The sequence below is a fragment of the Amblyraja radiata genome, chromosome 7 (assembly GCF_010909765.2).
Source record: "Amblyraja radiata isolate CabotCenter1 chromosome 7, sAmbRad1.1.pri, whole genome shotgun sequence".
NCBI lineage: Eukaryota > Metazoa > Chordata > Chondrichthyes > Rajiformes > Rajidae > Amblyraja > Amblyraja radiata.
The window spans coordinates 54,667,566-54,738,728 of record NC_045962.1 but is presented as its reverse complement, the minus strand read 5'-3'; the positions used below and the strand labels follow the sequence as shown (position 1 = coordinate 54,738,728).

General features: G+C 42.5%; 4 protein-coding genes across 9 annotated transcripts; all 4 read left to right on the top strand.

Moving 5' to 3' along the window:
- Positions 1-6,156: 6,156 nt before the first annotated feature.
- Positions 6,157-9,254, top strand: LOC116975448 (secreted phosphoprotein 24-like). Its single transcript, XM_033024582.1, has 7 exons — positions 6,157-6,286; positions 6,412-6,515; positions 6,987-7,115; positions 7,479-7,604; positions 8,226-8,265; positions 8,817-8,861; positions 8,995-9,254. Exons 1-6 carry the CDS (start codon positions 6,235-6,237, stop codon positions 8,846-8,848), a joined length of 483 nt encoding a protein of 160 aa, XP_032880473.1. The 5' UTR covers positions 6,157-6,234; the 3' UTR covers positions 8,849-8,861; positions 8,995-9,254.
- Positions 9,255-29,517: 20,263 nt separating this feature from the next.
- LOC116975435 (secreted phosphoprotein 24-like) lies at positions 29,518-34,619 on the top strand. Of its 2 annotated transcripts, XM_033024556.1 has the most exons (10): positions 29,518-29,649; positions 29,793-29,896; positions 30,587-30,715; positions 30,905-31,036; positions 31,147-31,191; positions 32,070-32,114; positions 33,220-33,264; positions 33,543-33,599; positions 34,179-34,223; positions 34,346-34,619. In XM_033024556.1, the coding sequence occupies exons 1-10, from the start codon at positions 29,598-29,600 to the stop codon at positions 34,376-34,378; spliced, it is 687 nt and encodes a 228-aa protein (XP_032880447.1). In that variant the 5' UTR covers positions 29,518-29,597; the 3' UTR covers positions 34,379-34,619. The 2 variants fall into 2 exon arrangements, with proteins under 2 accessions (XP_032880447.1, XP_032880448.1); XM_033024557.1 differs by lacking the exon at positions 33,543-33,599.
- An 18,748-nt stretch (positions 34,620-53,367) lies between these two features.
- Positions 53,368-58,245, top strand: LOC116975442 (secreted phosphoprotein 24-like). 3 transcript variants are annotated; one of them, XM_033024568.1, is made up of 9 exons: positions 53,397-53,463; positions 53,607-53,710; positions 54,467-54,595; positions 54,800-54,931; positions 55,050-55,094; positions 55,958-56,002; positions 57,128-57,184; positions 57,944-57,988; positions 58,108-58,245. In XM_033024568.1, exons 1-9 carry the CDS (start codon positions 53,412-53,414, stop codon positions 58,138-58,140), a joined length of 642 nt encoding a protein of 213 aa, XP_032880459.1. In that variant the 5' UTR covers positions 53,397-53,411; the 3' UTR covers positions 58,141-58,245. The 3 variants fall into 3 exon arrangements, with proteins under 3 accessions (XP_032880460.1, XP_032880459.1, XP_032880461.1); XM_033024569.1 differs by lacking the exon at positions 55,050-55,094 and having other exon boundaries at positions 53,368-53,463; XM_033024570.1 differs by lacking the exon at positions 57,128-57,184.
- Positions 58,246-64,037: 5,792 nt separating this feature from the next.
- LOC116975441 (secreted phosphoprotein 24-like) lies at positions 64,038-69,054 on the top strand. Of its 3 annotated transcripts, XM_033024565.1 has the most exons (9): positions 64,040-64,130; positions 64,274-64,377; positions 65,134-65,262; positions 65,467-65,598; positions 65,717-65,761; positions 66,638-66,682; positions 67,804-67,860; positions 68,620-68,664; positions 68,784-69,054. In XM_033024565.1, the coding sequence occupies exons 1-9, from the start codon at positions 64,079-64,081 to the stop codon at positions 68,814-68,816; spliced, it is 642 nt and encodes a 213-aa protein (XP_032880456.1). In that variant the 5' UTR covers positions 64,040-64,078; the 3' UTR covers positions 68,817-69,054. The 3 variants fall into 3 exon arrangements, with proteins under 3 accessions (XP_032880457.1, XP_032880458.1, XP_032880456.1); XM_033024566.1 differs by lacking the exon at positions 65,717-65,761 and having other exon boundaries at positions 64,038-64,130; XM_033024567.1 differs by lacking the exon at positions 67,804-67,860 and having other exon boundaries at positions 64,038-64,130.
- The last annotated feature ends 2,109 nt before the right edge of the window (positions 69,055-71,163 follow it).

Sequence of the window (71,163 nt, the reverse complement as noted above, 5' to 3'; positions counted from 1 at the left end):
ATGCCATGACCATGTGTTTACGTTTCCGTAGAAACGCTAGGGCTGGTTTCAAAATTTTGTGAACAGCCTGGGGCTGATGATAAACCATTTGGCAGTGCTTTATACTGCCAGTGTTGTCCCATCCAGTTGAATTTTAAGTAACATCTGTGGTCACCTCGTATAGGCACTGAATAGTAAGCATCTTTTAAATCGATGCTGGCCATGAAGTAACCTTTGGAAATTAATTGTTTAGCAGTAACAAAGGTTTCTATTGTGTCAGATCTATGATGATGCGACAACCACCATCTTTTTTGTTTTTGGTAAATATATTGGACACGAATTCTAATGGTTCGTGTTGAGTTTTCTCAATTACACCTTTTACGTAAAGCCGCTCCAGTTCAGCTTGCGCTTTTGATTTTTCTTTATCAGAAGGCACGAACATTCGGTTCGGTATATGTTGAACTGGAGGGCTGTACTTGTGTATAAACTCTATTGTATATCCCTGGATACTGCTTAAGATGTAAGTATCGGTTGTTAACATGCTCCATGCATTCAGAAAAGAGTGTAATCTCCCCCCAACCTCCATGCTCTCCGTATTTTGTAGGGAACCAGACCCACCTACCTTCTTTGCTGCTGTTGTTGCGCTGGTGTCTGGATTTTCGGTTTGGTTGGCGTTGGAGGTCCCCGCATCTTCCAAGAAGGCCGGCCTGGGCCATGGCTTAAAATGACTCATGTTGTGAGTACCGGGCCTTCGAGCTTTCACCAGTTCTGCTGGTGGGTGCGTCGGGGTCCTGTCTTTGGCTGTAGTGGGTTTTTGTTGGAGTCCCTTTTATTAGTCCAGTAGGTTCTCTCGTTCCTGCACCCCTTGCACACTTGTCTTTCCTTCTGCGGACCCCTCTTCCAGGTCAGCCCAGAACTGACCCGCAGTGCTCCCCTCTGATGAGGTAGAAGCACTGTGCAGCCCTTCAAGAGGTACTGCTGTGGGTTTATCATGGGGCCCACAGTGACCCGACTCCATCTTCCGGAGTCTGTCACGTTGGAGCAAATGCTCCACACACCGCTCCATCTGGCTCCAGAGCTCTCGGTCGCTGGCCGCCCGCGGTTGTTCAAAGTCGGACTCCTCTGAGTCCACGACCTTGTTTGTTTTTGTGTCTAGCCTTTCCGCCCGGCCGCGTGGATCTGGCCGGTGCGGAGGCGACATCGGGCACAGCTGATCCCATTATAGGTGATTCAAGTGCCACTGGCCGCTGCTAGCCCACCAGCTTTGTCGCAGCCCGTTGGTTTCTCCACCTGTAATCAGCATGGGAAAACACAAAAAGACCGCAGCTCTTACCTGCAGGTCCAGGTTTAAATTATCGCTATGGGGGAACGTCGTTCCACCCCGCCTCCTGCCGTTTTCGACTTGTCAAAAGACGACGGCCCCATTTGAATAGTCTCCCGCCCGGCCGTGGTGTTCTGGCCGGCGCGGGACCAAAAGTCGGCTCAGCTGATCCCTTATGGGGCTTGTGCCTTCAGCTGCTGCTGGTTCCCGCAACTTCGCGGTCCTCCCCAGCCAGCTTCACTCGCAGCACTTGTGGACACTATTTTGTCCAGCTTCCCCCCCCCCGTGTAAAAACAGCGCGGGGACAAAAACTACCGCAGAGTAAATTACTTACCTGCAGGTCGCGGTTTCAAACTTACCGCTGCGGGGGAACTCTCCACCCCGCCTGTCATTTCGCAAGCGTGAAAGCGATATGACACGCATGCATCGTGGCGGGCTTCTTCACGTAGTCACTCACGTGACTCCGAAGTAAAATTGGGTTGGGGAACTGTCAATAACACTTTAATATAATCGATATCTGTGATTGGTTTGTAGGGGTTACTACCCCCATGTAGTTCTGCCCCACAGGGTTCAATGACCTATAAAAGATAACCCCCACGAGGTTCGTTGTTGATCTTCTGGAAGGGCGTTTGGGACTGTGTAACCTTTTGGAGGTATCTGATTGCACGAGGCTGAAGGGCTTGGACAAGCAGAGACTAGGATCGGACCCGCGGCATTAGGTATTGTATATGGAGATTCGTTATTGTTTCATAAAATAAAGTTTAGTGGTCCAGTGCTTGACTCGGTGTTTTACTGAACTAGACTAACGGGGAGGGGGGGGGGGGAGGGATTTGCTCTAGGAGCATAATTACAACACCACACAGGACTCTGTGATATATGGCAGCTTTTTGGGACACAAATAAATGGAATGCCATCCACACAGTGAAAGATGTCTGGCATGTAGAAATTCACTGTTCAAGTGCTGACCAAGGTGTAGACCATGACCCATACTAACCAAGTGGTAGACCATAGTACTGGCCAATATGTAGACAATTACCCAGTACAGGTGCACAACCTTTTATCCGAAAGCCTTGGGACCAGACACTTTTCGTAATTCGGAATTTTTCGGCTTTCGGATTGGAAGATTTTTAGCGTAGATTGGGGTAGGTAAACACAGGCATGACGTGATGGGCCAGAGCATCTGTTTCTGTGCTGTAGACTTTTATTGTGAATATTACAGATGTGGTTATAATCAGATCAACATAATCTTATTGAACAGAGAATTGAAGAGCTACATAGAGATCCAAATGCCTCATTCTAGAGCACATACACACTTGCACACACACATGCATGCATACATGTACGCATCGACACAGACCCATACCCGTAGACAAACAGACAAACCGGCGCACACGCACGCACATACACACACACACACCCGTGTGCTCACACACACACACAATAAAGGGATGGGCAAATTCAGCAATGAATTCTGCAGCCCTTGCTCGCAGCAAAGATTACAGCTGTGCTGCCACCATGTGGATAACCAGGATCAACCACCTGTGGCAAAGCCCCATTGAAGAGAAAAAAATCCCTATTCTGCTAAATCAATGATATAATAGACAGCTCAAAACACAATATGGTTCCAGTGATCAAAGGCAGCAATTTGCCTTTAAATTTAAACATATAATCTTTTGCCAATGAATAATGCCAAAGAGAAACAAAAAACTGTTCTATTGTTGTCAAGAATTATGCAGATGGAGATTGAAAGTTTTTGATAGATTGATTGAAAGATACAGCATGGAAACAGGCCCTTTGGCCCACTGAGTGCACGCCAATCATCGATCATCTGTTCACACTAATTCTTTGTTCTTCCCACTTCTGCATCAACTCCCTACACACTAGCGGCAATCTACAGAGGGCCAATGAATCTACAAACCTCACGTCTTTGGGATGTGGGAGGTAACCGGAGCACCCGTTTGAAACATTTATGGTCACAGGGTCAACATGCATACTCCACACTGACAAAACCTGAAGTCGGGAATTAAATCCAATCTCTTTGCTGCGAGGCATCAGCTCTACCAGCTGCATCAGTGTGCCCCCCCCCCCCCCCCATCTAATAAATACTCAGCAAGCGCACATAGACAGCAATGACTAAATGTCCAGGTAATCAGCGTCCTATCATTTTGGCCAAGTGTTGACCAGGCTTCTCGTGTTTATCTTCCCCCAAAATTATTTGCTCTTGACCTTAACCACCCCCTCCCCCACAAAATCGTGCCCTCAGTCCCCTCAATGCAGAAAAGCAGGAAATCTCAACCATGGAATTGGCCACAAGTGTCAACAAGTCCCCAGGCCAAAACAAATCCCTGGTGTATTTCCTACGCATGTGGAACTGAATGACCTCCCTTGTCAGGCATGTGCTGCTATGATCACTCTCAAAGGATTCTTTTCATAGCCTTCTGGCTATAGGCTGTAGGTGTATCTGTATACCAGCACCAGAAAATGGATTAATGAAAACTAACGACTAAATTAATTTGCAGTCCATCAGCTGGAATGATGGAACCTGGGGCCCTGGTATTTGTACTTACAACTGGTAAAACTGAAGTTTTATTGGGAGTTTATCAGTCATCTGTTTGTTTTAAAGCAAGCGAGAGCAGCAAACTGAAAGGGCCAAAGTGTTTCAATATGTAAATCTATTCTGGATTTTACTGCAATGTGTTGACAATCACAAGGCCAAATTTTTAGTTCTTGTGAGCTAATTTTGTTTTAAACCTACTTTTGAAAATGCAAACTGCATTAATTAAATGAAAGTCAATTAGCTTTTAATGCTATTTCAGGAACAATTACAAATACTGTGGCTTTGCAGGTAATGTTGGCTGAAGGTCTCCTGCTTGACAAGTTTGCCCCATAATGAGAAATTACTAAGCATACATCTAAAGACAACAAAATATGAAAAAAGACGCCAAACTTTACAAAATCTAATATTTTCATGCAGAATTATGCGTCTACAGCTAAAGGATAGCTCATCTTTTCCATTCAGCCATTTATGCTTCACCCAACCCACCTTCCATCCTGGTCCACTCCACATGTCTGTCTATTTATTTCTCATCACGTGCTTTACCAGTTTCCCCTTTATCTGCACACCACTGTCCTTATCCAGTACTTATGCAAGCTTTTCTACATTCTTCCCATTCTTTGGGCAAAACATATACTTCTGAACCATCTATTGGGTTGGCTAATGACTTTCTTATATTTATTGGGCTTTGGCTTCATCTTTTCCATGCTCACCGTATGAATATCTTGAAAACTTCTATCAGGCCTCCAGGTGCCTTCTCTTTGCTTGAGGACATTATGACCTTTCATGTCAAGTATAATCCTTGTGAACCTTAATTGGTCCATTACCAATGGCTCTATGTTATTTTTATAATGTGTTAAGCAGTCCAACTACATTTAAAGTAATCCCATTAAAAAAATGGACATCAAGATATTAATTACTAATCGAATAACCTCCTTAACAATGTGCATCTTCGTCCTTTGGTCGTCACTCTCATTTTGTCACCCCCTTTCCTGAGTTTCCTGCAGTCTTCTTGTGAAACTCAACGCGAGTGTAAGGAACTGCGTTCAGTTCAACAATTTCAGGTTATATTTCTGTAACTTGCATGTAGATTTCAGCCAGACCAGAAGGGTTCAGACCCGAAACGTCACCTTTCCATGTTCTCCAGCGATGCTGCCTTACCCACTGAGTTAAGGGCCTATCCCACTTGGGTGTAATTTGCCCGTCATTTACGCAACATAATTTACGCATCACGATGATGACGCGCGCGTTGTGATGCGCGAGTAACGCTCGCATAGCGTGCATTATGTGTGCATGGCGCTGGTGAGACTTGGTGGCGTAGTCAGTGACGCGCGGTAGCGCGCGCGCCCCTGGATTTTGGGATTCTCAAAATCCTCGCGCGCCACCTGTGTGACGCGCAAATGACCCCCAAGTGGGACAGGCCCTTTACTCCAGCTTTTTGTGTCTTTCTATATTTTGTGTCTTGACTTGTAACAATGACGCATCCTTTCATATTCCCTTTTCACCACTTTCAATCATTTATTTTTCTCCTGCTCTCCGCCTTAGATCAGACCTATTTAATTCTTCCCCGGTCCCCACCACTTCACCCTTCCCACTGGCCCCCTCCATCCCAATGTCATTTCTCTTCATCTTAAGACTTCTCTTATCTCAAACATTTCCCAGGTTTTGATGAAAAGAACATTAATCTGAAAGATTGGTTTGGTTTCTCTCTGCACTTATGAACAAGCTGATCTGTTGAAGAATTTCTTGCATATTGCGTATTTCTTGTCCATTTTCCAAATCACCTGGAACAACCTTGTTCTACCCACCAAGTGCAAAACTTCACAGAGGCATGGGTTACTCATTTGATTTAATGTCACCCACCAATATGAGAGACATCGATGACACAAGCAGAGTGTACACATAATTGGATTGGGCAGGGGAGCTTTATCATCACACTGAGAGCTATAAAGAAACATTGACTAAATTCTGGAAAAATATGTATGCCATCTAAGGTGTGCCATTGCAACAATCTGTCCAATACCATTGTCCCCAATAAATTCAAATGCTAATTATAATAAGGGCAGTGTATTTATATAGATATACAGTAGGTAACAGTTCGAATTCTGATCACTTTTTTCTCTCTGTCAGGCATAAAATCCGATCTCACTCTTTTACCAGCGAAAAGATGATGCCGTTTGGCGGAAGCTTTGCCCATACAGTTCACTTGTTAGCAGATTTCCGTGCCCACATCAACAAGCTGGGCAAACATGAGTCAGTGTTTGAATGTGGTTGAGGTGCAGGGTATAAAGGCCGAAGGCAGTGAGGTGAAGGCAGACCGAGAGAGAGAAGCAGCAACTTTACTCTGAGAACCCAGCCGGCTGATCCCACACAAGGCAGAATGAAATTCTTCCTCCTCGCCATCGCTGCTGTGCAGATCCTCCACTGCTCAGGTAGGTACTGGGGAGAGGGATGGGCACAGAGAGCGCTGAGTTATTGCTAGTCGATCTGTGATAATTCACCATGACACAAAAATAATTCACTGAAATATGTTGGAACTTTCGTTCTCTCTCTGCAGGAGTGCCAAGCACCAAGAATGCCCTGAGGGCCTCAGTTGGAAAGCTGAATGAAATCACCGAGATCAACAACCTGTGTGCTGTCAATGGCAGAAGAGGAAAGATTGTAAGTGTGTCTTGGTTTCATTACCTTTCATGGGCGATGCTCTTTGAACCTGATGCAGGTAGACCCATCATTACACTAGAGCTGAGAATGGCACAGGAATGATGGCAAACCTTTATACAGGTCCAAGCTGCATCTTTTATGTATTTTGGAGATTCACATTGGGTCTAGGTGTCAAATTGTAAATGGGAAATTTTCAGAGGTTGAGGTTTATGGTTTAACACCAGGGTATGTCCAAATCCCAATGGTCTATCATTTGTTTGTTACTTTCATTACTAACTCCAATGCATTGAACATCCCCAATATAGTGGTAAAGGAGTGATTTATAATTTGGATAAAATATATCTTTTGCCTGCAATTAATGATTATTCTGTCAGCAAATGCTGAAAGGTCAGTGTTGTTCTGAGCTTTTTCTGATCAGATTGAGAACATTTGAACGGAAGGCACATTAATAGCCTGGTTTCCTTTCATTAGGTTTATCGCACAGGCAAACTATGGTACAACGTGGATCTAGTATTCTCAGTGAAAGAAACCGTATGTTCCAAAAATTCCGGACAGGAATTTGATGATCGCTCCTGCCACTTCCGCTCCAGAAAGAATGCTGTAAGTCTTGAGTTATGTCGTAGTATCCAAACTACCATATCTGCTGATCTGTGTCAGAAAAAGTCTGTGAGTGATGCGTTATTTCATTGATCGGGGCATAAATACCGAGCAAAATGATGCAGAGGGCTATTTACACTGTGTTTAACCATAGTAAGTGCCAGTGGCACTGACTTAAATCATAGAAATAACAAATCATAGAAAGAGCTGTGAACTGAATTATATCAGAGAAGGTGCAGCAGGAACTGAATTATTATTTCAACAAAGGGCCATTAGCGTGGAATAATGTCATACATGCTGCATAATGTCATACACTGCACCATAAAGGGTGATGAGTAACTTTAATGTTCTTTTGATTTTTGACAGGCAAAAGGAATCTGCAAAAGCAGTGTTGAATACTTTGCTGGCAAGATTGTCGACGTTGATGTGGAGTGTCGAGGTTTGAGGACAATCGACAGTCGTTCATTGGAATCTAATGAGAACAGTATTGAGGTCAGTTCGCCATAATGCAAATAGGGAGAGTGGGCATATTTTGTTCTGGGTCAGGATTTTATCACTGATAACTTTGTATTGATTTTTTCAAAACATTTCATCACTTTCTTTGTATAAAACTAAGAAGCAAACTGAGCTACATCTGATAGTTTCACTGGCTTCAAATCCATGTGCAGATCGAGGAATATTAGTGTTAAGTGTGCATTATACGATTGCCAATAATTTGCACACTGCCTCCGAAATTTGTTTCTATCCAAGTCCATGGAATGGAATTCAGAAGTAGAGTACGTGCCACTTTAGCTACAAGTTTGAGTATTTGAGCCTTCCAAAAGAGCTCTTCTTTCTGTTACCTGAAAAGCAACTACTCTCTATTTTTGAGGGGGAAAAGCAACAGAGCCCATTGCATGACTTTACCCATTTATGCACTGGTCTCATTGTGCTGGTGTTGTGTTACTGGGACTTCCAATCTGAAACAATGCAATGTACCATGATATTTAAACAGCTAGTATTACCTTATTTCTGATTTGATATCAATTTGAAGATTGAGATAATGCTAAGCTTTGGATTTAAAAAGTCAACCATCGCCATAATAAACCTAAATAAATAAATATTTTTCCATAGATGAGAGCCAGGAGAATGCCTCTTCGACAAGTCTACAAACGTAAGTATAAATAATGCAGATTTTACCAGTAGAATTGCAATTTATGTAATTAACCGATCAGAAATATTTGGGGAAGGGATATTATCACCTGAATCATGTTGCAAACTAGAGAGCTCCATTTCTAGTCAAAAGATTTTCAATTGGGCCTAAATGCAGCCAATTTTATTATTTGGTGATGATTAGGTCAGAATAATTTGACATAATGGCTTCATAGGGATGACTGCTTATATTCTCACATTCAGACCATCATTGCTTGTTACTCTGCGTCTAGAACAGAATAGAGGCAAACTCATCTCATCATTTATTAGTTATTCATTGACTGCACAGCTTAACTCTACCAGGTATATAATGACAAATAGTTCTGTAGAATATGTAATATTTAATGACCCCATTCTACTCAGTCACTGAATAACTCAGATATTTAAGGAGATATCACGTCAGCATTTTACTTACTTTCCATCTTTAGCTTAAAGATGACCATATCAGTGCTAAAATGTGCAAAATGTATTTCTGTTCCCTGGACTAAACAGGATAACTAATATATTTTACAGGCGTAAAGCAAGTCAAAAGAATCGTTGGTTGAAGAATCTTCAAATGTAAGTGTACACTGAGGTCTTGGGTCAGTTAATTCAAAAATCTTGATCACCTTATCAATGATAATAATACTTTGATTTGAGACTGAATTAATTCCATCAAAAATAACTATTCTGTTGATTCCATTCATTCCAGGAGACCAGGATGATTCAGGAGAGAAAAATAAACATGAATGAAATGCCTGAAAGATCAAGTCGACCAAACACAAGAAGACCTCGTTCAGATTGTAGAAGATTTTATCATTTGTACTTGTTCATATATAAAGAGAGTTCTGGGGATTCCTGACTGTACATTTTATTGTAACTGGAAGATTCTGTAGATTGTAAATGTTCCATCCTTCAGCTTGTACTGTAATCTATTATTATGTGACAAAAATTAAAAGTAAAAAGAAAATATTTACTGGTGATCTTCCAAACTCTGTTACCCACTTCACTGATCTTACAAACCATCCTATTAATGAACTGAACCAAGTTCCTTCAGACTCCAGGCGCCACTTTCTTAGACATAGCTGATATATTAGTGGGATGTAAATAAAAGGAGATGAATGAGGCAGTTTTAGGGGGAACATGTTTAAAAGGTGAAATGTAAAATACAGCAGTTGCTGAAAGTCTGAGATTAAATTGAAGTGCTGGAAATATTCAGAAGATCAGGTAGCATCTGAGGAGAGAGAAAAACTGAGTGAATGCACTGGATTGACAATCAAGTAATACTTCTTCAATTCTGAACTAATTTTGGCTTAAAGCCATGTTTACTTTATTTGATATTAACCAGACAATCAAGGAAACGGGATTGACTTTGGAGAGTACAGGTTGCGTGTGTCAATTTTGAGGAGCTCTATTGGCTATTATAATAGCTTCACATAAGATTCAGTTCAACAACAGGTCTTGCTTTAATGTTAATCATAGAGAGGCCTTCTTCTTCTTGCGTATAGCGTGCACAGCCTGAAGTTGTAGGACAATTTGTTTTATTTGATCTTATTTGATTGTGCATGCGGGGTTGATCTCGGCGTCCAATTTCCAATTGGGCATGTTGGAGTCACCAATTTAGTGAGTCGAGACGTCAGTCGTTTTCACAAACAAGCTTTATTATTAAAGCCGTGAAAATAACAAGGATCAAACGACAGTTAATACAAAACGATGTTACCACAACGGTGGTTGAAGTAATGAATGGGGCTAGCCCAGAAAACACGCAAAAACTAAACCCTCCCACAGTCACATGACCAAGCTAACCGACCGCAGGGTTCGACTACCTACCGGCACCAGTAGGTGCCGCTACAATGCTGTGGTTGTTATGGGAGATTTCAACATGCAGGTAGACTGGGAGAATCAGGTTGGTACTGGACCGCAAGAAAGGGGCATTGTAGAGTGCTTTCGTGATGGATTCATAGAGCAGCTTGTATTGGAGCCTACCATGGAGAAGGCATTTCTGGATTTAGTGTTATGTAATGAACCAGATTTGATAATGGAACGAGGTTAATGAGCCATTAGGAGGCAGTGACTATAATATGGTCGGGTTTAATCTACAATTAGAGAGAGAGAAAAGTAGATCGGAGGTGTCAGTGTTACAGTTGAATAAAGGGGACTATGGAGCCATGAGGGAGCAGCTGGTCAAAGTTGATTGGATAGATACCCTTGCAGGGATGACAGTGGAACAACAATGGCAGGTATTTCTAGGAATAATGCAGAAGGTGCAGGATTAGTTCATTCCTCTGAGGAAGAAAGATTCCAATGGGAGTAAGGGGCGACCGTGGCTGACAAGAGACGTCAGGAACAATATTAAAATAAAAGAGAAGAAGTACAACGTAGCAAAGATGAGCGGGAAGCAAGAAGATTGGGCAATGGTTAAAGACCAACAGAAGATAACTAAAAAGACAATACGGGGAGAAAAGATGAGGTACGAAGGTAAGGTAGCCAAGAATATAAAGGAGGATAGTAAAAGCTTCTTTAATAAAGACCAAAGTTGGAACCTTGAAGACTAAAAAAGGTGAATTTATTATGGGGAACAAGGAAACGGCAGATGAGTTGAACAGGTACTTTGGATCTGTCATCACTAAGGAGGACTCAAACAATCTTCCTGATATAGTAGTGGCCAGAGGATCTGGGGTGACGGAGGAACTGAAGGAAATCCATATTAGGCAGGAAATAGTGTTGGGTAGACTGATGGGACTGGAGGCCGATAAATCCCCAGGGCCTGATGGTCTGCATCCTAGGGTACGTAAGGAAGTGGCTCTAGAAATTGTGGATGTATTGGTGATAATTTTCCAATGTTCTATAGATTCAGGATCAGTTCCTGTGGATTGGAGGGTAGCTAATGTTATTCCACTTTTTAAGAAAGGCGGGAGAGAGAAAACAGGGAATTATTGACCAGTTAGCCTGACATCGGTGGTGGGGAAGATGCTGGAGTCAATTATAAGTAAGTAAGTAAGTTTATTAGCCAAGTATTCACATACAAGGAATTTGCCTTGGTGCTCCGCCCACAAGTAACAACATGACATTCAGTGATAGTTACGACAGTTATAAAAGATGAAATAGCCGCATATTTGGATAGCAGTTACAGGATCGGTCTGAGTCAGCATGGATATACGAAGGGGAAATCCTGCTTGACTAATCTTCTGGAATTTGTTGAGGATGTAACTAGGAAAATGGACAAGGGAGAGCCAGACGATGTAGTGTACCTGGACTTTAAGAAAGCTTTTGATAAGGTCCCACATAGGAGATTAGTGGGCAAAATTAGGGCACATGGTATTGGGGGTTGAGTGCTGAAATGGATAGAAAATTGGATGGCACACAGGAAACAAAGAGTAAGGAGCCCCTTTCAGAATGGCAGGCAGTGACTAGTGGGGTACCGCAAGGCTCGGTGCTGGGACTGCACTTATTTACAATATACATCAACAACAATACAATACAATACAATACAATACAATACGGTTTATTTGTCACATTACACATAAGTGCAAGTGAAATGAATATGTCAGCAGCGGTACAATTATAAAGAACACACACAAAAACACAATAAAAATTTAACATAAACATCCACCACAGCATTCATCACTGTGGTGGAAGGCACACAATTTGGCCAGTCCTCCTCCATTTTCCCCCATGGTCGGGACCTCAACCCTCCGCAGCCGTTGCTGCGGGCGTCCAGATGGTAAAAGGACAAGGTACAAGTCCAGGTAAGTCCAGAGTCGGCTCTTCCCCACCGGAGACCGCGGCTTTAAGTTGGTGTAGGCCGCAGGCCGGCGGTCGAAGATTTAAAGTCCCCGCCGCGCCGCAGACAGAAGCACCGCAGACTGCAGGGTCGGCAGTCGAAGCTCCCCTCCAGGGGTGATGGTAAGTTCACGCCGGGCACGCGGTAGAAGTTGGCCGCGGGCCGGCAGTGATGGCTTCTTCTTCCCCCGGGTCCCCCACGAGGGATCCCGGGCTGCAGACGCCGCGCCAGCTGGAGCTGTGCAGACCGCTGCTTCAGGCTGCGGCTGCCGCGGGCCAGCGAAACGGAGCGCTCCCCTCCAGCGAGCCCCAGCAAGAGCTCGCCCGCTCCACGCCGAGAGTCCACACTGCGCCCGCCGCTGAAGCCCGTGCGCGTCTCCGGGAAAGGCCGCGCCGATCCTTGCTGTTAGGCCACGGGGAGGCGACCCGGAAAAAGTTGCCTCTCCATGGAGGAGGCGGCCGAAACGGTTTCCCCCTCACCGCCCCACACCACCCCCCACACAAAACACACAAAGAAACATTAAAAACATACTTTAAAACATACTAAAAAAAAAAAAAATTGAAAAAACTAACGCGCTGCTGACAGGGCTGCCGCCATTGCAGCGCCCCCCACCGACCAAATTATCAATGATTTGGATAAAGGGATTCAAAGTAACATTAGCAAATTTGCAGATGACACAAAGCTGGGTGGCAGTGTGAACTGTGAGGAGGATGCTATGAGAATGCAGGGTGACTTGGACAGGTTGGGGGAGTGGGCAGATGCATGGCAGATGAAGTTTAATGTGGATAAATGTGAGGTTATCTACTTTGGTATCAAAAACAGGAAGGCAGATTACTATCTAAATGGCGTCAAATTGGGAAAAGGGGAAGTACAACGGGATCTGGGGGTCCTTGTTCATCAGTCTATGAAAGTAAGCATGCAGGTACAGCAGGCAGTGAAGAAAGCGAATGGTATGTTGGCTTTTATAACAAGAGGAGTCGAGTATTGGAGCAAAGGAGTCCTTCTGCAGTTGTACCCTAGTGAGGCAACACCTGGAGTATTGTGTGCAGTTTTGGTCCCCTAATTTGAGGGAGTGCAACGTAGGTTTACAAGGTTATTTCCCGGATTGGCGGGACTGTCATATGCTGAGAGAATGGAGCGGCTGGGCTTGTACACTCTGGAGTTTAGAAGGATGAGAGGCAATCTTATTGAAACATATAAGATTGTTAAGGGTTTGGACACACTAGAGGCAGGAAACATGTTCCCGATGTTGGGGGAGTCCAGAACCAGGGGCCACAGTTTAAGAATAAGGGGTAAGCCATTTAGAACAGGGACGAGGAAACACTTTTTCTCACAGAGAGTTGTGAGTGTGGAATTATCTGCCTCAGAGAGCAGTGGAGGCCGGTTCTCTGGATACTTTCAAGAGAGAGCTAGATAGGGCTCTTAAAGATAGCGGAGTCAGGGGATATGGGGAGAAGGCAGGAATGGGGTACTGATTGGGGATGATCAGCCATGATCACATTGAATGGTGGTGCTGACTCGAAGGGCCGAATGGCCTACTCCTGCACCTATTGTCTATTGTCAAACAGTTCAAAGTGGAAAGTCCATATCCTGTAAGTGTCTCCAAGTGCATTACCTCACACTTATCTGGATTAAATTTGTCACCACTCCCCTCAACGTTCCAACTGATTTTGTCCCTCTCTGACAATCTTTGCTATGTTCTATTCCACCAAATTTTATTTCATCAGCAAACTTAATAATTAGCTGACCAACATTGTCATTCAAGTCATTTTGCATGAATCCCAAACAAAATTCCTCGTGGTAATCCTTGTGGTAACACCCTTCATTGCTGACCTCCATCAGAAAAACACCCCTTGACCACAGCTCTCTACCTCCTACACATGTCATTGAAGGCCAATTTGCAGATTCATCAAATTGGCAAGGCAGATGGTACGTTAGCCTTTATTATGAAGGTTTGAATACAAGAGAAAGGAATTGTATAGGAGACCACACCTGAAGTGTGTACAGAGTTGGTCTCCTCGTCTATAAACCGATGTCCTTGCCATCATGGGGGTGCAGCAGCAGATTTGTTCTAGGGATGGTGTGGTTATTGGATGAGGAAAGATTGAGGAGACCAAGCTTGTATTTTCAACAGTTTAGATTTATCATAAACTTACAAAATAACTATAGGGTTCGATAGAATGATACAGAGGGTTCCACCTGGCTGAGGATTGCAGAACCGGGTGTGATTTCAAAAGAAGCAATCTGCCTGTAGGGCAAATGTCATTGTTCAGAATGTGGTGGATATCTGGAATTCTCAGACTTGAAGATCTGTGGTTGTCGTGTTCATTCAAAATTGAGATTGATAAAATTGTAGACATGAAGGGAAAGAATAGATATGGAAATTGTGAGATAAGGTAGAAGATTAGCTGTGATCTTGATGATAAGGAGCGGACGTGAAGGGCTATGTGGTGGGTCCCAGCTCTTCCAGCATGTCTTGACAACCAGGATGCCTTGTATTGGCCCAGTGACTTCTGCACCATTTCATAATCCTCAATATCACCTACCCAAGTAAGGCTTGCCCAAGTCTTGAGTGAGAACGAAATGAGGTGTGTGCCTGCACTATGATTAAGTTACTGCACTGGTACCCAGACTCCTGGAACTTTATTCCAGTGATATGTTCAGATCCCACCCATGGCCGATATAAATTGATATGATTACAGGCATTCTTTGATTTACATAAGGGATGGAAAATATTTAGTTGAATGAAATGCTGTTGAATTGAAAAGGCTGGGTAAAATGTTTTCAAGGCATTTTTGGTATAGGGAGATTTCATTGCCAGAGTGACATGTTAATCATTATAACAAACAAATCTTGTCAAAAAACACAGAGTGAATGATAAAAAATATGTAAAATGAACATCTCTGAATCAGGGAATTTCAGTAATTGCCTCTGGGCGGCACAGTGGTACAGCGATAGAGTTGCTGCCTTACGGCGTCAGACCTGGGTTCGATCGTGACTACAGGTACTGTCTGTATGGAGTTTGTACGTTTTCTCCGTGACCTACATGGGTTTTCTCCGGGAGATCCAGTTTCCCCGCACACGCCAAAAACATACAGGTTTGTATGTTAATTGGCTTGGTAAAAGTGTAAATTGTCCCTAGTGTGTGTATGATAGTATTAGTGTGCAGGGATCACTGGTTGGCGCAGATTTGGTCGGCCGAAGGGCTTGTTTCTGTGCTGTATCTCCAAAATAAAAACTAAAAATTTGCAGTACACTGGCATTATAAAGGTAAGCATAAATCTAGCACGTTGCAATAAAAAACACCTGGTTTACTTCAGGGAGAGGATTTTCTTAACAGTTCCTGCCCTGCTGGGTAGTTCCATCATTCATGTTTATTTGAGGCTTTCAGCAGCTGCAGTGGTTGGTATTTGATGGTTTCAGCACCGGACCTTTGCACCAGTATGTTTCTCCTGATTTCCACATTTTCATAAACATTCCCTTTGTTTTCTCCACCATTCTTGTTCCTCTCCAAATTTTCTGATGGGAGGTCATTAACCTGAAATACTGTTTACCTCGCCACAGATATGCCAGGCCTGAGCATTCCTGCATTTTCTGGTTTACTTTTGCTCCACATTGAACGTCATCGGCCACTATTGTAGGTCTTTTCCTGACACATTAATCTGTCAAGCATTGTCCACTGTCCTAATTCTGAAATGGTTCTTGGGATTCCTAAAGCAGTGAAGAGCAATGGTCTCAACACCTTGGGATACCACTGGTAACCCATCTCCAGACAGATCCTAATCCATTCATCAGTTTGCCTCATCGTTCCAGCCGAAAGAGTTCAAGCTATAGAGCAAGAAATGCAGGAAAATAAGAGAAAAATAACAAAGTGCCAGATTAACTCAGCAGTTCAGACAACATCTCTGGAAGACATGGAGAGGTGATGTTTCAAGCCATGACCCTCCATCAAATCACACACCACAAGATTAACTAACAGTTTCCACCCCAAGGCCAGCACCACTCTGAACTCTGCACTGAACACACAGCCCCCATAGCCAATATTTTTGCACTGCCACAACACTATACTGTGAAATATTGCACATTCTGACTTGACTTGACGTTTTTCTTGCCGTTTTGTTGTTTCCATTGTCGTTATTATTTATCTGTTACGTTGTAGCTCCGCTCGGGCAGTGCGCCTGACATGACAGGAATACTACTTAAAGACCTAAGTCTTATTTTGGTGGGAACAGGGAGCATAATGAAGTTATTATCTGCAAACACTTTCCAGGTCTTTCATATTGCAATGTCACAAGCAGTACAGTGACACATGTGGTAGAACTACTGCCTCACTCACTGACTTGGGCTCAATCCATACCAGGTAATGTCTGTGTGGAGTTTGCATATTCTCCCTGTGACCATGTCGGTTAGCCATGACTGCTCCAGTTTCCTCCCATATTCCAAAGATTAATTGGTCTCTGTAAATTGTCCCTAGCATCTGGCTGAGGGGAAGAATCTGGTTGCAGTTGGTGGAAATATGGAGAGAATAAAACAGGATTGGTATAGCATCAGTGTAATGGCCGATTAATGGTCAGCGTTGACTGTCGATGGGCCTAAGGTTCTGTTTTGTTCTGACTACAACTTCCTGAACTTAGGTCCAATGATGTGAAATATTTGACTGATATAGCAATCATCACATTAGGCCAATGGAAATTACTCCAAATAATATCCTCATAAAGCAAAAGGAATTTGACTACCCCAGAATCTCCTCTTGACCAGCTAGCTTGCCACTACATACCTTCCATTTTCTATTCTGCTGGTGTCAATTGGAAATATATTTTTTATCAATTATTAGAGCAACAAAATATTGAGTTTTCTCATGATGTTGGTAGGGGCGTATTATCGGAGATGTGGAAACTGGTCAGTAACTTATTGTAACAAAATTCTATATCTTAGTTTTCTTAATTTCTCTCTGTGTTTGCATAAATAGGGAGATTTCACTCATTTCCCATGAGCTTGCACAGAAGTAAATACTGGCCAAACATCCATTAACAGAATAAGAAGACTGATAGCAGCCAGCACTTTTTTAATTGTTCAATCCAGTTTACATTTTATCTGTATTCTGCTTCTTGATTAACAAATGTTTGATTTATGAGTTTTCATTGCGATGTCAATGACCTTTTTGAGGCCATGTGTCTTCAATCTGCCAAACTACCTGTTACTATCATGAATAGTGTGAATGGAAAAAGGGGAGATGCAACGAAACCTGGGTGTCATGGTACACCAGTCATTGAAAGTAGGAATGCAGGTGCAGCAGGCAGTGAAGAAAGCAAATGGTATGTTAGCATTCATAGCAAAAGGATTTGAGTATAAGAGCAGGGAGATTCTACTGCACTTGTACAGGGTCTTGGTGAGACCACACCTGGAGTATTGCGTACAGTTTTGGTCTCCTAATCTGAGGAAAGACATTCTTGCCATAGAGGAAGTACAGAGAAGGTTCACCAGACTGATTCCTGGGATGGCAAGACTTTCATATGAAGAAAGACTGGATAGACTTGGCTTGTACACGCTAGAATTTAGAAGATTGAGGGGGGGGGATCTTATAGAAACTTACAAAATTCTTAAGTGGTTGGACAGGCTAGATGCAGGAAGATTATTCCCGATGTTGGGGAAGTCCAGAACTAGGGGTCACAGTTTAAGGATAAGAGGGAAGTATTTTAGGACCGAGATGAGAAAATCATTTTTTACACAGAGAGTGGTGAATCTGTGGAATTCTCTGCCACAGAAGGTAGTTGGGGCCAGTTCATTGGCTATATTTAAGAGGGAGTTAAATGTGACTCTTGTGGCAAAAGGGATCAGGGGGTATGGTGAGAAGGCAGGGATGGGATACTGAGTTGGATGATCAGCCATGATCATATCGAATGGCGGTACAGGATCGAAGGGCCGAATGGCCTACCCCTGCACCTATTTTCTATGTTTCTATGTTTCTATAATTGCATCAAAATAACCAGAAGCAATTTCACTCAGTCTTTCCAACACAGAAAATTTTACTGAGAAAGTTATTTTCCTGGAAAGCATCACTTTTACAAATCAATGAACAGCCCATGTGCTGCTTTAATACAAAAGAGATTAAAACATTGTGACAACATGACTGGAAGAAAACGTTCATCTGATAAAGATCTAAGTGCAAGGGCGCAAAGCATGATCATTGTGGAGAACGTGGAGACTACTGTGAAAGACGTACAGGTATGTAGGTTAATTGGACAGGTATGTGTGTATATTGTCCCTAGTGTGTGTTAATGTACGGTGATCGCTGCGTCTGTGTGGACTTGGTGGTCTGAAGGGCCTGTTTCCGCGCTGTATCTCTAAACTAAACTAATCAGTCAGTCATTTTCTGAAGGTTACTGGAATCTGGAACCTGGGACTGCCATGTTCAGTAGGAGTAAATGAAACCCTAAGGCTTCAGACACAGGCGGGTGGATTTCTGTGAGGTGAACGCATCGAAGGGTGCCGCGATAAAGTGAATATGTAGCCCAGGTCAGCCATGATCTTTTTGAGTTGCACGCAGCCCATTCTGATGTTCCTACAGATCCAAATGTATAGAATGTTGGTCACAGTTTCCCTGATTTCCCCTGTTAATGGCCATCCCCAAATCAATGTCTGAACCTTTGCTTCAATGGTCAATTTGAAGTTGAAGCACCCGACCCAACTGGCAAGTTTTGCCAGTTAATGGGTTAACTCAAACTCCAGGCATGGGGACAGATGGACTTCTCATGAAGTAACTGAGTTTAAATTGTTCAAATTCAAAAACACTTTGTAATTTGTTTACGATGAAAGATGATAATCATGGCTATATTTGAGCGGATGTTGACACCTGTTCCCTTGGCAGTTACCCCTGAGCTGTTTAGTTCCATGAATTGTTTTGACGTTCTCCATTTTGCTCTCCTCTCCTCCCCACATGGACCATGAAGCTTACACACAGCCCAGGAGCCAGGAGGCCTGACCACAGGTTTTGGAACCACTGTCAACAATTCCCAGTCCAAGTCCAATCCCTGGATGATGCACCCACGCTCGGAATGCTGAATGACTTCCGTCGTCAGGAATACGTCGCAGATAATGCTTTGTGACGGGGCTGATCTTTCCTTTCAGACATTGCTCATCTGTAAATGCTGCAGCAACCTGCACTCATTGTGTGCAGAGGTTTGAGCGGAAGAGCAGTCATTGAAAATACAGTGAGGATCTATTCATGGCCGTGGAACACACTGAGCCAAGGGTCCATGATTTAAACCTCTGGCCATTAACACAGGATGGCGAACACAGGGCGATGAGCATGTCAGATGTTTACTGAACCACTGATTACTTTGGCAGGAGGTGGTTTGAACAGAACACATTCTGATATAACTTTCCCAGAGACCGCATTGGGGCTTTGCAGCATCTTGTTTGTCAGTCACAGCGTGAAGGTTTCAGTTCGTGCAAGCACAGATACTTGCACATGTTGCCAACTGTTTACCTGCACGTTACAGATTTATATTTCAGCAAACTGCAATGATGCGTTCCTGGCAGTGAACTGGGAAATGTGTCCCACACAAACTTGGCCGGCAGATAGAGAGACCATTAGTTCGCAAGCTGCCCACAAAACCACCCTGGACTCAGCCAACACGAACCCACTGCCCCCAGTGTACCACTGAACAGGTACACCCACGCACGGCACAGTGGATCACCTCAATGGTCAGCACTACTCAGAAATACTCAATATCACTGTGTGAAAACATCACTCACTGTTGCTTTACAGATCAGATTAGATTAACCAAACACTGCCATGTTAGCTCTAAATTTAATCCATTGACAATGAATGAGTTAAGGTTATCACTACTGGAATGATGCCCAGAAAATCTTGGCAGTGTTGAGAGAAATGCACCTCAACACAAGCCAAGTCTGTGCTCCACTGTTACTGAATGCCCCTGCATCAGATCCCTGGAGATGATGGATTGGAATGAGCCCTCTCAATGATGTTGCTTCTCCCAGATGCCACCCTTCATGTTAACTATCAGCAGGTGACGAGGAAGTGCTAAACAGGTGATGGCATGAACAGGTCTCAACTTCAATGAAACTTTGAACAAATCCCTTGTCACCGGCTCCTGGAATATCCTTTAACAGTGTGAAGCAATGGTTCTGCCCGAGTGGGAATGCGGATATCGAAATCAAAATAAGTGCATTGGATGGAGTCACTAGCATGCTAGGAATGATTAAAAAAAGTCCAATTAGGACTTTCGAGATATCAAGACCTTTTTCGCTGATGCAGATAGGGAGAAAATTTGACTTTTTTGCCTTCCATCACAGTGAAGAATGTGGGGAGGGTTCTTTGTGGTGGATATTTATGTTAACTTTTATGTATTTGTGTGCCTTGTTGCTTTTTTTTCGTATGGCTGTATGGTAATTCACATATCCCTGTACCTTAATTGGTACACGTGACAATAAAAGACCTTTGAAACCTTTGATTGATTGAACAGGCATTTACTAAAAGTATGTACATTTGCTATGGTCAATGGAGACTATCATTTTCTCAGAATGGAGATCAAATCTGCGAGGGCCATTGATCTAAAGTTGTAACCAAGAGTGTAAGAAGTGAAGTAGAAGCAGAAAATACTGGGAAAGCACAGCAGGTCAGGCAGCATCTGCAGTAGGAGAAGCAGCCGATGCTCCATGAACGTACTGTAGTTCTGCTGAAGGCAGGCACGGAACTCGCTATCAAAACATGGAGGGGACCGGGGGACAGGGGGGACACCATTTTTAGGTGGCCACGCACGCATGTGCACACTCACACACACATGCGCGAGACTTCGGAGGCTCAATCCAGCGCTAAATGCAGCTCAACTCTGCCTGTCTCGCCGGGTTAACCTACAAGCCCTAACTGGACTGACGGGATACCAGCGCTGCTTCTCCGCGCTGGCCATATTTCCCGCAAGCCCAGGCAGGTTCACCTTGCGGGACAGGCAGAGTTGAGCTGGGTTTAGCACTGTTTCTCTGCGCTGGCTGTGGGCCTGGGTGCGCCGCGCCCGTCTGACTCCCGACCTCTCTGGCCACCCATGGGGGGAAGGGGACACTTGGGTGGGGACGGGATAACGCCGGAAACCCGGCTGGGATCGATCCTGGCTGCGGATGAGGCGCAGGTCTGTGCCACGTCTCCCTCCTCCAATCACCGCACTCTATCCTCAGTCCTACCCCCCCACCCCCACTCCTCCCTCCTCTAAACATCGCGCTGAATCATCATGTCCCGCCCCCATTGCCTGCTGACCGACGCCTCTCTCTTCCAATCGGCGCCCACGATCAGCAGTCCCACCTCCACTGTCTCGCGGAAAGCGAAGATTTTAAAATCCGGATGACAAAAACTTGGGGGGGATGTCCCCCACCTCTCAAAACATGGGGGGGGGGACGTGTCCCCTCTGGCCCCCTCCCGGGTTTTCCGCCCTTGGCTGAAGGGTAGTTAACCTGAATCAGTTTAACTATTTCTCTTTCCACAGAAGCTCCCCAACCCACTGAGTTTTTTCAGCATTCTCAGTTCCTATTTCATATTTCCAGCATCTGCAGTTATTTTGATTTTCCTCTCCCAAAAACTTAGGGTTTGAGACACTTTAGTTTAGTTTAGTTTCGCAATACAGCGTGGAAACCGGCCCTTTGGACCACCGAGTCCATGCTGACCAGCAAACCCTGCACACTAACACCATCCTACACACTATGGACAATTTACCATTTTTTCACCAAGGCCATTAACCTACAAATCTGTACATCTTTGGAGTGTGGGAGGAAACTGGAGTACCCGGAGAAAACCCACGCAAGCTACGGAAAGTCAAATCACTGTACAGACAGCACCCATAGTCACGATCTAACCCGGGTCACTGACGCTGTAACGCAGCAGCTCTACATGCTGCCTGTGGAGCAATTAGAGCATTGGTTGCCCTACAATTTTAAAGATCTGAATACCTAAAGAAAAGATAGAAAGCACCAAATCAAAAGAAATAGTAAGATTAAATGAGAACTTACCAGTTCGAAGTTTGATCGTTATTTTATGAGGAGTACGTTGAGGGAATACGTGAAGAACCCCGCCAGGACGCATGCGTGTCATTCTCCAAAGCAGCGGTGTGAAATCACAGATAACTGTAATGACTAAACATAGTAAGATTAGAGAAGAAGATACCAGTTGAGTATATGATCAAGGGTGGGAGCGGAGGGCACGTATTCCCTCAACTTACTCCTCATAAAATAACGATCAAACTTCGAACTGGTAAGTTCTCGTTTAATCTTACTATTTTACTTCGGAGTCACGTGAGTGACTACGTGAAGATTTTAAAGCTCTGTGATTTAATGCCGTGGAAACGAGTCCATGCATCACATCTGCCTTGATGATTATTGGAAGAATAGTGTTAACATTATTAGACATGAATTCGACGTTGAAATCAACGATAAATTTATTAACACCAAATTATAGCCCCTATTCATGGGGTAAAATTATATTACAGAACTTAAAATTGTTTCTGCAAACGTTCCAGGTTTAATTACTGATTTGTGATAAAATCGTTGGAAAGTTTTCTCCGCTGACCATCCTGCTGTCTTGAGGATTTGGTCCATCGGAACATCCAACTGCATAGTTGCCGATGTAGCTGCAGCCCTGGTGGAGTGAGATTTAAAAATGTTAGCATCCACTCCAGCCTTTATTAGAACCTGTTTCAGCCATCTCGAGATGGTCTGGACTGTCACTTTTTTGTGTGGCTGATTAAAAGAGCCATTTCTTTGCATCTGATGATTTTTGTATACTCCATATATAATAGTAAGTGTCTTACTATACAGAGACGATCATCTGTCGGGTAGGCCCTAAATTCTATTTTTAGGCCTGCTGACCCCTGTCTGTTCTGCTTGACTAATTCACTGATGTGAAAAGTTAAGTTTCCAGATGAAGAAGTCATGTTGTCCAGTCTTAATTTATGTAGCGACTGTACCCTTTGTGCCGTGACCAAGGCCATCAGCATGACTGTTTTCAGTGTCAGTTTCTGTAGGGACAGAGCTGTAGCTGGAGACCAGTTCCTTAGCATGGTCAGTACAATGCTTACATCCCATATTTGGGAGTACCTGGTTCTCGGGGGATTGACATTAAAAATTCCCCTCATAAGTTTAGTTACCAGGGGGTGTGTCCCAACAGAATGCTGCTCTGTTGCTTGCCATAGGTATGTTGACAGAGCACTTCTGGCACAGTTGATGGCACTATAACTGAGCCCCTCATCGTAATGGAGGCCTGCCAGGAATTCCAGAACAGACGGGATGTTCATTGATCTGTGGTTGATGTTGTTGTTGTGACAGTACATTCCCCATTTCCTGATGTACACCAGGTACTGTTTTTTGGTGGACTGTCTGTGGGCCGCTGAAATAATGTCCACTGTTCGGTCCGTCAGTTCCAGATGCAGTAGAGGTGCTTTTAAACTCTACAAATTAATAAGTTGATATGGTTATGACATGGGTGGCTTTCCCTTGTTACGGGATGAACCAGTAAATTTGGTCTATGCCGGATGGTGATGCATGGTTCTAATACCATGTCGAGTATCACAGGGAACCATGGTTGAGTAGGCCAATCGGGTACTACCAAAATACCAGACGCAGAGTCTTGCTGTATTTTCCTTAATACCCGACTGATGAGGCAGAAAGGAGGGAATGCATAAATAAACAATATCCCCCAATGCAGCGAAAATGCATCTGTCTCCGCTGCCCCAGGGTCTGGTTCCCATGAAACATAGTTTGATAACTGGTGATTAAGCCTGGATGCGAATAGATCGATATCTGGTGTTCCATACCGTGCTGCAATATCAGCAAATACTTTTTTATCCAACATCCATTCGGTGTTTTCATTAAATTTGCGTGACCTGGTGTCTGCCACTAAATTTAGTTTACCTGGTAGGTAGGTAGCTGATACCCAAATATTTTTCTGGATACACCATTGCCAAATTGTGTTGGCCAGATTGTCACATGATGTCGATTTGTTTCCACCCATGTGGTTGATATATGCTACCATGGTGGTATTGTCAATTTGTAGTCTAACATGCTGGTGATATAACCCAGAACAATATGACTTAAGGCCATGGAATGCACCCAACATTTCCAGGTAGTTTATGCCCAGTGTTTGTAATAATGATGCCTCCTGTGCATTCCATCTACCTCCACAGCTGGAGATGGAATTGGTAGCACCCCAACCAAGTGCACTGGCATCAGTTTGTAGTACCATAGACGGGTTGCTGATAATGATTGGGTTGGAACAATGCCGAATGTTATCTTTCCACCATTTTAGTTCCATTATGGCCTCGGTAGGTAGCTTCATTGGTCTGTCAAAATGACCACCATTAATTTTGAGTGCTCGTATTTTTGCCCTCTGTAAATTTTGATAATGTAAAGGTCCGAATTGTGTGGCTGGAAAGGCAGCCACTATTTTGCCAATTATTCTTGCTACCAATCTGATGGATGGTTTACTGATGTCAATGAGGTTACTGCAAGCCTCTGTTAAGGCTGTAATCCTTTCCTTAGGCAAAGTCACTGACATGTGAACTGAGTTAATGGTGAACCCCAGATAATCCATTGTGGTAGAAGGCGTTAATTTAGATTTAACTGGATGGATGATAAAACCCAGTTTTTCAAATAATTGTTTTGTGGCTGTTACCGTTTGTTTAGCCAATTCCAAAGTTTTGCCCACAATAAGTATGTCGTCTAGATATGCCATCACCATGTGTTTTTGTTTCCGCAGAAACGCTAGGGCTGGTTTCAAAATTTTTGTGAACAGCCTGGGGGCTGATGTTAGACCATTAGGTCGTGCTCTGTACTGTCAGTCTGACCCATCCAGTTGAATTTTAAATAACATCTGTGGTCACCTCGTATAGGTAGTGAATAGTAAGCATCTTTTAAATCGATGCTTGCCATGTAGTAACCTTTGGAAATCAATTGCTTAGCAGTAACAAAGGTTTCCATCTTGAAATGAATATATTGTATGAAAGTATTCAAATTAGTCAAATCTATGATGATGCGACAACCACCATCTTTTTTGTTTTTGATAAAGATATTGGACACGAATTCCATTGATTCGTGTTGGGTTTTTTCAATTACCCCTTTTTCATAAAACCGCTCCAGTTCAGCGTGTGCTTTTGATTTTTCTTTGCCTGAAAGCACGAACTTTCGGTTCGGTACATGCTGAACTGGAGGGTTATGTTTATGTATAAATTCTATGGTATATCCCTGGATACTGCTTAAAATATAAGTGTCGGTAGTTAACTTATTCCATGCATCCAGATAGAAGTGTAATCTCCCACCAACCTCCATGCTCCCTTTAATTCGTAAGGAACCAGACCCACCTACCTCCATGGTTACCAGTGGTAGGTTTACTTCTTTCTCGGTATCCTTCGTGGATGTTGAAGCACTGGTGTCTGGGTCTGTGGTTGGGTTGGTGTTGGGGGTTTGCGCATTTTCCAGGAAGGCCGGTCTGGGCCATGGCCTAAAAAAGACCGATGTTCAGTGTATCTGGCCTTCGATCTTTCACCAGTTTGTTTTGTTCGACTGGTGGGTGTATAAGGGTGCTGTTTGTGGCCGAAGTAGGTTTTAGCTGATGTTGCTTTGATGAGCCCCAGGGTTTTTGCCTCCTCATCGAGTTCTTTCACTTGTTTGGATAGATTACCTCCAAATAGTAGAATTGGTGGTTTAGGGGTTCCAGGTTTGCACAGACCTGCAAATTTAGGGTCTAAAGCGGGTTGGATGGCACTCTTCCTAATACTGTTTATTTCGTATTGAGCGTTACAGAATAAAGCAAGTGCATCCTGTTGATCCTTTAACATGTCTTTTTCGTCTATTGTTCGGGCGAAAGCTGTAATTCCCGCTGTTAGGACCTTCAGTACTTTTTGGAGTTTCAAGTCCCTGGCTCTAATTGCTACTCCGACGTGTTTCCATATGCACTGGTTTACAACGGGAACATTCAGTGATGTACAGTTCCCTGGTGGTAAGTGTCTTGCTGTGGTGTCCATTAATGCCTGTCCTTGTAGCTGCTTAAATGACATATAATCAATACTGGCAGCTAGTTTTGGTTTCAGGTTTTGGCTAGTTAGGTCTGGTTGTATGAATTGGGACAACATGTCCAGTAAATTTTCGTTTTCTTGCACCCCTCGCACACTTGGTGATTGTTCTGCAAACCCCTCTTCAGCGTCAGCCCAGAAGTGACCCCCAGTACTCCCCTCTGACGAGGGAGAAGCACTGTGCAGCCCTACAAGAGGTACTGCTGTAGGACTTACAAATTGCCCACAGTGACTAGCCTCCATCTCCCGGAGCCTGTCACGTTGGAGCATTTGCTCCATCAGCCGCTCCAACCGGCTCCAATGCTCTCGGTCACTGGCCGCTCGCGGCTGCTGAAAGTCGGACTCATCGGAGTCAACGACTCTATCAGATTTTTGCTTTGCCTTACCGCCCGGCCGCGGTGTAGATCTGGCCGGTGCGGGGACGAAGTCAGGCACAGCTGTTCCCATTACGGGCGATTCGTGTGCCGTTGGCCGCTGCTGGCTGCCCGCAACTCCGCGGTCCACCCCCGCCAGCTTTGTCGCAGCCTTCTTATTTCTCTTTGTCCTGTCCATTGGCTCCACCTGTAACACAGTAAGTGGAACAAAAAAGAACAGAGTATTTCTTACCTGCAGTTCCCGGATTTAAAATTCTGCCGCTGAGGGGGAACGTCGTTCCACCTGCATGACTGTTTCGCAATGCGTGTAGCGATATGACACGCATGCGTCCTGGTGGGGTTCTTCACGTAGTCACTCACGTGACTCCGAAGTAAAATAGGTCTCAGAATAATGATCAACCGGAGGAGGCGCTGTCCTGAACGGCTGCCTGTCCTGCAGCTGTCCGTTTTTTTTCACTCCTTTTTAAATTATTTTTAGTATGTCAAAGCGTGTAGTCAGGGGGTATAATCTTTTTATGTGTGGGGGGTGGTGGGGGGGAAGGGGGAAACTGCTTTTCAAGTCCCTACCTGGTCGGAGGGGCTGCCTTCCTCCGAGCAGAGCCTTCGACCTGTCCTCGTGGCCTACCAGCGGGTCCTGGAGCGACGTTTCCCTGAGGGGACCTGGCCAGAACCTCGGCTTTGGCGGCGGAGCAGCGCTGGAGCGCTGTTGCGGAGCGGGCGATGCCTTTCCTGGGTCGCCGCGCTGGAACTCCAGTATGCTGGGATCGCCGATAAGAACATTGTGGAGCCGCGGTTCTGTGGAGCGGCCAGCTGCGGCGCTGAACTTTACATCCCGGAGCCTGGGATCTCTCACCGAGATCGCCAGTGTGTGGAGCTCCGTCCGGCGCGGTCTGTTGGCTTGGAAGCCGCGGTCTCCGGTGGGAAGGCGGCCGTTCCTGGCACCCCAAGCCGCTGGGGGTTCTCCCAACGCCGGAGTATCATCACCCGGCGAGAACATCGGGCGCCGTGGCGGCGACTGTGGAGGTCTCAATAGGCCCGACTCTGGGTGGACAAGAGGATGGGGACTGGACTTTGTGCCTTCCCCCACAGTGGTTCCCACTGTGGGGGGATGTTTTTATGTTTTGGTGTTGAATTTCTTGAATGCTATGTTGTATTTTTATTAGTGTGCTGCAAGGATATCTGAATTTCCCCTGAATAAGGGGATTAATAAAGTCTAATCTAATCTAACCCAGACAATTTATTGTACCCCAGATTTGAAGATACTACCTGGCTGGATGTATCCCTGGAGAATTTGCCACTTGAACCCTCCCTTCTGCTCATACAGCCTGCTTACATCCATCATCATTTTTTTTAAAATGTCATATGTATCGAGATTCAGTGATATCCAGGTAAAATATCCATACATGATTACAGTAAAACCATATAAGAGTACAATCAGGGTGCAAAAAGGCAGTGGAAACCGAATACAGAATATAGTGTTACAGCTACAGAAAAAGTGCAGATAAAAACAAAATGCAAAGGCTGCAGTGAGAACAGGAATACATCTTTGGTTTATGAGAGCTTCTTTTCATAGTCTGATTGCAGTGGGGAAGAAGCTATTCTTAAATCTGGTGACATACTTTTATGCTGTTGTGCCTTCTACTCAATGGGGGAGAGAAAATAGGGAACGGTGAGGGTGTGAGTGATCCTTGAATATACTGGCTACTTTCCCGAGGCAGTGTGAAATGTAGATGGAGTCAATGGTCAGGGAGGATGTGGAGGTGGGGGGGGGGGGGGGGGGGGGGGGGGGGGTTGGGTGGTTGTGTGGAGGGGTTGGGGTGAAAATGGTTTGCTGCTTTGCGTGATGTAACGCGTGTCCACACTCTGCAATTTCTTGTGGTCATAGGCAGAGCTGTGGCCAAACCAAGCGGTGATGCATCCCAATAGGAAACTTTCTCCAGAGCATCTGTAGAAATTGTAAAACATAATTTGTAATATGCCAAATTTCCTTCGTCTTCTGAGGAAATTGGGGCGTCGGTGTGTATTCTTGGCCGTAACGTCAATGTGGTTGGATCAGAACAAATTGTTGGTGATATTTACACACAGAAACTTGAAGCTCTTGATCATTGAAACATAGAAAAATAGGTGCATTCGGCCCTTCGAGCCTTCCATGTCAACACCATTGACGTAGCTTGCGGTGTGTACTCCACACTGCTTTCTAATGACAATGACTAGCTCTTTCTGACATTGTGGAAGAGTTTGTTATCTTGACACCATGTTACTGAGTTCTCTATCTCCTTCCGCTACTCTGACTCATCAGTGTTTGAGATCCACCCGCAACGGTGATGCCCCCTGCAATCTTGTAAATATCAATGTTATCGAGAAGTGTTGGTACAAAATGAAACACAATTTCTCTAAATATAGAGACATAACAGATGGCAGGTGCTGAAATTTGGTGCAAAAAGCAAACTGCTGAAGACAACGCTTCAGGTTGAGACTTCATCTGAACTGAAAAAGGGATAGTGAGTGTAATGGAGGTGGGGTGGGCAAGATCTAGCATGTGACAGGAAGGCTTAGGTGAGGAGAGGTAGATTAGTGGACATAGCCTCTCTTCCCCCACCTAACTCCATCCACCAATCCACCCCTCCTCACCTGGATCCTATGCCAGCTCTTGACCCACCCTTTTGACTACTTTATATCTCCCATCATCTTTCAGACCAGATGAAAGGCCCAGCCTGAAGTGACATCTGCCCATATCCATCCACAGATGCTGCCTGGCCCATAAAGTTCATCCAGCTGTTCCTGCATTTTAATTTCTCTAAACATACTTGGGATTTATGAGGAATAAAACCCGATTTCATACTTTTCTCACCAAATCTAAACATGATGACGAAATTTGGAGGAAGCACTGCCCATAATCGCAGCCCACATTTCATCTGGTTTCAATGCCCACGACCAACAAGCTGAGCAAACATGAGTCAGTGTTTGAATGTGGTGGAGGTGCAGGATATATAAGGACCGAAGGCAGCGAGGTGAAGGCAGATCGAGAGAGAGAAGCAGCAACTTTACTCTGAGAACCCAGCCGGCTGATCCTACACAAGGCAGAATGAAATCCTTCCTCCTCGCCATCGCTGCTGTGCAGATCCTCCACTGCTCAGGTAGGTACTGGGGAGAGGGAGGGCCTCAGAAAGTAACGAGTTACTGGTAATGAGCTTTAGTCAGGGATAATTCACCAATGTGTAAAAATACTTCACCGACGCTTGTTTGAATGTCTTGTACAACTTTCCTTCTCTCTCTGCAGGAGTGCCAAGCACCAAGGATGCTCTGAGAGCCTCAGTTGCAAAACTGAATGAAATCACCGAGATCACCAACCTGTGTGCGATCACCAGGAGAGGTGTAACAACTGTAAGTGTCCCCTGGTCTAATTGTGTTTCATACACTAGGCTGTGTAAGGATGTGGTTCAGTGCAAGTTGACTGGTTACTATAAAATATCCCTAGATTAAGTTAATAGCAAAAATAATTAAAAGAGAGCTGATGGAACAAAAAAAAAAATGCAGGGCTGCAGGAAAATAAAGAGAAGGAAGAGCCAGTGTAGGCCCAATGGGTCAAATACCCTCTCTCTGTATAATTTAAAAGTAAGATCAGGTGCATGTTAAAATAAGATCTAATTTTATGTGTTTAATTACTAAAGATGAGCTTAGTATTTTATTACATACCATTTTCAATGAATATCAGCAATTTAAATTCTAAATCAGTCTGAGTTGAAACTCAGACTGGACCAATGTAATTGAATTAGGTTGGAGCTACTACCAAGCTTTGATTTGGAATTTAATTCATTTTGAAATTTTCCCTTGTCTTATTTGCTAATTTCTTCCATAAAATTAAAGTTTCTTGCAAATTGTGGATTTCTATAATGATGGTTAAAGCAGCTATTTTATCTATGGGTACATTATGTCTCTTGCTCATTGTGGATAATGATTCTGGCACCAGCAGGTTAATCACATGCTGAATATAAAGACGTGTAGTTCTAAGCTTTATCTGATCAGTGTAAGAACACCAGATATAACGACTATTAACTATTTTCTTTTCATCAGACCTATCGCACGGGTAAACTGTCATACAACGTGGATTTAACATTCTCCGTGAAAGAAACTGTCTGCTCCAAGAATTCTGTTCGGGAATTTGATGATTCTGGTTGCACCTTCCGCCCTACAAAGATTGCTGTAAGTCCAGAGTTATATTAAACCTCTGTGTGTATCAAGTAACATCATAGAAAGAGTTATAATTATGTTATTTCATAGAAAGCACCATATTAAAGAAAAGTTTGTCAATTGAGTTAAATAATAATACATTTGATTCAATGTTGTGCTTGGTCATCACTAATTTCCCTGCATTTTGCTTTATTTTCACAGGAGAAAGGGTTTTGTAAAAGCCGAGTGGAATATTTTGCTGATAAAGTGGCTGACGTTGATGTGGAGTGTGAAGGTCTGAAGACCATTGACAGCGAGAGTGACTCATCAGAGTCAAGTGAAACCAGTATTGAGGTAACTGCACAGTTATACAATTCAGGCCAATGGGATTTCTAACACAGGACATCATTTACAAAACATTTCTGTCCAATTCTAAAGGTCTAACTGTAAATATTATTCTACAGGCTCAACCCAAATCAAAAGAGGCTTCACTGGAAGAAACATCACATGTGAGTACTATCTAGTATTAGTCAGATGATTTCTCTTGTTGATCGCAATTGTGAGCAATGAAATGTCAGCCACTTCTTTCAGAATAGTGAGTGAGACAGCGTGTTGTCCCAGTCTGATATGCAGGGAGGAGAACCTGATATTTGATTTGATTGCATAATGGTCTTGTCTCCACTGAAGATGAAATAAGCATCAATGAGTCAAGGATTACAAAAGCAGTGTCTTCCAGGCACACACCAATAATAGTCAATGAGTACAAATCCTTCCTGGAGGGAAGCCAGCAGTTCATTAAAACAGACAGCAATTGATGTCTCTACTTTCATATCCATTGACACTCCAGACCCACTTTACCAGGCACTTATTTAATTATTGGTGCACTTTGGAGAGTGACACTTTTAGTTGAGTTTTCTCAGTCCAACACAATAGCATTGATTCAGTGCTCAGATACAATACGATACAATACGATACACGAGAACTTTATTTATCCCAGGAGGGAAATTGATCTGCCAACAGTCATAAAACACAAGATACATGAAACATGAAATTAAAGTGATGAGTGGAAAGGATTGGGGATTTGCAAAGATTTGGGGAGGGTGGGAGAGAAGGGGAGTCAGTCTACCCCACAACACAAGGTGGAGGAGTTGTACCATTTGATAGCCACAGGGAAGAATGATCTCCTGTTGTGTTCTGTACTGCATCTTGGTGGAACCAGTCTGTTACTGAAGGCACTCTTCAGGTTTAGTGTGTCAGGAATATAGAATTAACAGTCCTTCATTTATAATTCATTATTCCAGTCTGCCTTTGGGAGGGTATCTATTAATGCTTGTTACTTACCAAGTACAACCTATATTAATTTTGTAAATGTTAATGTTTCCTACAGGTAAAAAGCAAGTCAGACGAAATATCACTGGAAGATTCTTCAAATGTAAGTTTAATTTGGGAATTGTTACCGCCACATTCTCAAGTGCAATATGATGTAAAATCTCTACTGATCTGTCAGAACAGGGTGGAAGGATTTTACTTCATAATATTTCTGTTTCAGACAGTGGGAAAGAGGATACTCTGAGCACTTGGAATATTATTTTCCACCTCAATACCTCTTTACTGAACTGACACTGTAATCCTTGATTACTCATACAACCAGAAATCTATCAATTTCCGTTCTCTGAACTCTGTGACTGAGCCTCCACAACTCTCTGCAGTGGAGTTCCAAAGGTGCACCTCCCAGTGAAGAGGTTCCTCCTCATCTCAACCCTATCAGTTGAGACTGTGACCCTAATTCTCGACTCATTATAAAGGGGAAACATCCTCCCTCTCTCTCCTGCCACACACTCTCATTATTATGTTAATTGTGAAGCAATCACCGACCATTCTTCCGACCTGTAAAGAATAGACACATCAGCCTACTCAGTCACTCCTCATGTAGCAGATGAACTATCCCAGGAATTAGCAGAGTGAACCTGTTCTGCAGACTCTAGATGAAGTATATCTTTCCTTAGGTAAGGAAATGAAAACTCTACACAACACTCACCAAGGCTCAATAACATTTTGTACTTTTTCAAGGTCCTCTTGTAACAAAGACAATATAACATTTGTCTTCCTAATCCCCTGCTCCACTTGCTCTAAATCACAACTGAAATATCCAGTCAACAATGACTCCATTATAATTTAATATTTAATACTTGTGCATGCTCCTAATTTTTCAATTAGTTTTTCCTCATGTACACCAGGGTGCAATGAAATTCCGTGTTAACATGAAGCGTAGAAATTAAAGGGTATATATTCAGAAATGATAAATGCAACAATGAACTGAATCTGAGGTAGTGCAATTGAATCTGAAGTAGTGCAATTAAAGTACAACAAAGGAATAACAGAATGAGGCAGAGGTAAGAGTAAAAGCATGTGGCAGGACCTCCAGGCAGGAGCTGCGAAAAATGTGATTGGTTCAGGAATCTGATGGGAAATCATCTATTTTCAAAATTACTAATAAGTGTACTGTACTAAACATGGAAAATTTTATTTCCAAACAGGATAACACCAAATCAACAGAGACATCGCACGAGCATCCAGATAAGGTGAGTAGAAATAGAACAATTTTCAGATGATTTTGATGATTTTGACTCCATAAAAACGTTTAATATCTTGGGTTTGACTATGTTAGAATAGGGAAAGAGAGACTGCCATTTATTGTAGCTCAATGATTGAGAAATGGATTCTGATGTTTGATTACTGTGGGGAAGTTGCGCTGAGGGGAGATTGTTGAGTTGCTCCATTGACCCCACTGCCCATGTTAGACAGGCTTCATTAACCATTATTGAATACTGAGCATATAAATATTCATATTTTCACACAGGTAAAAGACAAGTCAAAAGAGACATCAATTGAGGAGTCTTCCAATGAAAGTTCCAATGTAAGTTTAATCATGGAATTCTTATCTATTGTTAAGATAATGAAGCCCAGTTTAGCTAAACCTTATTAAATGACCATCCAGAGAGAGATTGGGGAGAGAACTAGCTATTGGATATTATCTATTCAATGCATAACGATTGCCAACTCTATCCTGAGTGTGAGTTTGGTCTTTATGTAATTTAGAACTAGAATTAGAAACTTCACCCTCCCTGAGGATAATGCTGATGTGTGGACTGATATTATGGATGATTAATGAGGGGAACATCCCAGACATTATCATCATTTAACAGAGTATAAAAAATCTGTTCTGGGATTGGGTAAATGGGGCGCAGAAGGAGATCAGCGCAGTTGAGATCAATTGATTGAATAATTCACATTGGTTAGGTTAAAAAGTTATCTGAGCCCCAAGCATATCAATATGTTGCTGACTTCAGATTGTGAAGTGTTTACTCTGCATTTCCCCGTGACTTGCAATTCTGAGTTTTAAAGTAGTTCCATTTATCCAGTAACAAACTAACACTTTTTAAACTTTGGATTTGGAGATGATTCTAAAATTGTAATTATTTATCTTGTCAAACAGATGAAAAGCAAGTCAATAGAATTATCTCTGGAGGAGCCTTCAAACGTAAGTGTAAACGGAGTCTTTTTGGCTTGTCATCATCATTAAAATCAATGCTAAAAAAATTGAAGTCTGAGTGAGCTCAGCCCAACATAAAATGACAATTCTATTTATTGTGTCCATTACAGGAACAGAATGAGGACTCAAGAGGGAGACACTAACCATGAATGAAACTCCTGAGAACCTGAACTCAGTGTGAACACAAGAAGACCTCATTCAGAATAAACAAGACACTATCACCTGTACTATACTTGCTCTTAAACAAGGACAGGGGCCTGGAGCTCCTGATTGTACATATCACTATAACTGGGAGATTCTACTGTTTGTAAATGTTATGTTCATTTCTGTATATTATTGTGTAATACATTGTGGACCTAAATAAAATTATTATGAAATATTCACCGTTTTGCTTCCAGAATTTATATTGTGTGTCACTGATCTATAGGAAATTCTTGACCCTTTAGGTTACTCGAGCACTTTGTGTCTTATTTTGTAAACCAGCATCTGCAATTTCCTGTTTCTAGTGATCTAGAGGATTGTGCTCAAGCCAAACTCTCCCTCACTAACTGTGCTGCTCGCTTGTACGGTGGGAACTCCTGATGTGTTGGACTCTTCGATGATCTGCATTAAGGGCGGCACAGTGGTAGAGTTAGTTAGTGCCTTGCAGTGGCACAGTGGGGCAGCGATTGAGTTGCTGCCTTGCAGCGCCAAACACCTGGGTTCAATCCTGACTATGGGTACTGTCTGATGGAGATCTCCCCGTGACTGCATGGGTTTTCTCTGGGAGCTTCGGTTTCTTCACATACTCCAAAGACGTACAGGCTTGTAGGCTAAATGGCTTGGTAACATTTTTAATTGTCCCAAGAGTGTGTAGGATAGTGTTAATGTTCAGGAATCGCTGGTTGGCGTAGGCTCGATTGTTCCCGCGCTGTATCTCTGAACTAAACTAAACTCACTCTGACACCAATGCTACATTAACACAATATTTTCTCCCCATATTCTACCAATCTTCCACATGCACAGGGCAATTTACAGAGGCTGATCCCCACATTTTGGGCATGTGGGAGGAAAGTGTAGATCTTGGAGGAAGCTCATGTGTTCACAGGAAGAACATGCATACAGCACCTGCAGTCAGGGTTGAACCCAGGTCTCTGGAACTGTTAGGAAGCAGCTTTATCCACTGTGCCACTGGGCCCACCCAAGGTTATGTGTTTGATTGGATTTAGTTTAATTCACTTTAGAGATATAGCACAAAAACAACTCCTTCAGCCCCACCGAGTCCGCACCGACCTGTGTACTAGCCCAATCCTACACACTCTCAAGACAATTTAAAATGATACCAAGCCAATTAGACGACAATCCGCACAGGTTGTGGGGAGAACATACAAACTCCATACAGGCAAGCATGCGTAGTCAGGATCGAACCCGGGTCTCTGGCCCTATAAGGCAGCAACTCTAACTCTACGCTACCATGCCATCCCTGAACACAGGGAAATTATTTCTCATTGCTGGCAAGGCCACAATTAAAGTCCATGAATAGAAAGTATTAAATAATAAACTGAATGATGAGTTCAAGAGGCATGCCGGCAGGAGATTAATTCAGGAGGGGGTTAATATTGATCATTATGAGGCAATTTCTGTCAGCACTTCCATTAGTTTCTTCCCCTCTTCTATTAACAAAGGTTTTTTTGAATTTTACACTCTAGTTGACTGACTCAGAGCTCAAATTGCCAGCAGTCCAATAGTTGAAGAGTCAGAGTCACACAGCATGGAAACAGGCCCTTCGGCCTAGCAAGTGTTAAAGAATGTAGATGATGAACTGCAGATACTCATTTACAATAAAAGATACAATGGGTCAGGCAGCATGCCTGGAGAACATGGATAGGTGATGTCATGAGTTGGGACACTTCTTCAGACACCACTGGAGTGTTGAAGAATCTTTCTATAATTTGACATTCCCTTATGGACATCTCATTGTGCTTGGAGACTGGTGTTTTGGGCAAACTTAACATTTTCTAGAATTGATGATCTACCAGCAGCACATGACGTCCATCACTGCCAGCAGAGCGAGGTGCGTGCATAACAATACTGACCATACCGACAGTCCATGGGACCACCATTGCGACCATCTCTATAAGCTGTGGAGATGTTGCATCTGTCTTGACGTTGGCAAGGTACGACAAGGCATTGACACATTAGCCAGCGTATTTTACACTGCGCATATTCAGTGATGCCAGGACTGAGAAGAGGAAACACTTTTTCACTCAGAGCTGTGAATCTGTGGAATTCTCTGCCACAGAAGGCAGTGGAGGCCAATTCACTGGATGTATTCAAGAGAGAGATATAGCCCTTAAGGCTAATAGAATCAAGGGATATGGGGAAGAAGCAGGAACAGGGTACTGATTCTGGATGATCAGCCATGATCATATTGAATGGAGTTGCTGGCTCGAAGGGCCAAATGGCCTACTCCTGCACCTACTTTCTATGTTTATCTCCATTATTGTCTTGGAGTTCACAGTTCACCAACACATAAAATAGTGTCAATTGTTCTGAGCCCTCATGACCACAGCATTTGTGAACTGCTGCACCATTTTCAGGCTGAGGTGCTATGAGTGGTCTCCCCCAGGGGGATGGGTCCCTTGTGATGAAGGTGGTGGTGTCACCTGTTTCGTTTGCCTCTGAATGCTTGGTAGCCTCTGTCTCCTGGAGCTGTGCTATATTAGGTACTTCATTGCTGCCGATCAGCTGGAGCTGGGGTGCGCTGGGCATTTCACTGCTTGGTCTCCCGGACTGGAAGGCTGTTGGCCTTTGTACTGCTCCCAGTTTTTCCGAGCTGGGGTTGCTGGGTGCTTCACACCTCCCGTTTTCCTGTAGTAAACGGTTGGGGGGGAGGGCGGGGGGGTTATACGAGGGGATCGATGGGTGCGTTTGTTCCTTAGCACGTGCCTGTCAGGTGGCTCTCTATCTCTTCACTGGCCAGTGCATTTTGGCATCTCCTCTGCCTTTGTTATCGGCATCTCCTTGTTGGATTCATATTCTGATTAGGAGATGTTGCTGGGATCCTTACATGCCCGGTTCTCACCAACCAGTTGCATTTTGGTGGTCATTCCCTCTTCACCACCATTTGCCACTCCCTATCTTGTTCTTTTGTAACTCCCTCTTCCATCAACATTTCCAGTTGGGGAAGGGGCTGGGGCTTTGTGCCTCAAATTGAGAAATTGAGGTGGTCAGATTTTCCTCACTCATCCAGGTCTAGGTTTCTGCTGGAGTCTGTGGTGTTGACATTCCTAGGGTGTTGTTGACAGCTTCCCCTCGTCTCGCCTGTGTGTAGCAGTCCCTTTTATGGCGGGCACTCTAGAGATAGGCTGTTTCTGTATATAGATTGCAACACTTGCTTTCCTTGCAGTCCTTGGTTTGCTGGCCTTCCATCTAGCAGTTCTTGCAAATGTCAGCGCTGTATTGGGTCACCAGATGTCCAAGGTTATTGCAGTTGCGACACACCCTGGGCTGTCCTGCATGCACCGTATACCCTCGATTCCCCCCCCGATATTGAGCACTGATGGTAGGTGGATGAAGGTTCCTTTAACGTCCACCCTCAACTTGATCTTGACCTGGTGCTTGCTGACCTGGATCCCAAACATATCCTCTTTGTTGACACAGGTTCCTGTTTCCTTGGCATAATGAGTAAGAGGGTGAGGACATCCATGATGGGCACATCTTCCTAGTGCATGGGATTGATAAGGAATGGCTGTACCTTCAGCAGCCACAACTGCTCTAAACATGTTGACACAGGAGACTGCAGAGCCTTCTGCCCACCTAACTTCATCCACCAATCTATCCCTCCTCACTTGGTTCTAACTTTCATCTGCCTGCACATCCTCAACTTTTATGCTGCGTATATTTCCTTCACTCTTCAGACCAGATGAAGGGCCTGACCTGAAAAGTCTTCGGACCTTCCCTCCACAGATGTTGCCTGATCCACTGAGTCACTGGAAATTCCTGGACATTCCTGGGACAATAGCAGTGCACTGCAAATAAATGATCACAAATTAATTTATATACAAGGGGCAGCTCTGTATAAATTAGAGTTGATTGTTTCTTCTACTCTGTGAACATACAATTTCATATTCTGAGGCATAAAACATGATTTCATGCTTTTCCCACCAAATCTATACATGATGATGCTATTTGGAGGAAGCTCTGCCCGTAATCACAGTCCACCTTTCATCTGGTTCCGGTGTCCACGATTAACACATTGAGCAAACATGAGCCAGTGTTTGAATGTGGTTGAGGTGCAGGGTATAAAGACCGAAGGCAGGGAGGTGAAGGCAGATCGAGAGAGAGAAGCAGCAACTTTAATCTGAGAACACAGCCGGCTGATACCACACGTAGCAGAATGAAATCCTTCCTCCTTGCCATCGCTGCCGTGCAGATCCTCCACTGCCCAGGTAGGTACTGGGGAGAGGGAGGGCCTCAGAAAGCAATGAGTTACTGGTAATGAGTCAGTGATAATTCATCAACATGTAAAAATACTTCACCGGCGCTTGTTTGAATGTCTTGTACAACTTTCCTTCTCTCTCTGCAGGAGTGCCAAGCACCAAGGATGCTCTGAGAGCCTCAGTTGCAAAACTGAATGATATCACCGAGATCACCAACCTGTGTGTGATCAGCAGGAGAGGTGCACCAAATGTAAGTGTAAATAATTATGTTTCACACATTAGGCTATGTAAGGATGCATTTGAGTGCAAGTTGATTGACTACTATAAATTATTCCCAGTGTAAGTTAATGGCAAAAAGAATCAAAGGGAGACTGCTAGAGTAGAATCAGTTGCAGGGTTGCAAGGAAATATAGAGAGGGGGATTGGGACTGATGGATTTTTCTGCTGGGAACAAGTTTCCTGATGACCTGTATTGGCTATTCTGGGTTGAGAGTTAATTAAATGAATAAGGTTTTCTGTGTTATGCTCAGATCTAATTATATGTGTTTAATTACTGAACATGCTCAGTATTATATATTGCATACTTTTTTTCAAAGAATAGCAGATCAGGAATTTAAATCCTAATTCAGTCTGAGACTTGAAGTTCAGGCTGGACCAATGTTTTTAATTTAAAGTTAGAATTTCTACCAAACTTTGATTTGGAATTTAATTCACTCCGAAATCTTCAATCTTATTTGCCAGTTTCCTCCAAAAAGTAAATATTCCTGCAAATTGTGGATTTATATAACAATGCAGCCATTTTACCTTTGTGTAACTCAAGTCTCTTGTTCATTATGGACGATGATACTGGCACCAGCAGGATAAATCACATGATGAATATAAAGAATTGTGTAGTTCTACACTTTATCTGATCAGTGTAAGAACACCAGATATATCGATGCATTAATAAACTATTTTCTTTTCATCAGACCTATCGCACAGGTAAACTGTCCTACAATGTGGATTTAACATTCTCTGAAAGAATCCGTTTGCTCCAAGAATTCTGGACAGGAATTTGATGGTCCCAGTTGCACCTTCCATCCTAAACACATTGCTGTGAGTCCAGAGTTATATATTAATTTAATCCTCTGTGTGTATTGGGTAACATCATAGAAAAAGCTTTAATTTCATAGAAATGACCCATACATACATTATATTGAAAAAAAGGCTGGGAATTGGGTTATATCATAACCACTTTTCAGATTCAGAGTTGACTTTGGAGTCATCAATAATTTCCCTCTATTTTGCTTTATTTTCACAGGAGATGGGGTTTTGCAAAAGCCGAGTGGAATATTTTGCTGATAAAGTGACCGACGTTAATGTGGAGTGGAAAGATTTTCTCTCATAATATGTTTGTTACAAACCATGGAAGAGAGGACACTAGGTGTTCAAGAAGGAACTGCAGATGCTGGAAAATCGAAGGTACACAAAAATGCTGGAGAAACTCAGCGGGTGCAGCAGCATCTATGGAGCGAAGGAAATGGGCAACGTTTTGGGCCGAAACCCTTCTTCAGACTGATAGGGGTGGCAGGGAGAAGGAAGGAAAAAGGAGGAGGAGGAGCCCGGGGGGCTGAGGGATGGGAGGAGACAACCCGAGGGCTGAGGAAGGGGAGGAGACAGCTAGGGCTAACAAAATTGGGTGAATTCAATGTTCATGCCCGCAGGATGCAGCTCCCCAAGCGGAATATGAGGTGCTGTTCCTCCAATTTCCGGTGTTGCTCACTCTGGCCATGGAGGAGACCCAGGACAGAGAGGCCATGCGGGGAGTGGGAGGGTGATACTGCCTGGTCTTTGAATTTTATCTTCCACCTCAACGCTACTTTACTAAACTTACACTGTAACCCTTGATTCCTCAAACTGACAAAATCCTCTCAATTTCCATTTTGACTGAACTCAGTGACTGAGCCTCCATGGCTCTCTGGGGTGGAGAGTTCCAAAGTCCACCTCCCAGTAAAGAAGTTCCTCCTCAATTCAATTCTAATTTTGAGATTTTGACACAATCTCTAGATTTCTTAGCAAATGCAATTGCTGCCTGTGCTACCTGCTATAGGAATATCTATTGACTCTGCACAGCTGCTTTGCAACCACTATTTTGAATTGGGGCACCGTAGAGAAACATAGAAATATTGAAAAATAGGTGCAGGAGTAGGCCATTCAACCCGTCGAGCGAGCAATACCATTCAATATGATCATGGCTGATCATCTAAAATCAGTACCCTGTTCCTGCTTTTTCCCCATATCCCTTGATTCCTTTAGCCTCAAAAGCTAAATCTAACTGTCTCTTGAAAGTGAGACTTTTAGTTGAGTTTCCTCAGTCCAACACTGCATCATTGAATTAACATTTGGGAATGGCTTGCTCTGCTAGCTCTAAACCACAAAACTCGAATGTCCAGAGCTAAGAATGAATCTATTATCATTCAATATTTAAGACTTGTGCATGCTTGTAATTTACAATCACCGATACAGATTATTGTCTTATAGTTCAGTTTCAGTTCAGTTTAATTTACTGTCATGTGTACTGAGGTACAGTGAAAAGCTTACACCATATACACCAGGGTGCAATTAAATTCCTTGATCACAGGAAGCCACCGAGGCAAATAAGATACATATAGTAAAAATAATAGTAAACACATAGAAGACTGTAGTGCAAAATGAAGTACAATAATGCCCCTGTCCCACTTAGGAAACCTGAACGGAAACCTCTGGAGACTTTGCGCCCCACCCAAGGTTTCCGTGCGGTTCCCGGAGGTTTTTGTCAGTCTCCCTACCTGCTTCCACTACCTGCAAACTCCGGCAACCACCTGCAACCTCCGGGAACTGCGCGGAAACCTTGGGTGGGGTGCAAAGTCTCCAGAGATTTCCGTTCAGGTTTCCTAAGTGGGACAGGGGCATAATGGAATAATTAAATAAGGTAAAGTTAAGAGTATGTGGCAGTAACTCTGCGGAGAGAGTGAGAAAGAGGTGATTATTTCAGGAGTTTGACAGCAATTCATATATTTTCAAAATTATTAATTAGTATCCTCAACTAAATATATAAACATTATTTCCAAACAGGACAAATCCAAATCAGCAGAGATATCACTGGAGGATCCAGAGAATGTGCGTAGAAATAGAAAAGTTTTCAGTTGATCTTGCTGATCTTGACTACGTGTAAAAATGTTTAATATCTTGGGTTCAAATATGTTAAAATAAAGCAAGAGACAGCATTTATTGTAACTCAATGCATTGAGAAAGTGATTCAGGTTTGATTCCTGTGGGAGGGTCGGGCTGCGGGGGGGATTGTTGAGTTTGGCTCCAATACAAAGGATGCGGTTGTTTCTCTTCATAGAAAAAGTAAGCTGGGTATCAACAGGATTGTTGCAACGCCTCATAAGAGCAATGTCTGTACCAATCACCAACAACAGAGTCAATGTGTTGGTGAAGAACAACGTTAATATACCCAATGCTAATGCATGGGAAGGGGGTTGATACCATTCATTACCCCACTGACCCCACTCCCCATTTATCTAGACATTATTGACCGTTGTTGAGCTGCAGATATTAAATGTTTTTGTGAGGTCTTTTCAACTCCCGCACTGAATCTCTAATATGCCCTGATATATTTAGGATCTTCATCATTTTGTCCAAAGGTTTCTTCACATTCCTTATCATTTAAAATGTTGAACATATAAAAATTAATATTTTCATGTAGGTAAAAGACAAGTCAAAAGAGACATCAATTGAGGAGTCTTCCAATGAAAGTTCCAATGTAAGTTTAATCAGGAAATTTTTATCCATTAATTAATGGAATAATTCACCACTAGTTGATCTCAGAGACATATCAATATTTGGCTCCACTTCAGATTGTGATATGTCTAATCTGCATTTATCAGTGATTTGCAAATCTAAATTTTAAAGTGATTCCTTTACCCAGTTACAAACTCAATCTATTTAAACTTTGTGTTTAGAGACAAACCTAAAATTGTAAATATCTGTCGTCAAACAGATTAAAAGCAAGTCAACAGAATTATCTCTGGAGGAGTCTTCAAAAGTAAGTGTAAACAGAGGCTTTGAGTTATTTCATCATCATTAAAACCAATGATTTAAAGACTTAAGACAGAGTAAGCTCAGTCCACAACAAAAATACAAATATTTTGGTTGTGTCCATTCCAGGAACAGAATGAGGACTCAAGTGGGAGATACTAACCATGAATGAAACTCCTGAGCATCTGAACTCAGTGTGAACATAAGAAGACTGCATTCAGAATAAACAAGACACTGTCACCTGTACTGCACTTGCCTATATACAAGGACAGGGGCCTGGAGCTCCTGACTGTGCATAACTAGGAGATTCTACTGTTTGTAAAATTCTGTTCATTTCTGTATATTATTGTCTAATATATTGTTGATCTAAATAAAATTATTTTACAACAATTCATGCATTTGATATATCTGAGGATATTGTGGGAAACCAGAGAGGAAATTGCGGGAGCCCTGGTTGAAATTTACGAGTCATCTTTAAATACGGGAGAGGTGCCGGAAGACTGGAGGGTGGTAAATGTGGTGCCTCTATTCAAGAAGGGCTGCAGGGAAAATGCTGGGAACTGTAGGCCAGTGAACTTAACATCTGTAGTTGGAAAGTTACCAGAGAGTATTCTGAGGGATAGGATATACAGGCATTTAGTCGAACAAGGGCTGATTAGGGGTAAAGGGGCTGTTCCATTGCGGCGACCTAATCTGCGAGTTTAGAAGAATTTGCCCTCGCAGCATGGTCGAAACCTGGTCCTATGAGGTCACTGGAACGTTCCTTCATGCTCGAGGGAAGTTCCCGAATGCACGCGGCCGCAGTTTGGTAGAGGAACATTTTTCACCATGTTGAAATACTTCCCGCGAGTAAAAATTGGTCAGCATGGTTCTTTTGAACTCGTAGTGCAGTGGATTGGGGTCGCTATGTAGTTACAGGCAGTCGAGGGCAGCCGTAGGCAATCTCCTTCACTGACAATTGGCTCATTGGAGTTTTCAGGACCAAGGAAAACTGACCGGTAATGTTAAATGCCTGCTAAACTTTATTAAAAAGTTGTCTGGCTTCTTAAAAGTGTCTCCACTCCTTCTCCCCCCCTTCTCCCCCCCTTCTCCCCCCCTTCTCCCCCCCTTCTCCCCCCCTTCTCCCCCCCTTCTCCCCCCCTTCTCCCCCCCTTCTCCCCCCTTCTCCCCCCCTTCTCCCCTTCTCTCCCCCTCTCTCCCCTTCTCTTGCCCCCCCCCCCCTCCGCACTCTCTAAAGGACTTACCATACACTGTGCAGCCGTCTTTTACCTTTCTGTTCATCGCAGATGTGAATTTCAGACAGCGCTCCCCACTTTCCCTGGCCCCTGCCTTTGCGATGTGTTTGTGTGCATGTGTGTGTGCGCGGTCGGTCGATCCAGTTTGCGGTTTCCTCGCTGACGGTCGATCCAGCTCGAGGTTTTTCAGGCGAGTGCCGTTGAGCTTGGAGGTCGAAGACAGTTGCTGAAAGGTCGCGTCAGTGGGACAGGCCCTTAATCAGCATGGTTTTGTACGTGGGAGATCATGTCTCACAAATCTGATTGAGTTTTTTGAAGACGTGACCAAAAAGGTCGATGAGGGCAGAGCTGTAGATGTTGTATATATGGACTTCAGCAAACCATTCGACAAGGTTCCGCATGGTAGGCTGCTCTGGAAGGTTAGATTGCATGGGATCCAGGGAGAGATAGCTGAATGAATAGAAAATTGGCTTCAGGAAAAGAATCAGAGGTGGTGGTGGATGGTTGTTTCTCGGACTGGAGGCCTGTGACTAGTGGTGTGCCACAGGGTTCGCTGCTGGTCCCATTATTGTTTGTCATCAATGATTTGGATGAGGACATACATAATAATAATAATAATAATAATAATACATTTTATTTATAGGGCGCCTTTAAGGTCTCTCAAGGACACCTTACAATTAAAACAAGCATGACACCATACAATTAAAACAAGCATGAAACAAAAACAACATATACAGCCACAATACACAATTCGGAGAGTTGTGGCAAGATTAGCAAGTTTGCTGATGATACAAAAGTGGTTGCTTTTACGGATAGTGAAGATGGTTGTGAAAAATAGCAGCATGATCTTGATCGATTGGCCAGGTGGGCAGAGGAATGGTTGATGGAATGTGATGCAGTGAAATGTGAGATGTTGAATTTTGGAAAGTCTAACATGGACAGGACCCACGCAGTAAATGGTAGGGCTCTGGGTAGTGTTGTAGAGCAGAGGTATCTAGGAGTGCAGGTGCATAGTTCCTTGAAGGTGGAGTCGCAGGTAGATAAAGTGGTCAAAAAGGCTTTTGGCACAACAGCCTTCATTGGCCTTCATCAGCCAGAGTATTGAGTATGGAAATTGGGAAGTCATGGTACAGTGGTATAAGACGTTGGTGAGGCCGATTTTAAAGTATTCAGTTATGGGCACCGTGTTATAGGAAAAAACATGTCGAGCTGGAAATGGTACGGAGAAGATTTACGAGAATGTTGCTAGGACTAGAGGGTGTGAGCTATAGGGAGAGGTTGAGTATGTTGGGACTCTATTCCTTGGAGCGCAGGAGGATGAGAGGTGATCTTAGAGAGGTGTATAAGATCATGAGAGGAATAGATCGGGTACATGCACAGAGTCTCTTGCCCAGAGTATCGCGGACCAGAGGACATGGACTTGCCTTAAGGTGAAGGGGAAAACATTTAATAGGAATCTGAGGGGTAAACTTTTTACACAAAGGGTGGAGTTTGTAAAATGTGTGCAGGATAGTTTTTTGCAGCAATACATAGAAGTACCTACTAGAGAAGGGGCGGTGCTGGACCTCCTGTTAGGAAATGAGACTGGTCAGGTGGCAGAGGTATGCGTTGGGGAACAGTTCGGGACCAGTGATCACAATACCATTAGTTTCAATATAATTATGGAGAGGGTCAGAACTGGACCTAGGGTTGAGATTTTTGATTGGAGAAAGGCTAACTTTGAGGAGATGCGAAAGGATTTAAAAGGAGTAAATTGGGACAGTTTGTTTTATGGGAAAGATGTGGAAGAGAAATGGAGGACATTTAAAGGTGAAATTTTAAGAGTACAGAATCTTTATGTCCCTGTTCGGTTGAAAGGAAATAGTAAAAATTGAAAAGAGCCATGGTTTTCAAGGGAAATTGGACACAGTTCGGAAAAAGAGAGAGAGATCTACAATAATTATAGGCAGCATGGAGTAAATGAGGTGCTTGAGGAGTATAAAGAATGTAAAAAGAATCTTAAGAAAGAAATTAGAAAAGCTAAAAGAAGATATGAGGTTGCTTTGGCAAGTAAGGTGAAAGTAAATCCAAAGGGTTTCTACAGCTATATTAATAGCAAAAGGATAACGAGGGATAAAATTGGTCCATTAGAGAGTCAGAGTGGACAGCTATCTGCAGAGCCAAAAGAGATGGGGGAGATATTGAACAATTTCTTTTCTTCGGTATTCACCAAGGAGAAGGATATTGAATTATGTGAGGTAAGGGAAACAAGTAGAGTAGCTATGGAAACTACGAGATTCAAAGAAGAGGAATTACTGACACTTTTGAGAAATATAAAAGTGGATAAGTATCCAGGTCCGGACAGGATATTCCCTAGGACATTGAGGGAAGTTAGTGTAGAAATAGCAGGGGCTATGACAGAAATATTTCAAATGTCATTAGAAATGGGAATAGTACCGGAGGATTGGCGTACTGCGCATGTTGTTCCATTGTTTAAAAAGGGGTCTAAGAGTAAACCTAGCAATTGTAGACCTGTTAGTTTGACGTCAGTGGTGGGCAAATTAATGGAAAGGATACTTAGAGATAATATATATAAGCATCTAGATAAACAGGGTCTGATTAGGAACAGTCAACATGGATTTGTGCCTGGAAGGTCATGTTTGACTAATCTTCTTGAATTTTTTGAAGAGGTTACTTGGGAAATTGATGAGGGTAAAGCAGTGCATGTTGTATATATGGACTTCAGTAAAGCCTTTGACAAGGTTCCTCACGGAAGGTTGGTTAAGAAGGTTCAATTGTTGGGTATTAATGGTGGAGTAGCAAGATGGATTCAACAGTGGCTGAATGGGAGATGCCAGAGAGTAATGGTGGATGGTTGTTTGTCAGGTTGGAGGCCAGTGACTAGTGGGGTGCCACAGGGATCTGTGTTGGGTCCACTGTTATTTGTCATGTACATCAATGATCTGGATGATGGTGTGGTAAATTGGATTAGTAAGTATGCAGATGATACTAAGATAGGTGGGGTTGTGGATAATGAAGTAGATTTTTCAAAGTCTACAGAGAGATTTATGCCAGTTGGAAGAGTGGGCTGAAAGATGGCAGATGGAGTTTAATGCTGATAAGTGTGAGGTGCTACATCTTGGCAGGACAAATCAAAATAGGACGTACATGGTAAATGGTAGGAATTGAAGAATGCAGGTGAACAGAGGGATCTGGGAATAACTGTGCACAGTTCCCTGAAGGTGGAATCTCATGTAGATAGGGTGGTAAAGAAAGTTTTTGGTGTGCTGGCCTTTATAAATCAGAGCATTGAGTATAGAAGTTGGGATGTAATGTTAAAATTGTACAAGGCATTGGTGAGGCCAATTCTGGCGTATGGTGTACAATTTTGGTCGCCTAATTATAGGAAGGATGTCAACAAAATAGAGAGAGTACAGAGGCGATTTACTAGAATGTTGCCTGGGTTTCAGCAACTAAGTTACAGAGAAAGGTTGAACAAGTTAGGGCTTTATTCTTTGGAGCGCAGAAGGTTAAGGGGGGACTTGATAGAGGTCTTTAAAATGATGAGATGGATAGACAGAGTTGACGTGGATAAGCTTTTCCCACTGAGAGTAGGGAAGATTCAAACAAGGGGACATGACTTGAGAATTAAGGGACAGAAGTTTAGGGCTAACATGAGGAGGAACTTCTTTACTCAGAGAGTGGTGGCTTTGTGGAATGAGCTTCCAGTGAAGGTGGTGGAGGCAGGTTCGTTTTTATCATTTAAAAATAAATTGGATAGTTATATGGACGGGAAAGGAATGGAGGGTTATGGTCTGAGCGCAGGTTTAGGGGACTAGGGGAGAATACGTGTTCGGTACGGACTAGAATGGTCGAGATGGCCTTTTTCCGTGCTGTAATTGTTATATGGTTATATGGTTATATGGAAGTATGGACCAAGCTGCCAGAGGAGGTAGTTGATGCAGGGACGATCCCAATATTTAAAATACATATTAAATATGTACAGTTAGGCAGGTACATGGATAGGACAGGTTTGAACATATATGGAAGAAATGCGGGTAGGAGGGACGAGTGTAGCTGGGACATGTTGGCCGGTGTGGGCAAGTTGGGCCGAAGGGCCTGTTTCCACACTGTATCACTCTATGACTCTACACTCTATTTTCTTTGTGAGTTGTTTTGCATGTCAGTGATCTAGAGGAGTTCACCCAGTCATTGCTTTTGCATCAACCTGTCTGTCCTTGATAGTGCAGCTCAATTTTCCAGTGGGATTGCCTGGTGTGGGACTCCTGACATGGGACTTTTTTTATCTGGTCCACTGTCTACAGTGTTGGTCCATTTGCTGCTTTAGTTTGGCGTTAGGCACTGCTTCCTGGATAACTTATTTCACTTGCAGCAAGATTGAAATCTTTTCGTTGTTTGATGTTCATATTTGACATTAGGTTTTTATTTAGTTTAAAATCTCCAACAATTATGTTTTGAAGGAATGAGATTTTTGGGGCCAAAGAAATGAGTGGGATGTAATTAGGGATTAGATATTATTGAAATGAGCATCTGCCTTAATTTAGCAGCTTCAGTATTTTCTCTCTTCTTCCGTGGATGCACAGTGGATGAATACTTCAACAATGTACAATGGTGCAGTGGGTAGAGCTGCTGCCACACAGTTGCAGTTTAATCCTGACTTCCAGTGCTATCTATGTGGAATTTGTATGTTTGCCTGTGACTGCTTGGGTTTAACCTGGGTGCTCCAGATTCCTCCCACATCCCAAAGATGTGCAGGTCGATGGGTTAATTAGCCACTGTAATTTATTAGTTAGTTAGTTTACATTATTATGTGTGGGTGGTAGAATCGTTTGAAACATTTTAGAAATTAATTAAATGTATTCACTTAAGTCAACAAAACAAACTAAATAAACCAGTTAGCTGTGTGGTGAGCTGGGCAGTGGTCTGAGAGGTGATTCATGCTGGCATCGCTCCACCAACCCACTCCTGAACCCTATATTTCATCCTGTCGGCTCCGATACATTCTTGTTGCCGGGATTGTGGACTCTGGTCAATTTTATTTATTTTTTAATAAATATTTTTATTAGAAGTGATGTACAATAATATAAGACATAAATAACATATTACATTTCATGTACAACTTCTTATTTTAAATTTAATAGTAGAAAAAAAAAGAGTAAGAAGTGCAAGAAATATAGAGATAGAGAATATTATATAGCTCGAAAAAGGAAAGAAGGTGATGTGAAATAAGCAGAAAGAGAAAGAATAGAGGAGAGAGAAAGCGAAAGGGGAAAAAAAAAGAGAGAAATTGAAAGGGATATGCCTCCTTCGTATCTTTACCCACCCTTCACCTGGTTATGACACAATTCATTTCTAAGGTTGTGTTGCACCACATACTTGTAATAAGTCGATAAATGGAGACCAAATCTTTAAGAATTGGTCTGATTTGCCTGATAGGAGGAATCTCATATCTTCAAGGTGTAACATTTCCAACATGTTTGAAATCCACATTTTGAGCGTCGGTGTGGGTGCATTTTTCCAGAATTTAAGTATGTTTTTTTGCCGTTATCAAGCCATAATTAAGTAGACATTTTTGAAATGAAGTCAGCTTACATCCGTCTTCCATTGATCCAAAGATAATCAGTTCTGTATTGGGCTTCAATTTTATTTCAAATAGTTTTGTAAAAATTCCAAAAATTTCATACCAGAATTTTTGAAGTTTTATGCAAGAGACAAAAGAGTGTACTATAGTAGCGTTTTGAGATAGGCATTTATCACAGATGGGAGAAACATTTGGGACTCTGGACAATTTGCAGGGACTCAAGCTCAAATCTTCACCCAACCCGTCTTTGGAAGAAAAAAGCAGCAACGCTCTTCACTGTACTAAACTAATACTGACCCATACTGATAACGATCAAAGGATAGCTTCATTACAAGCAATGTTAGCTTTTGAATTCTTGGTGAACATGCATTGTTGAGCCATGCATTTCATCAGAAACAGCTGCCTTTCCAATTCCAATAGTTTCTGTTGAGGATGCAAGTTATGATTGGCAACAAGATAATTGTCTTCCAGTGATAGCAACTGCTCACACAGTCAGCAATACATTCTTAAACTGTGGCCCCTGGTTCTGGACACCCCAACATCGGGAACATGTTTCTAGCGTATCCAATCCCTTAATAATCTAATATGTTTCAATAAGATCCCCTCACATCCTTCTAAATTCCAGTGTATACAAGCCCAGTCACTCCATTCGATCAACATATGACAGACCCGCTCATCCTGGGAATTAACCTCATGAACTTACGCTGCACTCCCTCAATAGCAAGAATGTCCTTCCTCAAATTTGGTGACCAAAACTGCAAACAATAGGTGTGGTCTCACCAGGGCGCTGTACAACTGCAGTGATGAACAGGAATGCGGCTTGTGTGAACACCATGATGGTGGAGCCACACCTACGCCAGGTACGGCTGCTTTCAGAGCACCTCACACCTGAAGGATTCAACCAGTTATCGAGAAGGACCGCTGTTTCCAGAGTCTCAATATTTGTTTCACCCTAGTTTTCAGCTCCAATTAATTTTTGAATCATTGAATCACACTATCGCTCTTTCAGACTCTCTAACTCTATCTGAATGGGGGAGAGCAGGGTTAGGTCAGACCACGGGCTGTGGGCTAGGTGGGGCATCACCCACTAATGATTCAGAGATAGTCAGATAATTTCTCCGGAGAGTCAGAGGAAAAACAACTTCTCAGCCACAGATCTAGGGGAAAGGGGAAGGCAGAAGGAAGGAAGGGACATGGATGGAGTGAAAGCCAGAAGGGATTAAAGGAAAAGAAGTTTGAGAGCACAAGATAAGAGATAATTGCATGAGAGCAAGCAAAGCAACAGAAGAAATAAAAGTTGAGTAATTGGGACGTATACTGATTGAATTTACCAGAGGAATGTGGGGGGGTATAGGGAATCTGGATTAAACATGTTGGAATTGCTTATGGTCTGAAAATATTGGCCTCAATGCTGAGTCAGGAAGGCCGGGTGAGAAGATGTTGTGCTGTTCCTCAGGCTTATACAAAAGTGTTGATGATGGAGATGTCAGAGAGAGAGCGAGACAGAGAACTGAAATGTCTGGAAGATTAGCTCTGTACTTGTACTATTCTTTCCTTCATCTCTCTGTTGTAGATGCACACATACATACACACACAATAAAACCCAATAATAGTGCAATAATAACAATAATAGTCTATTCAGCTGATTTGAGGTTGTAGTGTTAATTTCCAAATAGCTGTTGGGAAGAAGCTGTCCCTGAACCTGCACGTTACAGTTTTCAGGCTCCTGTATCTTCTTCCCGATGGCAGGGGTGAAATGAATGTGAGGCCCGGGTGGTGTGGGTCTCTGATTATGCTGACTGCCTTTTTGATGCAACGATTTCGGTAAATCCCTTCGATGGCGGGGAGGTCAGAGCTGGAGGTCAGAGCCGGTGATGGACTGGGCAGTGGGCACAACTTTTTGTGCACACTTTTTCAAAATGTTACCCATTTGTGCCTCGACACAGCTTTTCAATTCCTCCCCTTCAGATTCTCAGCCTCTATCTGTATCCACACTCTTTCTGTCCATTTATTCCATGGTTTCATTGTTGATGATAAGTTTGCTTCAGGCATTTTACCAAGCACCCTTTGAAAGTACATGTACACCACTTCGACCACACTGTCCCATGAAATATCTCAAACATTGGTCAAAAGCGATTTAAAAACCTCTGCTGAATTTCCTTTAGAAATACATCTGAATGGTTAATAGTTTTGTCGCTGGTCTTGTTTCTGTAGCTCCACATCACTGCGGTTGGAATTACTGGCTCAAAACTACTGAGTTTGTTTTGGGAAACTGTACATCTCCTGTCCTCTGGCGCCACCAGAGTCTGTGGTGGAGTGGAAGAATGCAGGTGCTGAATTATATCAAAGATAGACACAAGGTGCTGGAATAACTCAGCAGGTTAAAGGAGAAAAAGGATGGACGACATTTTGATTCAAGACCCTTCCCCAGTAGGAAGAAACGTCATCCATCCATTTTCTCCAGAGATGCTGCCTGACCCGTTCAGTTATTCCAACACTTTGTGTCTATTTTTGGTCTAAATATTGACCCTGAATCCTCTCAGTCACAGCCACCTCAAACACATTCCTTGGAATTAGTTTATTATTGTCACTTATGATCGGGAAGAAGGTATAGGAGTCTGGAAACTTCCCAGTTCGAGAATGGCTTCTTCCCAACAACCTTCAGGCTCTTGAACAATATATAAGAGGTAATGTAAAAGAGAAAATAAACAGAGTGCAGAATATAGTGTTACAGTTACAGAGAAAGCGTGGGTTTAAAAAAAAGCAAGTTGCACAATGAGATAGATTGGAAGAGTGTAAATTCATCCTCAGCATATGGGAGGTCTGTTCCAGAGTTTGATAACAATGGGGAAGAATGTAGAAACAAGGAACTGAAGATGTTGTTTTACCAAGGAAAGATCCAAAATGCTGGAGTAACAGTGGGTCAGGTAGTATTTTTGAAGAACAGGCATAGATGATGTTTCGGGTTGGGACCCTTCTTCAGATCCTTCTTCTTAGTTACTCCAGGATCCTGGTGAGCGGCATGTCAGGAGGATCCCAGCGAGCTATGCAGCAGGAGGATCCCGGCGATCCCGCTGAGTTGGTTCTTGATTATGTTTGCTGTACATGGTTCAATGAGCCAATGAGTATTGTAATTGGCCACACTCTGAAATCCCTGCAATTTCTTGTGGTCTTGGGCAGAACTGGTGTCAAGTTGTGATGCATCATGATATAGTAATTTCTATGGTGCATATGTTAGAATTATTAAGTATTTATTTGAAATATGTTGATGGTCCTTATTGGTGTGTCCTCTGGCCGTCGCTTCAATGTGGTTGCTCAGAACAAATTGTTGGTGATATCAATGCCTAGGAATTTGAACCCCTTGATCATCTCCACTTCAGCCCCATTGACATAGACTGGGGTGGGTACTCCCCCTCGTTTTCTGACCAGCTTCATGGTTTTGCCACCTCCAGTGACCAGCTCCATGGTTTTGCTGACATTGCTCATGTTTCCTGCAGCAGTATTCTGGAAATTCCAGTACATTCCTGGGGCATTGGCAATGCATTTCAAATAAATATGCACAAATTAGAGTTGATTGTTTCTTCTCTTCGGTGAATTTATTATTTTATATTCTGAGGAATAAAATCTGGTATCATGCCTCTACCACAAAATCTAAGCATGATGCTGACACAAGGAGGAAGCTCTGTCCATAAATGGAGCCCACCTTCATCTGATTCCGGCGCCCACGACCAACAAGCTGAGCAAACATGAGTCAGTGTTTGAATGTGGTTGAGGTGCAGGGTATAAAGACCGAAGGCAGTGAGGTGAAGGCAGATCGAGAGAGAGAAGCAGCAACTTTACTCTGAGAACCCAGCCAGCTGATCCCACACAAGGCAGAATGAAATTCTTCCTCCTCGCCATCGCTGCCATGCAGATCCTCCACTGCTCAGGTAGGTACTGGGGAGAGGGAGGGCCTCAGAAAGTAACGAGTTACTGGTAATGATCTTCAGTCAGCGATAATTCACCAATGTGTAAAACGTATTCGCTGCTCTTTGTTGGAATGATTTCTACAACTTTCCTTCTCTCTCTGCAGGAGTGCCAAGCACCAAGGATGCTCTGAGAGCCTCAGTTGCAAAACTGAATGAAATCACCGAGATCACCAACCTGTGTGCGATCACCAGAAGAGGTGTAACAACTGTAAGTGTCCCCTGGTCTAATTGTGTTTCACAGACTCGGCTCTGTAGGGATGTGCAAGCTAGTTGTCTCCTTTAACTTGTGCCTCGAGTAAATTAATGACAGAAAGCATCAAAGGGGAACTGATGGGCATGTGAGGGATAGAATAGGTTGGGATTGTTCTGCTGGGTGCCAGTATTGAACCGAGGGGTTGAATAGCCTCACCCTGTTTAATTAGATTAGGTATGTAAGAAAGAACTGCAGATGCTGATTTAAACCGAAGATAGACACAAATAGCTGGAGTAACTCAGTGGGACAGGAATCACTAGAGAGAAGGAATAAATGACGTTTCAGGTCGATACCCTGAGGACACTCATTCCTTCTCTGCTGCCTGTTCCGCTGAGAGTTACTCCAGGTTTTGTGTCTATCTTCTTTAATTGGATTAGGTGTGTACTCAGATAAGATAATATATAAACATAAGAGTTTAATTACTAAACATGAGCTCGATATTAGCAGGTTTCAATGCATATCAGATCAAGAATTTAAATCCAAAATCTGTACTTAACTCTGGACATTTTGGACTATACGAATGTTTTGGAATAAAGGTTGTAAATTTACCTTTTTGACAAATTAAGTCTCTTGCTCATTATGGGTGTTGATGCTGGCACCGCCAATGTAATCATCTGCTGAAGAAAAGGCCTGGGTAGTTCTAAGCTTTATCAGACCATTGTAATAACACCAGATATAAGACTTATCAATACACTATTTTCTTTTCATCAGACCTATCGCACGGGTAAACTGTCATACAACGTGGATTTAACATTCACTGTGAAAGAAACCGTCTGCTCCAAGAATTCTGGACATGAATTTGATGATTCCAGTTGCACCTTCCGCCCTAAAAGGATTGCTGTAAGTCCAGAGTTATATTTTAAAGCATTTAAACCCCTGTGTGTATTGGGTAACATCACAGAAAGAGCTATAATCACAGATTATTTTATAGAAATTACCAGACCTACAAAAAAAGGCTGAGAATTGTGTTATATCATAATCACTGATTTAATGTTGTGCTTGGAGTCATCAATAATTTCCCTGCATTTTGTTTTATTTTCACAGGAGAAAGGGTTTTGCAAAAGCCGCGTGGAATATTTTGCTGATAAAGTGGCTGATGTCGATGTGGAGTGCGAAGGTCTGAGGACCATTGACAGCGAGAGTGACTCAATAGAATCCAGTGAAACCAGTATTGAGGTAACCACACAGTTATACAACTTAGGGCAGTGTGATTTCTAACACATGAGATCATTCACAAAACATTTCTTTGGTGTCCTGTTCTAAAGAACTAAATGTAAATCTTTTTTGTATACAGACTCGAAGCAAATCAAAAGAGTCTTCGTTGGAGAAATCTGCACATGTGAGTATTAATTAGTATTTGTCCAATGATTTATCTTGTTGATCTTAATCAATAGCAATGAAGTGTTAGCTATTCCATTCAGGATAGTGTGAGACAGTGCGTTGTCCCAGTCCGATATGTAGGGAAGGATTTCTGATTTTTGATGCAGTACATGATGCGTCTGGTCTCCACTGAACTTGAGATGAGCATCAACAGTCTGCCTAGCTCAGCGGTGGGGAACCTGCGGCCTTAAGGCTGCATGCGACCTTCTAGGCCAATAAGTGCGGCCTTTTGAATGAATCCAAATTTTGTAGAACAAATCCTTTTATTTTTATAAATATGTTTTTGTTCGTCTTTTATTATTTTAATTTTTATCTTAAAATGAATGTATTTTAAATACCTGAGAGTAAAAGAAGATTCAATGTAATAATGCTACATCTAATTGATGTTTTTTTCGATGTGGCCTTATGAGATTACAGCGAACTTAATGCGCCCTTCCAACATGAAAAGGTTCCCCACCCCTGGCCAAGCTCATACCAATTATAGTCAATGAGCACAAATCCTTCATGGAGTGAAATCAAAGTTCATTAAAACAGATGGCAATTGATGTCTGTTCAACCTGCCATAAGAATAACCAATGACTCTGCACAACCACTTTACCAGGCATTCTTTTGAATGTTGGGGGGGCTGTAGAAAGTGAAACCTTTAGCTGAGCTTCCTCAGTCCAACACTATCTAATTGAACACTTGGAAATGTAGAATTAACAATCCCACATTGATAATTCAATATTCCAGTATATCATTTGTAGGGAACAATCTATGTATGCATGTTACGGACCAGGTAGATGCTGGGCTCATTTTGTGAATGTTAATGCTTTCATATAGGTGGAAAGCAAGTCAGAAGAAACTTCACTGGAAGAATCTTCAAACGTAAGTTTAATTTTGAATGATTAGCTCTTGATTCTCAACTACATTATGGTATAAAACTTAGATTGATCTGTCGGAATAAAGTGGAAGGATTTTACCTCATAATATGCCTGTTCCAAACTGTTAAAGGAGGATACTGAGTGTTCTTTGAATGTTATCTTCCATCGCAACACTACTTTAATGAACAAACACTGTAACCGTTCATTCCATGAACAGCCAGAAATCCTATCAAGTTATGTTCTGACTAAACTCAATGACTGAGCCTGCACGACTCTCTGGGTTAGAGAGTTGGAAAGGTCCACCTCCTCGGGTTTTTCTTCACCTCAATCCTAATTGACCCATCTATTATTTTGAGACTGTATCCCACATTTTAGACTCCTGAGAATGTGGAAACATCCCCTCTCTCTTCCCTGCTATGCATTTTCATAATTATGTTAATTGTGAGGAAATCACCTCATTCTTCTCACCTGTAAAGGTTTAAGCCTACTCAGTTCCTCATCTTACAACGGATGCACCATCCCAGGAACTAGCCTGGTTAACCGTTCCTGCACACTTTATAGAGTATCGTGCATATCCTTTCTAAGGCAAGGAGACCAAAATTGTACACAATACTCACAAAGGCTCCATATCATTGTAGTATTCTCAAGTTCTCTTGTAACAAAGGCAACATATCATTTGCCTTCATAACGGACCTCTCCACTTGTACTGAATTGCAACTCTGAAATGCCTAGATATTTTACAATGACTCCGTTATAAGTCAATATTCAATATCTGTGTATGCTGGCAATTTTTCAACTACAGTCATAGTTTTCTTATTTTATTCACAAGGGTGCAATTAAATTACTTGCTCACATGAAGCTTACAGAGTAAACCACATGTACATAATAATGATAAATACAACAATAAACAAAACATTAGACTGTAGTGCAATCTGAAGCAGTGGAAAAATTAATATACAATTACGGATGAAGTGAATTGTGTAGAGTTAAGATCAAGAGTATGTGGCAGTACTTCCATGAAGTGGGTGAGAAAGAGATGATTGTTTCAGGAGTCCGATGGCAATTCATATATTTTCAAAATTACCAATTAGTGTCCCGTGCTAAATATATAATCATTATTTCCAAACAGGACAAATCCAAATCAACAGAAAAATCAACAGAAACATCGAACGAGTCTCTAGACAACGTGAGTATAAATAGACCATTTTTCAGATAATCTTGACTGTGTAAAGACATTTAATAGCTTGGGTTCAACTATATTAAAATAAGGGGAGAGAGAGCCAATTACTTTATGGCAGCTCAATGCATTTATAAAGGGATTATGATCTTTGCGTCCTGTGAGGAAGTTGGGCTGATGGGGGATTGTTGTGTTGGGTCCATTGACCCCACTCCCGGCATTATCCAGGGATATATATAGGAGAGAGAATATTGTTCCACAAATGCTATTGGATATTCTCTATTCAGTGGCTGAGGATTGGCAACTTCACCTTGAGTGTGGATTTGTTTTTTTGCTTCATTTTGAAATAGTAATAGAAATAGAATTAGGAAAGGGGGTGCACTTCTCCTGAGGACAATTCTGTTGTGTGCACTGATGTTACCGGTGGCTTCATTAAGGGAGCATCCCAGATATAGTCGCCATTTAACAGTGTATAATTACCTGTTCTGGGAATGGGCGAGTGGGGTTCAGGAGGAGGTCAGCACAGCCGTGACCAACTGATGGAATAACTCACCTATATTATGTAATAATTGATCTCTGAGCCCCAGCATATCAATACTTTACTGCACTTCAAATGTGAACTGTTTATTGTGCAATTCCCAGTGACTTCCGTGTATTCCGAGATTTAAAGTGATTCAAGTTGCACATTTACATTACAAACTGAAATTATTAAAACATTGTGTATGGACATGATTCTAAAATATTGTAAATATATCTCTTGTCAAATAGGTGAAAAGCAAGTCAACAGAGGTATCAGTGGAGGAGTCTTCAAACGTAAGTGTAAACTGAGGCTTTGTGTCATGTCATTACCATCATTAAAACCAATGATAAAAGATTGAAGTTAGTGTGAACTCAGTCCAACATAAAATGACTCATGATTTCCTCAATTTCAGGAACAGAATGAGGATTCAAGAGGGAGACACTAACCACGAATGAAACTCCTGAGAACCTGAACTCAGTGTGAACACAAGACGACCTCATTCAGAATAAACTACACACTGTCACCTGTACTGTACTTGCTCATATACAAGGACAGGGGCCTGGAGCTCCTGATTGTACATATCATTGTAACTGGGAGATTCTACTGTTTGTGAATGTTCCGTTCTTTGCTGTATATTATTATGTAATATTTTGTGGATCTAAATAAAATTATTATGAAATATTCATGGATTTGCTTCCAGAAGTTGTTTTGCATGTCACTGATCTACAGAGGTTCATCAAGTCATTGTCCTCGAGTCACTGACGATGCAGCTTCTTTGTCCGGTGAGACCTCCTGATGTGGGACCTTCTCTGTCTGGCAAATGTCCTGATGTGTTGGACTATTAGCTATTCTATATCAATGTCAGGCACTGCAACCTAGATAGCTTATTTCACTTTAGCAAGATCAAAATCGTTGAGTACTTTTATATTCGTATTTGACGTCAGCCTTTTATTATTTTTTAAAGTCTCCAACAATTACATTTTGAAATAATTAGAATTTGGTGCCAATGAGATTGATTGGGTGGTTGAATCGTTCTAAACATTTTGATATTAATTAAATATATGAACAAAATTAATACAGAACAAACTAAATAAACCAGTGCTTACCATTTACTGTAGCTGAGTGGTGAGCTGGGCAGTGGTTTGCGAGGTGATCCATGCTGACATATTTCCACCAACCCACTCCTAAATCCCTCATTTCATCCTCTGGGCCCCATTACACCAACCTACCCGAACACATTTTAATTTCCCACATTCTACCCATCTCCACATACAGGAGCTAATTTACAGCGGCCTGTTCACATATTTTTGAAATGCAAAAATGCAAAAATGTGAGAGGCAATTGGAGAACTGAAGGAAACTCATCTGGTCATAGGTAGAACATACAAACTCCACACAGACAGCACCTGAGATCAGCATTGAACCCAGTCACTGGAAATGTGAGACAGCAGCTTTAACCTTGGTGCCACTGTGTCATTCCTGGGTCATGGATTATTTTAAGTGTCAAAGAGATATTACTTCTCTTTACTGGCCAGAATGAAAGGCCATGAAGAGATATAGTAATCTGAAGAACGGTTTCGGCCCGAAACTATGCCTATTTCCTTCGCTCCATAGATGCTGCTGCACCCGCTGAGTTTCCCCAGCAATTTTGTGTACCTCCTATAGTAATTGATATACTGTTTGCTGAGTTCAAGAGGATTTTAGGCAGAAATTGCTTAGAATCTGTTTATTACCACAGCACGAAGAATAATAAAGAACAGCCGCTCAATGTTCAGCGGTGGAAGGACCCTATTAGTTTAGTTTAGCTTGGTTTCATTTAGAGATACTGAGCGGAAACAGCCTTGTTGGCCCACTGAGTTTGTGCCGACCAGTGATCCCCGTACGCTAGAACTTTCCTACATGCTAGGGACAATTTACAATTTTTACGGAAGCCAATTAACCTACAAACTGGATATCTTTGGAGTGTGGCAGAAAACCGGTGCACCCGGAGGAAACCCACATGGTCACGGGGAGAACATAAAAAACTCCATAGAGACAGTATCAGTAGTCGGTATCGAATCTGGTCCTCTGGCGCTGCATTGGCTGCATCAAGCGTCACTGTGACACTCAGCATGTATTCCTGGAGTGTGGACTGGGCCAATTAGCAACACTGCCTTGTTGTGCTGGGAGACCAATAAGTTTTGGTGTGACCAAAGAGTTTCACAGAATTGATGGTCTTTCAGCTACATTTGATGTCCATCCCTTAGCATGTCTCTGGAAACAGCCAATTAATCATAAAGTCCTTGTTGCACAGGTGTTCAGGATGAACCGTGAAGAAGCCCTTGCATCTTTTTCCAGACCCTTTTGGAAATCCACAATCTGCAAAGAGGGGAACAACTGTCTCCTCTCTATTGCAGTCACCCCAAGGGCAGAATACACTGGGAGTAAGACTTCAATGGTACTTGAAGGGTCTGACTGGGAGGGACCCTCCCACCACTGGTCCTGATGTTTGTTAGCATGTTCAGGCGATGATATATCTGCCAGATAATCATGCTGTCTGTGCAGGGAACCAGCTCACAAGATCCATTGAGTCCTAAGCCTGCAGTGCCTGCAGGATGTTTTGTACTGACCACTGCCTGATGGACTTGTGGTCAAAGGTGTTGGTCTGGAAGAATGTTTCCACGAAGGATAGGCAGTGCATAAGTGTCCAGTCAACTGGCCAATTGTGCGGCAGCAGTACCAGGCCCATCATTCATAACACCAGGGACAGGTAGAACCTCAGCAACACCAGAACAAAAGCTTCTCACTGTACCTCGGTACACGTAACAATAAACTAAACTAAACTGAACTGAACTCAGCAGGTAGTGACGCTCGGTGCCCACTTACTTTGGCTTTAAGCACAGCCTGATGCAGCCACACAGGAGAGATGGCCAACAGAAGAGGGCGACATTGGATACGCTTTGCCTCTGTTTCATGGATGTGTATCAGGTCTTGTTGGAGCCACTCCACCTTTGATCCCAATAGACAATAGGTGCAGGAGTAGGCCATTCGGCCCTTTCTAGCCAGCATTGCCATTCACTGTGATCATGGCTGATCATCCACAATTAGTACCCTATTCCTGCCTTCTCCCCATATCCCTTGGCTCCGCTATCTTTAAGAGCTCTCTCTAACTTTCTCTTGAAAGCATCCAGAGAATCGGCCTCCACTGCCTTTTGAGCCAGAGAATTCCACAGATTCACAACTTACTGGGTGAAAAGATTTTCCTCATCTCCGTTCATAATGGCCTACCCCTTATTCTTAAATTGTGGCCCCTGGTTCTGGACTCCCGCAACATCGGGAACATTCCTGCCTCGAGCGTATCCAATTCCTTAATATTCTTATATATTTCAATAAGATCCACTCTCATCCTTCTAAATTCCAGTGTATACAAGCCCTGTCGCTCCATTCATTCAACATATGACAGTCCCTCCATCCTGGGAATTAACCTCGTGAACCTACGCTGCACTCCCTCAATAGCAAGAATGTCCTTCCTCAAATTTGGTGATCAAAACTGCAAACAATAGGTGTGGTCTCACAAGGGCCCTGTACAACTGTAGTGATGAACAGGAATGCGGCTTGTGTGAACACCATGATGGAGGAGCCACACCTACGCCAGGTACGGCTGCTTTCAGAGCACCTCACACCTGAAGGATTCAACCAGTTATCGAGAGGGACCGCTGCTTCCAGAGTCTCAATATTTGTTTCACCCTAGTTATCAGCTCCAATTAATTTTAGTTACTCACTTCTGCCACTCCAAACCAAATCCCCAGCACTTCATGTAGTCGGACCTGACTTTGAAGGAGACAGAGAACCAGTTGGACCTGTAGCCAAAGACCATGGCCACACTCTTCTTACAGTTTACTCTGGTTCCTGATGCCAACTCAATCTGGTCACAGATGCTCATCAATGTGTGAACTCCGGGTGAAAGACAGCGACTGACATCATTGATGTACAGGGATGCTTTGACCTCAGTGCCCCCACTGCCTGGCAATGTCATCCCTCTCATGCTCACATCCTTCTATAAATGTTTCTAAATCAATATATCTTTGAATATTTTGGATATTTTAATTTATTTTAACTTTTTTCATCTGTTCTACCATTTAGGAATAAAGACCTATTGGCAGAACAAACCTTCTGTGGAAAATGAGGATGGTATGTGGACAGGGTCTGCACCTCAATGGCTCCTGCTCACATAACAGCTCCGACAGGAGGATCTAAGGATCCATAAGGCCATAATATGTTTATGCTGTCTTCACGCCTTCAGCGCTCTTTCAGACTCTCTGACTATCTGAATGGGGGAGAGCAGGGTTAGGTCAGACCACAGGCTGTGGACTAGGTGCGGCATCACCCACTAATAATTCAGAGATAATCAGATCATTTCTCCGGAGTCAGAGGAAAAACAACTTCTCTGACATAGATCTAGGGGAAAGAGGAAGGCAGAAGGAAGGAAGGGGCACGGATGGACTGAAAGCCAGAAGGGATTAAAGGAAAAGATGTTTGAGAGCACAAGATAAGGGAAAATTGCATGAGAGTAAGCAAAGCAACAGAAGAAATGAAAGCTGAGTTAATAGGACGTAGGTACACAAAAATGCTGGAGAAACTCAGCGGGTGCAGCAGCATAATAGGACGTATACTGATTGAATGTACCAGAGGAACGTCACCCATCCATTTTCTCCAGAGATGTTACCTGACCCGTTGAGTTATTCCAACACTATGTGTCTATTTTTGGTATAAAGCAGCATATATAGTTTGTTTCTAAATATTGACCCTGAATCCTCTCAGTCTCAGCCACCTCAAACACATTCCATCACTTGCAATTAGTTTATTATTGTCACTTATCATCGGGAAGAAGGTATATGTCTGGAAACTTCCTAGTTCAAGAATGGCTTCTTCACAACAACCTTCAGGCTCTTGAACAATATACAACACTAACTTTAACTGTAAATGTCTATGGACTTTCTTTGGTTGCACTTCGGGGTTTTTTGCACTAGAATTGTCGCTTTTAATTTATTGAGTTTCATTTTGTTTATTATACATTCTCTGTATGTATTACATTTATAGGCCAGTTATGCTGCTGCAATAAGAAATTCAATAAGAATTATATTGGTATATATGATGATTAAGCACTCTTGACTCTCTATCCAGATAAATCATACCACACATGAGTACAAGAGGTAATGTAAAAGAGAAAATAAACAGAGTGCAGAATATAGTGTTACAGTTACAGAAAAAGCGTGGGTTTAAAAAAAAGCAAGTTGCACAATGAGGTAGATTGGAAGAGTGTAAATTCATCCCCAGCATATGGGAGGTCTGTTCCAGAGTTTGATAATAATCGGGAAGAATGTAGAAACAAGGAACTGAAGATGCTGTTTTACCAATGAAAGATCCAAAATGCTGGAGTAACAGTGGGTCAGGTAGTATTTTTAAAGAACAGGCATATATGATGTTTCGGGTTGGGACCCTTCTTCAGATCCTTCTTTTTAGTTACTCCAGGATCCTGGTGAGCGGCATGTCAGGAGGATCCCAGCGAGCTATGCAGCAGGAGGATCCCGGCGATCCTGCTGAGTTGGTTCTTGATTATGTTTGCTGTACATGGAGTCAATGAGCCAATGAGTATTGTAATTGGCCACACTCTGAAATCCCTGCAATTTCTTGTGGTCTTGGGCAGAACTGGTGTCAAGTTGTGATGTATCATGAGATAATAATTTCTATGGTGCATATGTTAGAATTATTAAGTATTTGTTTGAAATATGTTGACGGTCCTTACTGGTGTGTCCTCTGGCCGTCGCTTCAATGTGGTTGCTCAGAACAAATTGTTGGTGATATCAATGCCTAGGAATTTGAACCCCTTGATCATCTCCACTTCAGCCCCATTGACATAGACTGGGGTGGGTACTCCACCTCGTTTTCTGACCAGCTTCATGGTTTTGCCACCTCCAGTGACCAGCTCCATGGTTTTGCTGACATTGCTCATGTTTCCTGCAGCAGTATTCTGGAAATTCCAGTACATTCCTGGGGCATTGGCAGTGCATTTCAAATAAATATGCACAAATTAGAGTTGATTGTTTCTTCTCTTCGGTGAATTTATTATTTTATATTCTGAGGAATAAAATCTGATATCATGCCTCTACCACAAAATCTAAACATGATGCTGACACGAGGAGGAAGCTCTGTCCATAAATGGAGCCCACCTTTCATCTGATTCCGGCGCCCACGACCAACAAGCTGAGCAAACATGAGTCAGTGTTTGAATGTGGTTGAGGTGCAGGATATAAAGACCGAAGGCAGCGAGGTGAAGGCAGATCGAGAGAGAGAAGCAGCAACTTTACTCTGAGAATCCAGCCAGCTGATCCCACACAAGGCAGAATGAAATCCTTCCTCCTCGCCATCGCTGTCGTGCAGATCCTCCACTGCTCAGGTAGGTACTGGGGAGAGGGAGGGCCTCAGAAAGCAACGAGTTACTGGTAATGATCTTCAGTCAGCGATAATTCACCAATGTGTAAAAAGTATTTGCTGCTCCTTGTTGGAATGATTTTTACAACTTTCCTTCTCCCTCTGCAGGAGTGCCAAGCACCAAGGATGCTCTGAGAGCCTCAGTTGCAAAACTGAATGAAATAACCGAGATCACCAACCTGTGTGCGATCACCAGAAGAGGTGTAACAACTGTAAGTGTCCCCTGGTCTAATTGTGTTTCACAGACTCGGCTCTGTAGGGATGTGCAAGCTAGTTGTCTCCTTTAACTTGTGCCTCGAGTAAATGAATGACAGAAAGCATCAAAGGGGAACTGATGAGCATGTGAGGGATAGAATAGGTTGGGATTGTTCTGTTGGGTGCCAGTATTGAACCGAGGGGTTGAATAGCCTCACCCTGTTTAATTAGATTAGGTATGTAAGAAAGAACTGCAGATGCTGATTTAAACCGAAGATAGACACAAAAAGCTGCTGTAACTCAGTGGGACAGGAATCACTAGAGAGAAGGAATAAATTACGTTTCAGGTCGATACCCTGAGGACACTCATTCCTTCTCTGCTGCCTGTTCCGCTGAAAGTTACTCCAGGTTTTGTGTCTATCTTCTTTAATTGGATTAGGTGTGTACTCAGATAAGATAATATATAAACATAAGAGTTTAATTACTAAACATGAGCTCGATATTAGCAGGTTTCAATGCATATCAGATCAAGAATTTAAATCCAAAATCTGTACTTAACTCTGGACATTTTGGACTATACGAATGTTTTGGAATAAAGGTTGTAAATTTACCTTTTTGACAAATTAAGTCTCTTGCTCATTATGGGTGTTGATGCTGGCACCGCCAATGTAATCATCTGCTGAAGAAAAGGCCTGGGTAGTTCTAAGCTTTATCAGACCATTTTAATAACACCAGATATAAGACTTATCAATACACTATTTTCTTTTCATCAGACCTATCGCACGGGTAAACTGTCATACAACGTGGATTTAACATTCACTGTGAAAGAAACCGTCTGCTCCAAGAATTCTGGACATGAATTTGATGATTCCAGTTGCACCTTCCGCCCTAAAAGGATTGCTGTAAGTCCAGAGTTATATTTTAAAGCATTTAAACCCCTGTGTGTATTGGGTAACATCACAGAAAGAGCTATAATCACAGATTATTTTATAGAAATTACCAGACCTACAAAAAAAGGCTGAGAATTGTGTTATATCATAATCACTGATTCAATGTTGTGCTTGGAGTCATCAATAATTTCCCTGCATTTTGCTTTATTTTCACAGGAGAAAGGGTTTTGCAAAAGCCGCGTGGAATATTTTGCTGATAAAGTGGCTGACGTTGATGTGGAGTGCGAAGGTCTGAGGACCATTGACAGCGAGAGTGACTCAATAGAATCCAGTGAAACCAGTATTGAGGTAACCACACAGTTATACAACTTAGGGCAGTGTGATTTCTAACACATGAGATCATTCACAAAACATTTCTTTGGTGTCCTGTTCTAAAGAACTAAATGTAAATATTTTTTGTATACAGACTCGAAGCAAATCAAAAGAGTCTTCGTTGGAGAAATCTGCACATGTAAGTATTAATTAGTATTTGTCCAATGATTTAGCTTGTTGATCTTAATCAATAGCAATGAAGTGTTAGCTATTCCATTCAGAATAGTGTGAGACAGTGCGTTGTCCCAGTCCAATATGTAGGGAAGGATTTCTGATTTTTGATGCAGTACATGATGCGTCTGGTCTCCACTGAACTTGAGATGAGCATCAACAGTCTGCCTAGCTCAGTGGTGGGGAACCTGCGGCCTTAAGGCTGCATGCGACCTTCTAGGCCAATAAGTGCGGCCTTTTGAATGAATCCAAATTTTGTAGAACAAATCCTTTTATTTTTATAAATATGTTCTTGATCGTCTTTTATTATTTTTATTTTAATCTTAAAATGAATGTATTTAAAATACCTGAGAGTAAAAGAAGATTCAATGTAATAATGCTACATCTAATTTAAGTTTTTTCGATGTGGCCTTATGAGATTACAGCGAACTTAATGCGCCCTTCCAACATGAAAAGGTTCCCCACCCCTGGCCAAGCTCATACCAATTATAGTCAATGAGCACAAATCCTTCATGGAGTGAAATCAAAGTTCATTAAAACAGATGGCAATTGATGTCTGTTCAACCTGCCATAAGAATAACCAATGACTCTGCACAACCACTTTACCAGGCATTCTTTTGAATGTTGGGGGGGGGGGGGGGGGCTGTAGAAAGTGAAACCTTTAGTTGAGCTTCCTCAGTCCAACACTATCTAATTGAATCAACACTTGGTAATGTAGAATTAACAAACCCAGATTGATAATTCAATATTCCAGTATATCATTTGTAGGGAACAATCAATGTATGCATGTTACTGACCAGGTAGATGCTGTGCTAATTTTGTGAATGTTAATGCTTTCATATAGGTGGAAAGCAAGTCAGAAGAAACTTCACTGGAAGAATCTTCAAACGTAAGTTTAATTTTGAATGATTAGCTCTTGATTCTCAACTACATTATGGTATAAAACTTAGATTGATCTGTCGGAATAAAGTGGAAGGATTTTACCTCATAATATGCCTGTTCCAAACTGTTAAAGGAGGATACTGAGTGTTCTTTGAATGTTATCTTCCATCGCAACACTACTTTAATGAACAAACACTGTAACCGTTCATTCCATGAACAGCCAGAAATCCTATCAAGTTATGTTCTGACTAAACTCAATGACTGAGCCTGCACGACTCTCTGGGTTAGAGAGTTGTAAAGGTCCACCTCCTCGGGTTTTTCTTCACCTCAATCCTAATTGCCCCATCCATTATTTTGAGACTGTATCCCACATTTTAGACTCCTGAGAATGTGGAAACATCCCCTCTCTCTTCCCTGCTATGCATTTTCATAATTATGTTAATTGTGAGGAAATCACCTCATTCTTCTCACCTGTAAAGGTTTAAGCCTACTCAGTTCCTCATCTTATAACGGATGCACCATCCCAGGAACCAGCCTGGTTAACCGTTCCTGCACACTTTATAGAGTATCGAGCATATCCTTTCTAAGGCAAGGAGACCAAAATTGTACACAATACAAAGGCTCCATATCATTGTAGTATTCTCAAGTTCTCTTGTAACAAAGGCAACATATCATTTGCCTTCATAACAGACCTCTCCACTTGTACTGAATTGCAACTCTGAAATGCCTAGATATTTTACAATGACTCCGTTATAAGTCAATATTTAATATCTGTGTATGCTGGCAATTTTTCAACTATAGTCATAGATTTCTTATTTTATTCATCAGGGTGCAATTAAATTACTTGCTCACATGAAGCTTACAGAGTAAACCACATGTACATAATAATGATAAATACAACAATAAACAAAACTCTAGACTGTAGTGCAATCTGAAGCAGTGGAAAAATTAATATACAATTACGGATGAAGTGAATTGTGTAGAGTTAAGATCAAGAGTATGTGGAAGTACTTCCATGAAGTGGGTGAGAAAGAGATGATTGTTTCAGGAGTCCGATGGCAATTCATATATTTTCAAAATTACCAATTAGTGTCCCGTGCTAAATATATAATCATTATTTCCAAACAGGACAAATCCAAATCAACAGAAAAATCAACAGAAACATCGAACGAGTCTCTAGACAACGTGAGTATAAATAGACCATTTTTCAGATAATCTTGACTGTGTAAAGACATTTAATAGCTTGGGTTCAACTATATTAAAATAAGGGGAGAGAGAGCCAATTACTTTATGGCAGCTCAATGCATTTATAAAGGGATTATGATCTTTGCGTCCTGTGAGGAAGTTGGGCTGATGGGGGATTGTTGTGTTGGGTCCATTGACCCCACTCCCGGCATTATCCAGGGATATATATAGGAGCGAGAATATTGTTCCACAAATGCTATTGGATATTCTCTATTCAGTGGCTGAGGATTGGCAACTTCACCTTGAGTGTGGATTTGTTTTTTTGCTTCATTTTGAAATAGAAATAGAAATAGAATTAGGAAAGGGGGTGCACTTCTCCTGAGGACAATTCTGTTGTGTGCACTGATGTTACCGGTGGCTTCATTAGGGGAGCATCCCAGATATAGTCGCCATTTAACAGTGTATAATTACCTGTTCTGGGAATGGGCGAGTGGGGTTCAGGAGGAGGTCAGCACAGCCGTGACCAACTGATGGAATAACTCACCTCTATTATGTAATAATTGATCTCTGAGCCCCAGCATATCAATACTTCACTGCACTTCAAATGTGAACTGTTTATTGTGCAATTCCCAGTGACTTCCGTGTATTCCGAGATTTAAAGTGATTCAAGTTGCACATTTACATTACAAACTGAAATTATTAAAACATTGTGTATGGACATGATTCTAAAATATTGTAAATATATCTCTTGTCAAATAGGTGAAAAGCAAGTCAACAGAGGTATCAGTGGAGGAGTCTTCAAACGTAAGTGTAAACTGAGGCTTTGTGTCATGTCATTACCATCATTAAAACCAATGATAAAAGATTGAAGTTAGTGTGAACTCAGTCCAACATAAAATGACTCATGATTTCCTCAATTTCAGGAACAGAATGAGGACTCAAGAGGGAGACACTAACCACGAATGGAACTCCTGAGAACCTGAACTCAGTGTGAACACAAGAAGACCTCATTCAGAATAAACTACACACTGTCACCTGTACTGTACTTGCTCATATACAAGGACAGGGGCCTGGAGCTCCTGATTGTACATATCATTGTAACTGGGAGATTCTACTGTTTGTAAATGTTCTGCTCTTTGCTGTATATTATTATGTAATACATTGTGGATCTAAATAAAATTATTAAGAAATATTCATGGATTTGCTTCCAGAAGTTGTTTTGCATGTCACTGATCTACAGAGGTTCATCAAGTCATTGTCCTCGAGTCACTGACGATGCAGCTTCTTTGTCCGGTGAGACCTCCTGATGTGGGACCTTCTCTGTCTGGCAAATGTCCTGATGTGTTGGACTATTAGCTATTCTATATCAATGTCAGGCACTGCAACCTAGATAGCTTATTTCACATTAGCAAGATCAAAATCGTTGAGGACTTTTATATTCATATTTGACGTCAGCCTTTTATTATTTTTTAAAATCTCCAACAATTACATTTTGAAATAATTAGAATTTGGTGCCAATGAGATTGATTGGGTGGTTGAATCATTCTAAACATTTTGGAAATTAATTAAATATATGAATAAAATTAATACAGAACAAACTAAATAAACCAGTGCTTACCATTTACTGTAGCTGAGTGGTGAGCTGGGCAGTGGTTTGATAGGTGATTCATGCTGACATATCTCCACCAACCCACTCCTAAATCCCACATTTCATCCTCTGGGCCCCATTACACCAACCTACCAGAACACATTTTAATTTCCCACATTCTACCCATCTCCACATACAGGAGCTAATTTACAGCGGCCTGTTCACATATTTTTGAAATGCAAAAATGCAAAATTGTGAGAGGCAACTGGAGACCTGAAGGAAACTCATCTGGTCATAGGTAGAACATACAAACTCCACACAGACAGCACCCGAGATCAGCATTGAACCCAGTCACTGGAAATGTGAGACAGCAGCTTTAACCTTGGTACCACTGTGTCATTCCTAGGTCATGGATTATTTTAAGTGTCAAAGAGATATTGCTTCTCTTTACTGGCCAGAATGAAAGGCCATGAAGAGATATAGTAATTGATATACTGTTTGCTGAGTTCAAGAGGATTTTAGGCAGAAATTGCTTAGAATCTGTTTATTACCACAGCACGAAGAATAATAAAGAACAGCCGCTCAATGTTCAGCAGTGGAAGGACCCTATTAGTTTAGTTTAGCTTGGTTTCATTTAGAGATACAGAGCGGAAACAGCCTTGTTGGCCCACTGAGTTTGTGCCGACCAGTGATCCCCGTACGCTAGAACTTTCCTACACGCTAGGGACAATTTACAATTTTTACGGAAGCCAATTAACCTACAAACTGGATATCTTTGGAGTGTGGCAGAAAACCGGTGCACCCAGAGGAAACCCACGTGGTCACGGGGAGAACATAAAAAACTCCATAGAGACAGTATCAGTAGTCGGTATCGAATCTGGTCCTCTGGCGCTGCATTGGCTGCATCAAGCTTCACTGTGACACTCAGCATGTATTCCTGGAGTGTGGACTGGGCCAATTAGCAACACTGCCTTGTTGTGCTGGGTGACCAATAAGTTTTGGTGTGACCAAAGAGTTTCACAGAATTGATGGTCTTTCAGCTACATTTGATGTCCATCCCTTAGCATGTCTCTGGAAACAGCCAATTAATCATAAAGTCCTTGTTGCACAGGTGTTCAGGATGAACCGTGAAGAAGCCATTGCATCTTTTTCCAGACCCTCTTTGCAAATCCACAATCTGCAAAGAGGGGAACAACTGTCTCCTCTCTATTGCAGTCACCCCAAGGGCAGAATACACTGGGATTAAGACTTCAATGGTACTTGAAGGATCTGACTGGGAGGGACCCTCTAACCACTGGTCCTGATGTTTGTTAGCATGTTCAGGCGATGATATATCTGCCAGATAATCATGCTGTCTGTGCAGGGAACCTCCCCACAAGATCCATTGAATCCTAAGCCTGCAGTGCCTGCAGGATGTTTTGTCCTGACCACTGCCTGATGGACTTGTGGTCAAAGGTGTTGGTCTAGAAGAATGTTTCCACGAAGGATAGGCAGTGCATAAGTGTCCAGTCAACTGGCCAATTGTGCGGCAGCAGTGCCAGGCCCATCATTCATAACACCAAGGACAGGTAGAACCTCAGCAACACCAGAACAAAAGCTTCTCACTGTACCTCGGTACACGTGACAATAAACTAAACTAAACTGAACTGAACTCGGCAGGTAGTGACGCTCGGTGCCCACTTACTTTGGCTTTAAGCACAGCCTGATGCAGCCAC

Coding starts and splice junctions, on each gene's coding strand:
- LOC116975448 (XM_033024582.1), top strand. CDS start 6,235: ATGAAATTCTTCCTCCTCGCCATCGCTGCTGTGCAGATCCTCCACTGC. Junction 7,116..7,478: donor TCCGCTCCAGAAAGAATGCT/GTAAGTCTTGAG, acceptor GATTTTTGACAG/GCAAAAGGAATCTGCAAAAG. Junction 8,266..8,816: donor TCTTCGACAAGTCTACAAAC/GTAAGTATAAAT, acceptor TATATTTTACAG/GCGTAAAGCAAGTCAAAAGA.
- LOC116975435 (XM_033024556.1), top strand. CDS start 29,598: ATGAAATCCTTCCTCCTCGCCATCGCTGCTGTGCAGATCCTCCACTGC. Junction 31,037..31,146: donor CAAGTGAAACCAGTATTGAG/GTAACTGCACAG, acceptor ATTATTCTACAG/GCTCAACCCAAATCAAAAGA. Junction 33,265..33,542: donor CGCACGAGCATCCAGATAAG/GTGAGTAGAAAT, acceptor ATTTTCACACAG/GTAAAAGACAAGTCAAAAGA.
- LOC116975442 (XM_033024568.1), top strand. CDS start 53,412: ATGAAATTCTTCCTCCTCGCCATCGCTGCCATGCAGATCCTCCACTGC. Junction 53,464..53,606: donor GCAGATCCTCCACTGCTCAG/GTAGGTACTGGG, acceptor CTCTCTCTGCAG/GAGTGCCAAGCACCAAGGAT. Junction 57,989..58,107: donor CAGTGGAGGAGTCTTCAAAC/GTAAGTGTAAAC, acceptor CCTCAATTTCAG/GAACAGAATGAGGATTCAAG.
- LOC116975441 (XM_033024565.1), top strand. CDS start 64,079: ATGAAATCCTTCCTCCTCGCCATCGCTGTCGTGCAGATCCTCCACTGC. Junction 65,263..65,466: donor TCCGCCCTAAAAGGATTGCT/GTAAGTCCAGAG, acceptor TTATTTTCACAG/GAGAAAGGGTTTTGCAAAAG. Junction 65,599..65,716: donor CCAGTGAAACCAGTATTGAG/GTAACCACACAG, acceptor TTTTGTATACAG/ACTCGAAGCAAATCAAAAGA.